The sequence below is a fragment of the Pelophylax lessonae genome, assembly GCF_965119305.1.
Source record: "Pelophylax lessonae genome assembly, chromosome: 3".
Taxonomy (NCBI): Eukaryota; Metazoa; Chordata; class Amphibia; order Anura; family Ranidae; genus Pelophylax; species Pelophylax lessonae.
The window spans coordinates 46,398,185-46,470,273 of NC_138770.1; the positions used below are offsets into that span (position 1 = coordinate 46,398,185).

General features: G+C 43.2%; 2 protein-coding genes across 2 annotated transcripts in view; both read right to left on the reverse strand.

Moving 5' to 3' along the window:
- Positions 1-6,865: 6,865 nt before the first annotated feature.
- Positions 6,866-52,146, reverse strand: LOC309550298 (3-galactosyl-N-acetylglucosaminide 4-alpha-L-fucosyltransferase FUT3-like; the record flags this gene model as incomplete). The annotated part of the gene is made up of 3 exons (XM_082250700.1): positions 6,866-7,994; positions 50,296-50,312; positions 51,643-52,146. 3 exons carry the CDS (start codon positions 52,144-52,146, stop codon positions 6,866-6,868), a joined length of 1,650 nt encoding a protein of 549 aa, XP_082106826.1.
- A 17,956-nt stretch (positions 52,147-70,102) lies between these two features.
- LOC309550974 (tyrosine-protein kinase Src42A-like) overlaps positions 70,103-72,089 on the reverse strand; it is a 63,288-nt gene continuing 61,301 nt past the window's right edge. The window contains exon 9 of the mRNA XM_082251391.1: positions 70,103-70,922. Within this exon, the coding sequence (XP_082107517.1) occupies positions 70,723-70,922 (200 nt within the window). The 3' untranslated portion in view covers positions 70,103-70,722. The remainder of the gene's footprint in view (positions 70,923-72,089) is intronic.

Below are 72,089 nucleotides of genomic sequence, written 5' to 3' on the forward strand. Positions count from 1 at the left end.
CTGCATGACTCTGGGCCACCACCAGACCAGACACTGCTTGATGGGCCTACTTTAGGCCTGATTCACATGTATGCAGGTTGGGGGCCCACATTTTCAAAGGCACAGCATCCTATTCATTTGAATGAGCTGCTTTCCCGCAGAAAAAAAAGGTGCATGCAGCATTTTAAAATTTTAGTGGCATCATGCACCATGCGACTTACCTGCAGTTCCTTCACTGGCAAGTTTGCTGTATTTTTAGGTATGTGGGCCATGCATTTAAAAACACAGTGCATTTGCGTTAACTGTGTCATGCAAACGCACTGTGTTTTTAAATGCATGGCCCACATACCTAAAAACGCAGAAAGCTTGCCAGTGCAGGAACTGCAAGTAAGTTGCATGGTGCAAAAGCAGGATGGATTTCAAGGCCACTGAAATTTTAAAATGCTGCATGCACCTTTTTTCTATGGGAAACGCATACATAGCAGCCCATTCAAATGAATAGGAGGCTGTGCCCTTCTAAAACGTGGGCCGCCAACCCACATACATGTAAATCAGGCCTAAAATAGTAGTAAAATAATTTACAAATAAAAAAACTGGTCCCCCTGCAGGTTTAAGTCATACCACACTAGTATACACATTGATGTGAAAATGGCTGCAATATATCGGGGTATTGAATGTGATAAGGGGTACTGCGATGTGCAAAGGGGCACTATGACGTGAAAATGGCTGCAATGTAATGGGGTGTTGGGATGTGATAAGGGGTACTGTGATGTGTAAAGGGTCACTATGATGTGAAAATGGCTGCAATGTAATGGGGAGCTGTGATGTGATAAGGGGTACTGTAATTTGTAAAGGGGCACTATGATGTGAAAATGGCTGCAATGTAATGGGTAGCTGTGATGTGATAAGGGGTACTGTAATTTTTAAAGGGGCACTGTGTCATGAAAATGGCTGCAATGTAATGGGGTGTTGTGATTTGAGAAGGGGTACTGCGATGTGTAAAGGGGCACTATGATGTGAAAATGACTGCAATGTAATGGGGCGCTGTGATGTGATAAGGGATATTGTAATTTGTAAAGGGGCACTATGACATGAAAATAGCTGCAATGTAATGGGGCGCTGTGATGTGATAACGGATACTGTAATTTTTAAAGGGGCACTGTGACATGAAAATGGCTGCAATGTAATGGGGTGTTGTGATTTGTAAACGGGCACTATGCATCAAAATTGCTGCAATGTAATGGGGCGATGTGATGTGATAAGGGGTACTGTGATTTGTGTATGAAGGAATGCTGTTGGGGGACCCCAGAAGAGGAGGATCGGGCTGCTCTGTGCAAAACTTTTCCACAGAGATTGAGATATTGGGGTGGAGAGCTAAATTGCATGGGGGGGCCCAAGAAAATGTTTGCCCAGGGTCCAATCCATATTAAAGATGGCCGTGAGTAGGAGGTTGAGGTGGCGATAGAAGTGGCGATGTAGGTGGAAGTGGCGGTGGAGGAGGCAGCAAGGAGACAGAAAAGGTAATATATAAGCAGAATCAGCTTCAACTTTAAAAATCTCTTCTCCATGTGAGTAATTCATGTAATCACACAGCAGGGGGGCAGTCACATAGCAGGGGTATTGAATAGAGTTGAGCGAACACCTGGATGTCCAGGTTTGGCGGGTCCGGCCGAACTTGGAAAAAAAGTCTGGGTTCGTGACCCAGACTTAACCCGAACTTGACCCCAATTGCGAACCCCATTGAAGTCAATGGTGACCCAAACTTTTGAGCACTACAATGGCTCTAAAAAAACATGGAAAGGGCTAGAGGGCTGCAAATGGCAGCAAAAGCTTGTTAAGAGCATGGCAAGTGCTCTGCAAACAAATGTGGATAGGGAAATAACTTAAATAACATAAAAAACAGAAAAAATAAAAAGAATCATCTTGATCTAGGAGGACGAGGCCCATATGGAGTAGGAGGTTGAGGTGGCGATGGATGTGGCAATGTAGGTGGAAGTGGCGGTGGAGGAGGATGAGGTAGCCAACACTGGTTTTTGTTTTTAATTTTATTTCTTTTTAAATTAGGGTACACCCCAAAAGAGTGAGAAAGATCAAAAATACAACAATGGCTGGGTAAGGCCGGTATACATGTCTATTCTGCACAAGTCCTGTGGGATCCATGCCTGGTTCATTTTAATGAACGTGAGCTTGTCCACATTGGCTCTGGACAGGTGGCTGCGCTTGTCTGTGATAACGCCCCCAGCTGTGCTAAATACATGTTCAGATAATACACTGGCTGCAGGACAGGCCAGCACCTCCAAGGCGTAAAGGGCAAGCTCAGGCCATGTGCCCAATTTGGAGACCCAGAAGTTGAAGGGGGCAGACCCTTCATTCAGTACGTGTATAGTACGTAAGGAACGGTAAGGAACTGTATATGGTGTATGATAAGGAACGGTGATGGCGGCAGGGGGGCTTTTTTCCCCCTTCTGGGTTGAGTCTGGCCTTGGAAAAGGTATGTGTCCCTGGTTGTGGGCTGGGCATGCCACCAGCATCGCTTCTCGACCTTTTGGCTAAGATCAAGTGTAGTATCTGTTATCAGTTAAATCAGTAATCAGTGAAACTGCCTGCTGTCGTTTACCCCTGGCTGTGCTGAAGTTGGTGGTTAAGGTGATGCGGAGGCGGTAGAGGATGAGGAAGCGGAGTAGGAGGAGTTAGCAACTGGAGTCAAACTGAAGCGCCCTGCAATCCTCGGTGGTGGAAGGAGATGCGCCAAACAAATTTAAAGGGTGTATCTCACAGTAACATAATCAGCAAACGCTGCAAAATTATTAATTTTCCCCTAAATGGGTGTTCTTTTGAATAGCAGAATAAAACAACAGTATCCAAAGGGTGCATCTCACACGTACAGATACAGACTAGGCCACAATTTAATATTTTTTTCCTAAATGGGTGTTTATTGAATAGCGGAAAAGAACAACAGTATCCAAAGGATGTATCTCACACGTACAGACACAGACTAGGCCGCAATTTAACATTTTTTCCCTAAATGGGTGTTTATTGAATAGCGGCATAGAACAGTATACAAAGGGTGTATCTCACAGTAACATATGCAGACTAGGCTGCAATTTAATATTTTTTCCCTAAATGGGTGTTTATTGAATAGCAGCATAGAACAGTACCCAACGGGTGTATCTCACAGTAAAATATGCAGACTAGGCCGCAATTTAATTTTTTTTCCCTAAATGGATGTTTATTGAATAGCGGAATAGAACAAAAGTATCCAAAGGGTGTATCTCACAGTAACGTATGAATGACATTTTTTTATTTTTCCCTTTAAATTGGTGATTTTTGAATAGCAGATTAGAACAGCAGTGTCTAAACACTGTATATCACAGAAAAATATGAAGGAATAAAAGTTTTTTTTTTTTTTTTTAAATCCAGATTAAGCAGACACATATGCACTGAGCTTGCATTAAATGGCCACTGCACGCCGCCCACCTAACAGGTTGGATACTGTTGTTGTTCTATTCCACTATTCAATAAAAACCCATTTGAACGAAAAACTGAAAAATAATGATTTTTCCCTAAAAACAGAAAAATAATTATTTTCCCTTTAAATTGGTGCTTTTTGAATAGCAGATTAGAACAGCAGTGTCTAAACGCTGTATGTCACAGTAAAATATGAAGGAAAAAAAGTTTTGTTTTTTTTTTTTAAAATCCAGATTAAGCAGACACGTATGCACTGAGCTTGCATTAAATGGCCGCTACACGCCGCACGCCGCCCACCTAACAGACTGATAAAAGTTTTTATTTTTTTCTCCCTTCTCCTCACTGGGCTCAGGTCAGGGCAAAAAGATTGTGCACTGCACCCCCACACAATAAAATCGATGTAGAACGCTGTCTGCTTAAAGAAGATTCTTCTGTCCTGTGTCCCATTTTTTCTCTGAAAGCAATCTCCAACCCAAGCAATCTCCAACCCAATAATCTCCTATCTCTCCCTCAAATCAGCAGCATCAGGAACCTCTCCCTACAGTAGTTAGAGCAGAGTGACATGCGGCGCTACGTGACTCCAGCTTATAAAGAGGCTGGGTCACATGCTGCACTGGCCAATCACAGCCATGCCATTAGTAGGCATGGCTGTGATGGCTTCTAAGGGCGCACTAGTTAAAGGCTTGTTGATTAGCTGCCCTGCAGCTGTTGAAACCGCGCCATTAAAACCGCACCAAAACATTAAATAAATTACCGAACAACGGACTGTATCCCAAATATACAGTAAAATGTTCGGGTCCATGTCCAGGTACCGAACACCCAAAAGTCCGTGTTCGCTCATCCCTAGTATTGAATACAATGTCTGGTATGTACAGTAAACTCATAAAACCCCTGTGGAGAATATCTGTTGCCCTTTGCCAATTTGTTTTGTATCTTTGGTAAAGCCCTATGGTGATCCTTCTTGTTCACAATGATAAGTAAGGATTTTCAACCTAAGGCCCACTAAGTCAGGCAATTGCAGTCATCCCCATTTGTAAATGTGAATGGGGCATGATAGGGTCACTCTCTGAAATCAAATCTTGAAGCTAAAAAACCTTTATTGTTCTGCAAACCTGCTGTGCCCACACCATCCCTGAGCTAAGTTCTGGGGTATAAACATTGGTGTGCCCAGGATGTGGGGTTCTCAGGTCTACACATCTACTGTGCCCATTATGATGGGTTTTCATCATCCTTGCACTGATTTTCTTGGACTACACACCTGTCAAACCTATTATGAGGGGTTACCACCATCCATGGGCTGAGTTCCTGAGTCTAAACACCTGCTGTGCTCATAATGATGGGTTCCCACCATCCCTATGCTGGGTTCCCAGGTCTACACATCTGCTGGGCCTATTATGAGGGTTTTCCATCATCCATACACTGATTTTCTGGGACTACACACCTGCTATACCCATTATGAGGGGTTCTCACCATCCATTGGCTGAGTTCCTTGGTCTAAACACCTGTTGCACCCATGATGAGGGGTTACCACCATCCCTATAATGAGGTCCTAGATCTGCACACCTTTCGTGTCTTTTCTGAGAAGTTACAACCATCCATGTGTTGAGTTCCTGGGTCTGTACACTATTAGTTCCCCTTATAAGGGGCTTCATTATTCCTGGGTTAAGTTGAAGGATCTACACACCTGCTGCGCCAATTATAACATTGTGAGAGGCTCCCACCATCCCTTCGCTGAGTTCTCAGATCTGTATACCTGCTGTGACCATTACAAGGGGTTTTCACCATCCCTGGGTGGATTTTATAAAGGAACTTTAGCCAACGACTCTGCACCTGTAAGAAATTATGCTTTTGGATAGCATTACCTTGAACAAGAGTATTTGGGTTCTTTAGCACAAACTCTCCACCTGGTGGACTCCGTTTTGCTCAGCAGGGGATTGATCCGCCGATCCCCACTGAGCAGGTGGATGACAGGTCCGTCTCCACTCTCTGTGCTGAGATGGACCTGTCAGTTCCCTACTCTCCTCTATGGGAGATCAGATGAAAAACGGACCGCCTGTCCATTTTCATCCAATCCGATCCTCCAAACGGATGGAAAATAGGGTTTCCATCCATCTGGATTTCACGCACAGGATCGGATCGGGTATCAGCGGACATGTCATCGCTGGCATCCTCTGCTCCATAGGAGTGCATGGAGCATCCGATCGGAAAGCCAGTGTGAAAGGGGCCTTCCACTTTAGTCTTTGGATTTGTGGCCTCCACCTCCCATACCTCTGCCTTTATCCTTTTCATATTTGTATTCAGGAAGTAGAACGTATTATATACCAAGGGAAGCCCTTTCAACAAGTATTATTAAAGTTTCAGCAATAGAACCGCATGCTGCCATCAGACATTTCCAGGGGCTGCCAACACCAACTGACATCACGTGGACAATAAGGAAGCGTCCTGAAACAAGAGTCTAAAATTAGTCTTTTTAGTATTCCAAACTAAAGCTAAAAAAGTTACCTGGTGATAAACTGAACTTTTCATACATGTTGTTATCTGTTGGCTTCAACACTTTGTTACATTATTGTACATCCAAGATCATAATTTTCCACCCAGCAAAATGACTGTCTACCCAAGATCATTACTGGCCACCCAGGACCATGACTGTCCACCCAAGATCATCACTAGTCACTCAGGACTATGATTGCCTACCCAAGAGCATCATTGGCCACCCAGGACCATGATTGTCCAACCAAGATCATCACTGGCTACTCAGGATTTTAGAACCAGTTGTTGCCTATCAGATATTTCCAGAAGTTGCACATATCAATGAACATCACATGGACAATATGGAAGCTTCCTGAAACGAGAGTCTAAAAATGGCCTTTATAGTATTCCAATCTAAAGCTAAAACCTCACATTGTGATAATCTAAACCTTTAATGTACGTGGTTAGCTGTTGGCTTCAACACTTTATGTTGCATCATTGTCCACCCAAGATGATAATTTTTTATCCAGGATCATGACTGTCTGGTATCATCACTGCCCACCCACGATCATGACTGTCTACCCAAGATCATCATTGGCCACCCAGGATCATGACTGTCTACCCAAGATCATCATTGGCCACCCAGGATCATAACTGCCCACCCAGTATCATGACTGTCTACCCAAGATCATACAACCACTTGCTGCCCATTAGACATTTCCAAAGGCTGCAAACACCAATGGACATCACATCGACAATATGGAAGCTTCCTGAAACAAGAGTCTAAAATGGTCCTTTTTAGTATTCCAATCTAAAGCTAAAACCTCACCCAACTTATGGTTATTTGTTGGCTTCAACATTTTTTTACATCATTGTTCACCTAAGATCACGATTGTCTACACAAGATCATCACCATTAACCGAAGACCATCATGGTCTATCCAGAAAGTTCATTTGAACCATTCAGCAATACTTGGTACTGTCCTAAAAGGAGAGACTGCTTTTAATGATCTACATATTTTGCAGTACCCCGATTGAAAAATGTCATTGGATTTGGCTGGCTGATATCTGAACCTCCAGTTAAAATACTGTCGGTATTTGTTCTCATCCTTATCCAGACTCCAAAGATATTTGGCCAATTCTTGGGGAGATGAAAAGTCATCAACATGAATAAAAGCGTCAGCTGGAACAAATCGCTCGTAATTTTTACGCGAGGGACCCATGACGATGGGCACGGTTCCCACCATTATTGCATTTTTCCAGAACTTTTCAGTGATGTAATCCTCATGAAAGGAATTCTCAAAGGCAAGGTAGAACTTGTACGTGGCAAGAGTTTGAAAAGTTTCATTCCTTGGTAGAGGCAAACCGGTTTCTCCATAAACATTGATTGGAATGTATTTCTTTAACTCCTCGTAATACTTTGTTCTTCTGTATTTTGTATTCCAGTTGCTAACTACCCATGCCGCCATATGTGACTTTTTGGGGATTGTAAAATTTTCTTCGCCATTTGCTTTTTCCAGCCAGCCATACGGGGTAAATATATCAGAATCAAGACGGTAAGTCATTGTGAGGTTAATTTTGTTATCCATAAGGGCTAAATTTAGACAGTTGCTTGGAGACTCCATGCTAAACCAGATCCAGTATTGGTAAGGTGGTCTCCATACTGGAGGTAAAAGCTCTTCTGACGTATATACATCCCTGTGACTGATAACAACAGCATCTGCCTTTGAATACAAGGTGCGATTCGTGGTGTAGAAACAGCCAGAGCCTTCAGAATTTGGACAGTTATTTAGAGGAAACTGGTATTTTAATGGCCACGTCCAAAGTAATATGGTCAACGGAGTCTCATTCCATTTGCCATAATCTGATTGACCACTATTTTGATCAGACTGGTCTTTTCCCAACAGAAAGATAATCATATAATAGGAAAATGATCCGAGCAGCAGGACAAAGCTGAAAGCCTGTGTACATTTCAAAGATTGCCTTCGGAGATTCTTGAAGAAGAGGAGAGAACCCTTCAACTTGTCAGTCAAAGAAGTAGCAGAGTGTGGAGCGAGATTTGGATTTGTCCGTGTGTGTCTGTATGATGAGAAATAGTGACATACAATTAAAAAAAAAAAAACCTAAATCAAAAATACATTATTTTCTTTGTTACATAAATGCATAATAAAGTGTAAATCTATCTGCCCCCTGTTAGGTCTCTACTGTTTAAAGCTCCATTAGGAAGACCTCTCTTCACTTCTTGTCTTGTTGACAACCTTTTCACCAGACAGTGAGAGGAAACCCCTCAAATTAGGAAAAAAGCCCTGAAATCAGTGGAAAACAGGGTTGAGCCCAAATATGACAGAATTTTAACCGCTTGCCGACTGCGCACAGTATATATACTGCGGCAGTCAGCCCCGGCCAGGCAGAGTGACGTAGATCTACGTTGCTAGCCTGTCACCGGGTTTTGAGCCAATAGCGGGCGAGCGCGCGCCCGCTGAGGCGCGCGCCCGCCTCGGCTCGTTCACAGAGGAGTCCGGGCGTGTGACCGGCGGACCCGATGTCCGCCGGTCACACTACGATCGTCGTTAGAGCGGGAGAAAGGCGGGCGGCTTATGTAAACAAGCCGCCTGTCATTCTCCCCTGTGTAAAAATGAAGATCAGACGGTTCTACTATGTAGAACCGTTGATCTCTGTTTTTACAATAGGAGACATGTCCCATCACAGTTAGAAACACGCCCCTAGGACACACTTAACCCCTCCCTCTCCAATACAGTTAACTCCTTCCCTGCCAGTGTCATTTTTACAGTAACAGTGCATATGTATAGCACTGATTACTGCAGTAATGTCACTGGTACCCCCAAAAGTGTCAAAAATGTCAGTCAAGGGTCCTATCTGTCCGCCGCAATGTCGCAGTACCGCAAAAAAAATAAAATCGCAGATCGCCGCCATTACTTGTTAAAAAAAAAAAACACTAAAAATGACAAAAATCTTTCCCTTTGTTAGTAAACGCGATAACTTTTGCGCAAACCAATCAAAATACGCTTTTTGCGATTTTTTTTACCAAACATAGGTAGCATAAAACAAATTGGCCGAAAATGTTAAAAAATTTTGATTTTTACATTTTTTTGGGGGGGATTTCATATAAAAAAAAGTGAAAAATATTGTTATTTTTGCAAAATTTACGCTCTTTTTTTGTTTATAGCGCATGATCAAAAAATCGCACAGGTGATCAAATACCACCAAAAGAAAGCTCTGTTTGTGGGAAAAAAAGGACGTGAATTTCGTTAAGGTACAGCGTCGCACGACCGCGCAATTGTCCGTTAAAATCACGCAGTAAAAAAAAAAATCGCAAAAAAAACCCTGGTCAGGAAGGGGATAAAATCTTCCGGGGCTTAAGTGGTTAAAACAGAAATAAAACCACCCAAACATTTGACCTTTTTTAAAGAAAAGAAAAAGTCCCTTGTTGAAAATCCATCATCAATCATGATGACTGCCTCCCATTGCCGTGGCAAAAAAAAAAAAAACCCCAGATGACTCGGCACGCACATGATGCTGTTTTTAAAACTGGCCAAATTACAGCTTCGGGAGCTGTCATCTTCTATCTAAGGCAGGGGTCTCCAAACTTCTTAAACAAAGGACCAGTTTCCTGCTTTACAGACTTTAGGGGGGCTTGACTGTGGCCAGTGAGAGTAGGAAATGCCCCAGCATCAATGGAAGTCTACAATGTCTCAGGCTTGGAAGTCAGTGGGATTTAAAAAAAAAAAATGTGGTCAGTAGCAGGTGGAATAGTGCCCCATTATTGGTATTAGTGACAAGAACCTTGCCCCATCGTTGATGTCAGCGGGAGGAATTATGCTGTATTGTTGGTATCAGTTGGGAGGAATAGTGCCCCATCGTTGGTGTTAGTGGGAGGAATAGTGCCCAATCATTGGTGTCAGTGGGAGGAATAGTGCCCCATCGTTGGTGTTAGTGGGAGGAATAGTGCCCCATCGTTGGTGTTAGTGGGAGGAATAGTGCCCAATCATTGGTGTCAGTGGGAGGAATAGTGCCCCATCGTTGGTGTTAGTGGGAGGAATAGTGCCCCATCATTGGTGTTAGTGGGAGGAATAGTGCCCCATTATTGGTATTAGTGACAAGAACCTTGTTGATGTCAGCGGGAGGAATTATGCTGTATTGTTGGTATCAGTTGGGAGGAATAGTGCCCCATCGTTGGTGTTAGTGGGAGGAATAATGCCCAATCATTGGTGTCAGTGGGAGGAATAGTGCTCCATCGTTGGTGTCAGTGGGGAATTATGCTGTATTGTTGGTATCAGTTGGGAGGAATTGTGCCTCATCATTGGTGTCATTGGGAGGAATAATCCCTCACTGTTGGTATCAGTGAAAGGAATGTTGCCTCATTATAGGTGTCAATAGAAGAAATAGTGCCTCAAGGGCCAGACAAAGGCAAGAAAAGGTCCAGATCCAGCCTTCGGGCCAGATTGGAGACCACTGATATAAGGGAAATGGAGATGATGGTGGAGGTCTAGTGGAGTCCATGCCTTGATGGGTTATGATGGGTGATCAATGTTATGACTGTGCATATTAATGTATATAAGTGCAGTTGGCACACATGAAGAAGTGTGTGGCTCAACTGCAGGGTTGTATTGGCCCCTAACCACTAGTGTGGCTAAGATGGCAATGATCACTTTTGACCCTTTGCAACCAGGCCCTAAATGCGTGGTAATAGGCACCCAATAGAGGGGGAGCACACACGCAGAGACTAATTAAAGGCAAAGGCTCTTGTATTTGAGTAGTATGGTAGAAGCACCTGATGGAATAACACTAGTAGCTGGAACTCATGTCCCTGTTTTTTAAGTGTTAACGCACATACCTATGCGGGACAAATGCCCCAAAGAAGCTCCTGCACTTTTTTAGGACTAGAGTGTGACGTGTTTTTTGGTGCATTTGCAGCATGACAAACGTACGCCCACCACCCGCGCTTGGGGTGCCATTAACATTTAAGAGCAACGCAAGCTTGATACGTGTTTTCAGCGTGTTTGTGCGGTTTGTTGCTCGATCAGAAACACTGAGACGTGAACGGTGCCTTACACTGCCAATAAGGCTAGGCTCACACCACACACAGTGGGACAGCATTGGTTGGCTATTCCAGCTCAGCCCCACCGCGTGGCCAAGACAAAATTCCTTGTCTCCTATGAGCCCGGTTCACCCCACTTCATTGCAGGCATGGTGCACTGCATGCAGGACTTTTTTTGACACAACGCTAGAGATGGTCGAATGGTTCGAGCCAAACTAAAGTTCGGCCCAAACTTTGGTTGTTCGCTGAACGGGTGAACAGGCAAATTTGCGGGTCACTCGGCGGGATGTTCGCCCACTGAGCAATCCACAATGCACTGAGTGCTGCACAGTGCATTCTAAGCCCTGACTGGGCAAAGCTTTGCCCAGTTAGGGCACAGTGAATAGCTGGTGGTCTATTGCATTGTCGGCAATAGAATAATGTTAAAAAAAATGGCCTGCGTCCCCCCCCCCCCCACCAAAACCATACCATACCCTTAGGTCTGGTATGGATTTTAAGGAGAACCCCATGCCAACATAAAAAAAAGTCAGTAAGGTCCCATGCACACCAGGCATTTGCCCAGCTCGCTGCTCTTCTGAATACTTTTCTCCTTGCAAGTGGCTTACCAGACTTATGGCTGAAGCTATCAGCCATAACCCTGGTATCGTTTTTTTCAGCCGGCGTCCAGCTTTTTATGAAAGCATTCCGAGCGGCTCATGGGCCCCTGGAATGCTTTCGAACGTCCCCTCCTGCCGCTCGCCAGTGTTTTTTTTTTTTCTTGGGCTTACCATTTCCACAGGTTCACCCGAGAAATGATCAGGCAGTGCTAGTACTCATTCTAGGGACCAGGACCATTCCATGGACATTTTACACTCCAATAAGGGCAATACAGCTAAAATTGTAAAGATGGCATCCCTCAAAGGCAACATTGTCGTGGAAATTAATAGGGCTTGGAGCATAGAAACCCGCTTCAGTACGCTCAAGATTATTACGCACCAAGCTCCATTAATAGCTTGTACTGAAAAGTACAATTGTACCGCTCTTTTGTGTAACGGTTTACCAAGCGCTGGTAGCAAAGAAATGAAAAGACACGCTTGCCGTAGTCAATCCAATGCTCTCTGGAGGGTCCCTCTGAGTAACTGCCCTCCTCCAGGACACATCAGGTTTATTTAACAAAAGGGAGTTACAGGGAGTGGCTTCAAAACCACCAATCACAGAACAAGTATACATTCAAAAAAACACAATAGAAACTGGAGTACATGCCCATAAATGGACACGAGCGAACAAAGGGCTCAACTACCACAAGGGGCACATGGCTTTTCATTGTTCATTCATGTCAATCCATAAACATGAGTCCATTACTTGTTAGTGGGTCTTCATCAAACCTGATTCATATATAAAGCATTTTTGATAGTGACCATTTTATTTGTTCCAGTTGATGAGGTTTTATCTGAATAAGATAATAGCAGCAGCCCCCCAGTCACACCGATCAAATGTGACTAAAAGGAACCATCTATTTATCTTGGTAAAATGCTAAGAATTTCCATATCACAGACATATCTCAGCAGTACAGGGCCCCGAACTGTAGACATAGATCTGTGCGATGGACTGTCTCTGCTACTAGTATTGTGCCATCTCATCCAATGGAAGATTTTCACTAAACAAGTCTTTCCTGCAATGACAGTTGAAGCGACAATCACTGTAAACGGCGATTATCAGTAAAATTTGACACTGGGAGACATTATGACTATTTAACTAAAGAAATGTCTATCAAAATTTCCACAACAGACATGAATCAGGTGCTTCTTGAATACAGTGTTCTCTGCATTTGTATGAACAATCAGAAAAGTTTAGACACTTCTACAAGCCCTTACCACTGAAGCCTAAGGCTCTAGCCATCTTCTCCACACTCTCCATTAAAGATCATTGAATCTTTTGCTTTAAAGGTTAAGAGATTTGGGGTCTTTTTGACCCCAGATCTCTCCATAAAGAGGACCTGTCATGTTTATTTCTATTACAAGGTTTGTTTTCATCTCTTGCAAAAGTGATTGAAAAAAAAAGTAAAATAGATAAGAAAAAATAAATAAAAAGTGCCCCTCATCCCTCCATGCTCGCACGTATAAGTGAGCGCATACTTTAGTCGTGAACGGTGATCACACCACACATGGGAGGTATTGCCACGAATGTTAGAGTGAGCACAATAAATTCTACAGCTAGACCTCCTCTAATTCTAAACAGGTAACCTGTAAAGGCATTTAAAGCATTGCCTATTGAAATGTTTAATTACTGTAGTTTGTTGCCATTCCATGAGCATGGGAAATTTTAAAGCATGACATGTTAGGCATCGATTTACTTGGTAACATCGTTCACATTTTAAAAAAAATTACAGGGTAACCAGTTCACTTGAGAAAGGATTTGACGGTGTGGCCGACTGCTCCCATAGGCAATCAAAGAGTAGATACTCTTTAATCACCTCTATGGCCTTGGAGGACTGGAGCGACGTCATGACGTCACATCTAGTCCAGGCTGAGAGCGCACACATACATACATATATATATATATATATATATATATATATATATATATATATATATATATATATATTTTTTTTTTTTTTTTTTTTTTTATTTCATTTTCTTTTTTTTGTAAAGCAAAACATCAGAATTTTTTTTTGTTGATCTTTTGCTTTTAAAAAGGTAAAGAAGAGATTTTTTTGACCCTTAGATCTCTCCATAAAGAGGATCTGTCTTTTTTATTTCTATTAAAAGGTATGTTTACATTTCTTGTAATAGTAATAAAAGTGATTGAAAAAAAAAAAAAAGTTAAATAAATAAGAAAAAAAAAATAAAGTTCCCCCATCCCTCCATGCTCACGCGTATAAGTGAACGCATACGTAAGTCGTGAGCGGCGATCGCACCACACACGTGAGGCATTGTCACAAATGTTAAGAGTGAAAATGATAAATTCTAGCGCTAGACCTCCTCTGTAACTCTACACAGGTAACCTGTAAAAGCGTTTAAAGTGTCGCCTATTGAGATTTTTAGGTACCGTAGTTTGTTGCCATTAACAATTTTAAAGCATGACATGTTAGGTATCTGTTTACTCGGTAAAATCTTTCACATTTAAAAAAAAAAAAAATACGGGGTAAATATTGGATTTTATTATTTTTTTTATTTTTTTTTTTTAGTTCATTAAAATATATTCATTAAAAAAAAAATTGCCTTTGAAAAACCGCTGCGCAAATGCCATGTATATACATGTAAAAAATTGCAACGATTGCCATTTTATTCCCTAGGGTCTCAGCTAAAAAAAATAAATAATTTATAATGTCTGGGGGGTTAGGTAATTTTCTAGCAAAAAATTGCAAATTTAAACAAAAAGTGCCAAAAAAAAGCCTGGTTTTTTAGTGGTTAATTTCCATGGCCATAATTGTTTTTCCTGGCCATTGAAATGATTGGGCGCTCAAGAACTAACTAATGCTTAGGCGTGTCTAGGCGCATTTAGGAGCGTTGTCCAATTGCTCCTCTCCTGAACGAACAAGTGATTTTTTTTTCCGCTACAAGACGCTTGCAAATGGCAAAGCATGCATGAACATGGAGGGGCAGTAAAAAAATACAAATCAAACGCACGTAAAATGGGCATTTTTTTGAGCTGCAGTGCACACGAGGCTTTAGATTTGCAGGAACATGAAGAGGAGTATAACTCCACTTAAGGCTCATACAAACTATAAGAAAATCGGGCGAACATTTTTGTCCAAACAATTTTCGTATAGTGTGTACACAACTTTTTACAGCTGATTCCGAATTTTCTTACGAAAATTCTCAAAGGGACAAATTCCAAAGTTTTTAAAAAATTTATGATTTTTGGAATCCGGAAGGATTTGCCCCCTTATTGACCAGGCCATTTTTTGCGATTAGGCACTGCGTTAATTTAATGGACAATTGCTCGGACGTACGACGCTGTACCCAAATAAAATTGATATCCTTTTTTTCTCACAAATAGAGCTTTCTTTTGGTGGTATTTCATCACCTGTGCGATTTTTATTTTTTGCGCTATAAATAAAAAAAAAAAAAAAAAAAAAAAAAAAAAAAACAATATTTTTCACATTTTGCTATAGAACAATTCCACCCCCCCCCCCCCCCAAAAAAATAAAAAAAAATAAAAAATAAAATTTTTCTAACATTTTAGGCCAAAAAAAAAATCACAACAAGCGTATTTTGATTGGTTTGTGCAAAAGTTATCGCGTCTACAAACTACGGGAAAAATTTATGTCATTTTCTTTTTATTTTTACTAGTAATGGTGGTGATCTGAAATTTCTAGCGGGACTGCGACATTGCGGCGGACAGATCGGACCCCTAACTTACATTTTTGACACTTTTAGGGGGGCCAGTGACATTACTACAATAATCAGTGCTAAAAATATGCACTTATGAAATAGAGAGAATCAGCGCTCCGATCCTTAAAAGTGATGGACCACCCGATGATAAAAAGAGTAAATGTGTAAAACTCGAAGTAACAAATGTTATAAGAAATAGATGATGCAGTGATGTAATCAGATCACAATAAATATCCGCAGTGTGGTGTAAGTCCCCATTCACACTAGCGCGACTTGTCAGGCGACCAAGTCGCGGTGGGTCGCTCGCCATTGTATGGACAGGACCCATTCTAATAGGAGCGACACAAGTCGCTCCGACTTAGAAAAAGGGTCCTGTACTACTTTGGGGCGACCTGGAGGCGACTTGCATTGACTTCAATTATATGAAGTCCGTGCAAGTCGCGCCGCACGCTGTGCACCGCGACTTCACAGGTCGCCCCATCAAGTCGTGTCGCCCCTGTCTGAACAGGGTCTAAAAGATACAATAGTAAAAACCCGTGTAATAAAAAAAATATAAATACTAGTATAATCGAGTCACAGTAAGTCTCCAAAGTGTAATAAAAAAAAGATGCAATGATCAATCAAATAATCATAAATATATGGTAAAAAAATACATGAAGAAAATGTATATATAAAAAATAATAAAATGATAAGTGCAGGAGTAGTGATATCCTATTAAACACCAGTAGCTGGAAAATGTGACAGTGATTCAGCTTCTTAGAATAATTAAAAAATCCAAATGTGAAAATATAGTGGAGAAAATGATGAAAAGATAAGCAGTATAAATCCAGAAAATCTCAATAAATTATATATGTAAATATATTCATAAACTAATATATATAAGTGCTGATATAAAACGTGAATAAATAAGGTGCTAGAAAGTCCATAGAAAAAAGTAATGACTATAAAAAGATGATTGCAGGGAGTAAATAAAGTGCTCGAATGTCCATTTAAAACAGGGGTGGGGAACCTTTTTTCTGCCAAGGGCCATTTGGGTATTTATAAAATCATTCGGGGGCCGTACAAAATTATCACCTTAAAAATTAGCCTGTTATATTTGGTCAAACATTTAATTAACTCACCCCTAATGTGATGGCTGCAACTGCTTCTCTTTGGTGAGGTGTGTGATGTTAGCTGGTATTGATGATGTTGCTACTCACAACAGGTTTCCCAGGTTTGCGTCGGTCAGTCTGGAGCGCAGTCGACTTTTTTGTGGTGGTAAGTTTTGAAAAGAACTGCTGGTGGGTACTGCTGGCTCAGGCTGGTACTGCTGGCTTGTACTGTGCTGCGCCTGCGAGTACTGCTGGATGGTACTGCTGGCTCAGGCTGATACTGCTGGCTGGTACTGCTGTGGGTACTGCTGACTCAGGCTGGTACTGTGCTGTAGGTACTGCTGGCTCAGGCTGGTACTGATGGCTGATACTGTGCTGTGGGTACTGCTGGCTGGTACTGCTGGCTCAGGCGGGTACTGCTGTGGGTACTGCTGGCACTGGCTGGTACTGCTGGCTCTGGCTGGTACTGCTGGCTAGGAGAAGTGTAGCAGCGCCACGCTGGAGGAAGAGGTGATGTTTCTTGTATTGGTCACAGGCGGAGTGCATTTGATATCACTCCGCCTGTGACTCACTCAGACTGTAATAATGGAGCAGGAACTATACAGGAAGCATCGGCTCCATTCTGACAGATCAGCTGAGAGACACAGACTGAGCTTCATGGGGGGCCGGACCAGATGACTTCGGGGGCCGCATACGGCCCCCGAAACGTAGGTTCCCCACCCCTGATTTAAAAGATCAAGTGGCTAAAAAGATGAAGCCAAAATTTCCGGTGACAGCCAGGTGCAGTGGTAGGTGAGCTAACAATCCAGCATTAGGTGTAATGGCCGCTCACCTCCATTCACACTCAAATGAGCGTTTAGGTAAAATCTTTCACCATATAGGACCTCTTGATCTTCTCCAATGGGTATAATACTTATATATGTCGACAATCTCCAAACCATATGTAGTACTTCAAGATATATGTATATGGGTCTCAGCAATAGTATACTGTATACTCCTCTCCTTTTTGGGCGATATGCTCTTTTAACCACGGTATGTCATTCATTGTTAAAAGACCAGCCCACCACAGCCAGTCCTTCAGATACCCATGTCCACCAGCACCTGCCCGAGTCCTACCCTTCTCAGATAGGTGTAAGAGCCCCCTTTTTCTTCAGAATGACACTGCTGCCAATCAGGAAGCTAGAAAACACAGCGAGTGCCAGGCCAATGAGAAATTCATAATTGGTCTTGCTTGAGGTAATGCTTGCATCAAAGGTCAGGTTTTGGCAAGTAGTGTTAGACAGGTCAGCTTCTTTCAGAATCTGGCAGACCACTCGCCGTGAGGAGCAGGCGAATGTCACCAATGTCCCTGATGTTAAGCAGGCTATAGTGTCCAACTCCACCCCTTCAATAGGTTCCACACACCTTCTATTCTGGGAATAATAATAATGACACTGGCAGGGAAGGGGTTAACCCAGGGGCGATCAAAGGGTTAGGTGTGAGCCCGGGGGGGGGGGGGTGTGTTTCTAACTGTATGGGGGCGTGGCTTGTGGAATGATCATAGAGACGTGTGATCCTATATAGAAGGATCACAGGGGCTCTGTGATCATTCCAGAGAGAAGAACAGTCAGCTGTGTTTACAACAGCTGCCCGTTCTCTCTCAGCAGGGAGCTATCGCGGGTGGCCGGCAACGATCGCGGTCGTCGGCCCCATGCATCAGAGTCCCCGCTGCTGAGTGGGGGCAGAAGCGTGCGCTCACCCCCTAGCAGTGCGTGCTCCACCTCTAGAAGCAGGCGCACGGCCGACGTAGGGCTACGTCGGTTCGCGCAGGAGGGGCTGCCGGTCCGGAACTGGTTAATGTGTACCATTTTCGTACGAAGCATGATCAGAAAACAAAACAAAAAAAAAAAAAAACCTTTGTCGTATGAGAATTTTCGTTCATCGGTTTCCGATTTGCTGTGATACGAGGAAAATCGGACGATCGTTCGCCTGATTTTAGTGTGTACCCCACTTTCGACACAGTACAGTTCCAGACAGTGTAGGGTTCAAGCAGCATCAATGGCATGTGTGGCAGGGTAAGGCAAGCAGGGAACCGCAACCTTGGATCAGCAGGTCACAGTTAAACAGCGGAGACCCTTCACACTTTTGCGTAACCCATTTGCGCTTTTGGTTGGGCTATTTGCACGCGATTTTGCCTGTAGCACATAGGGCAGTCCGCTAACTTCATTGGCTGCCCTATGCGTGCTCCTTTTTGGGGAAATAAGTGTAGTAGGTCTTTAAAACAAAAGCATTTTAGCGCGATCGTGGCAGAATCGCATCGCCTTTGGGGTGCCATTGAAGAGTGATGGCACCAAAAAGTGCTTCATGCGTCCTGCTGCAATTTGTAATCCCCGGCAGAATTGTGGAGATTCTGCTGCGTGATACCAAATTGTGAAATGTGAATGGGACCTTTGGTCAGACAAGGTGATCAGATCTGATCGCCACATCAGAACCCCACCCCCAGGTGGATGAACATGGGAAATCATTGCATGATTTGGCCAACCATGATGAGATGAGCCCAGGGCCAGCTCATGTCTCCAATCCTCCAATCCTCCAATCCTCCATTCCTCCAATCCTCCAATCCTCCAATCCTCCAATCCTCCATTCCTCCAATCCTCCATTCCTCCAATCCTCCATTCCTCCAATCCTCCATTCCTCCAATCCTCCATTCCTCCAATCCTCCATTCCTCCAATCCTCCATTCCTCCAATCCTCCATTCCTCCAATCCTCCATTCCTCCAATCCTCCAATCCTCCATTCCTCCAATCCTCCATTCCTCCAATCCTCCATTCCTCCATTCCTCCAATCCTCCATTCCTCCATTCCTCCATTCCTCCATTCCTCCAATCCTCCAATCCTCCAATCCTCCAATCCTCCAATCCTCCAATCCTCCAATCCTCCATTCCTCCAATCCCTTACCTTCCACTGGTCATGCTTCCAGCCCTGGGGAGATGAAATCCAGGCATTGGGTGTGTTCCCTCTATATTGTCTGCCTTTAATTGATGGCAAAATGAAACATTTTCTCTTTAACCCTTTTATGACCCAAGGTCATTGATGCCTAAATCAAGGAGGTTTCACCCTTCAACCCGGTTTTCATGTGGGTTAGCTGTGCTTTCCCCATAGACTTCTACGGTATTATGTCCCGCTTGCAAGGACTATTGGTGCACTTTCAGAAGATGCACAAAAACTGCAAGACTTACTAGAAGCTGAAAACCACACTGCGCTAGGGTTGCCACCTCATCCCAAACAAGGACACATTAATTACACAGGTTCTGTGGCTGATTAAGGTGGTAATTAAACTCACTTGGTGCCTTATCTGCATTATATTAGCCTTAGAACCTGTGTAATTAATATGTGTCCTGGTTTAAAGGAATGAGGTGGTAACCCTAGCGTAGCCTGGTTTTCAACTTCTAGTAAGCCTTGCAGTTTTTCTGCATCTTCTGAAAGCGCACCAAGTGTCCTGCATAATATAAGTCTATGGGAAAGCACAGCTAACCAACATAAAAAACGCACTGAACCCGCACTGCTGCTAAAGCACAGCAGGGGGCAGTGTGAAACACTCTAAGAGCTATAAGATCTATTGATAAGACAAGCAATAAAAATGGTGATAGGTCTGAAGCAGGGGTCTTCAAACTATGGCTCTCCAGTTGTTCAGGAACTACAATTCCCATCATGCCTAGTCATGTCTGTGAATGTCAGAGTTTTACAATGCCTCATGGGATGTGTAGTTCCACAACAGCTGGAGGGCTGTAGTTTTCCTGGTCTAAAGGGTCAAATATAACATGCATTACCGTGCCTTGCATATAGGCAGCCCATTATTTAGTTATTGTCACCATGTGTATGACTCTTTAATCTGTGTTGCATTGGGCTCTACTTTTCAAAGTCTTGGGGAGCTATTCACAATGGATGGAATCGCAATGCGCCGAGAGCGAGTGTGTTACCATGCATCTCGGCAACGCGTTTCTAGTGTTTTAGTGTGTGTTGCCACAACACACAAGTGTAAATGGGCCCTCAAAGACATTAGGAGGCCCATTTACACCTCTGCATTGCAATAATGCATGTTCCTTTGTGCATGGCTGTGCCTATCATTTTGTGGCTGTGTTGCATTGCACCGCAGTGCCTGACAATGCAGAGCACCACAATGCCTAACAATGCACAGCACCACAGTGCCTGACAATGCACAGCACCACAGTGCCTGACAATTCACAGCACCACAGTGCCTAACAATGCACAGCACCACAGTGCCTAACAATGCACAGCACCACAGTGCCTGACAATGCACAGCACCACAGTGCCTGACAATGCACAGCACCACAGTGCCTGACAATGCACAGCACCACAGTGACTGACAATGCACAGCACCACAATGCCTGACAATGCACAGCACCACAGTAACTGACAATGCACAGCACCACAGTGCCTGACAATGCACAGCACCACAGTGCCTGACAATGCACAGCACCACAGTGCCTGACAATGCACAGCACCACAGTAACTGACAATGCAGAGCACCACAGTGCCTAACAATGCACAGCACCACAATGCCTGACATTGCACAGCACCACAGTGCCTAACAATGCACAGCACCACAGTGTCTGACAATGCACAGCACCACAGTGCCTAACAATGCACAGCACCACAGTGTCTGACAATGCACAGCACCACAGTGCCTAACAATGCACAGCACCACAGTGCCTAACAATGCACAGCACCACAGTGCATGTCAATGCACCTCACCACAGTGCCTGACAATGCACAGCACCACAGTGTCTGTCAATGCACAGCACCACAGTGCCTGACAATGCACAGCACCACAGTGCATTACAATGTACAGCACCACAGTGCCTAACAATGCACAGCACCACAGTGCCTGGTAATGCACAAAACCACAGTGCCTGACAATGCACAGCACCACAGTGCCTGACAACGCACAGCACCACAGTGACTGACAATGCACAGCACCACAGTGCCTGGCAATGCACAAAACCACAGTGCCTGACAATGCACAGCACCACAGTGCCTGACAACGCACAGCACCACAGTGACTGGCAATGCACAGCACCACAGTGCCTAACAATGCACAGCACCACAGTGCCTAACAATGCACAGCAGTGCATTGCGTTGCCAAAAATTGTAAGTGTCTGATTGGAGTGTCCTGCATTCCAAAAACATGCTTGTGGGTTATTTGGCTCCTGTCTAAATTGGTCCATGTATCTGAGCTAGGGACCTTAGATTGTAAGCTCTTTGAGGACAGGTGCCAATGCGATTGGACAGAATGTATAGCACTCTGTATAAATGACTATAATAAATAAATAGTAATGAAATCATCCCATACTACAAGAGGACAGTCCGAATATATATTTGGGAAATAACATTTATTTTTTATTTTATTTTTTTTAGTTTATAGTTACAGATACAAAAGAGAAAAATATAAATCTACCTACTGCGCAGTAGAGGGCGCCACCACCATCCTTGCAACAAGATCCTGGGGAATGTTGAGTTTTGCAAATCTCACTAGAAGTCTCAGAATATGCCTTTCCCGGGACAGCCTTGGTGCCACAGAAAGAAGCCGAAGTCTTAAAGGTCAAGACAAGAGCACTTTCACACTCATGTGGTGTGGTTTTCTCACACCGCAGGTGTGGCACAGTGCGCCTGTTTTTTTGGTGTAAGTTAGCACTTTGCCATAGACTTCAATTATGTATATCAGTGGCCTTCTATCATGTCAGAGGTCCCCCATTATATCAGAGGTCCTACCTTAACATCTCAATCCCCTCTTCATGTCAGAGGTTCCCCCATCACATCAGAGGTCCCCTATCATGTTAGAGGTCGTCCCCCATCATATCAGAGTTCCCCCCATCATATCAGAGGTCCCACATCATATCAGAGGTCCCTCCATCATGTCAGAGATCCCCTATAATGTTAGAGGTTCCCCATCATATCAGAGGTCCCCCATCATATCAGAGTTCCCCCCCATCATATCAGAGGTCCGGCATCATATCAGAGATCTCTCCATCATGTCAGAGGTTCCCCATAATTTCAGAGGTCCCTCAATCATGTCAGAGGTATTCCCAACATATTAGTATTCCCCCCATCATGTTAGATGTTCCCTGTCATATCAGATGTCCCCTCTTCATGTCAGAGGTCCTTTATCATGTCAAAGGTCCTTTATCATGTCAGAGGTCCTTCCATCATGGCAGAGTTATTCTCAACTTATCAGAGTTCTCTCCATAATGTCACAGGTTCCCCATCATATCAGAGGTCCCTCATCATATTAGAGGTCCCTTTATCATATCAGAGGTCCCTCTATCGTATCAGAGGTCCCTCCATCATGTCCAAGGTATTCCCAACATATCAGAGTTCCCCCCATCATGTGAGAGGTTCCCCATCATATCAGAGGTCCCCCATCATGTCAGAGGTCCTTCCATCATGGCAGAGTTATTCCCAACTTATCAGAGTTCTCTCCATAATGTCACAGGTTCCCCATCATATCAGAGGTCCCCCCATCATGTCAGAGGTCCCCCATCATATTAGAGGTCCCTTTATCATATTAGAGGACCCTTCATCATATCAGAGGTCTCTCCATTATATCAGAGGTATTCCCAACATATCAGAGTTCCCCCAATCATGTGAGAGGTTCCCCATCATATCAGAGGTCCCCCATCATGTCAGAGGTCCCCCATAATATCAAAGGTCCCTCAATCATGTCAGACGTATTCCCAACATATTTGAGTTCCCCCCATCATGTCAGAGGTTTCCTGTCATATCAGATGTTTCCTCTCATATCAGAGGCCCCCCTTAATGTCAGAGGTCCTTTATCATATCAGAGATCCTTCCATCATGTCAGAATTATTCCCAACTTATCAGAGTTCTCTCCATAATGTCACAGGTTCCCCATCATATCAGAGGTCCCCCCATCCTGTCACAGATCCCCCATCATATTAGAGGTCCCTTCATCATATCAGAGGTCCCTTCATCATATCAGAGGTCCCTTCATCATATCAGCGTTCCCCCCATAATGTCAAAGGTTCTCCATCGTACTAGAGGTCCCCCCTTAAGTTCAGAGGTCTCGCATCATATCAGAGGTCCCTCGTCATATCAAAGGTTCCTCCATACATTATGTCAGAGTTGTTCCCCACATATCAGAGTTCCCCCCATCATGTCAGAGGTTCCCCATCATATCAGAGGTCCCCCATCATATCAGAGGTCCCCCTTCATGTTAGAGGTCCCCCATCATAGGTCCCTCGTTATATCTGAGGTCCCTCTATCCATCATGTCACAGTTACTCCTTACATATTAGAGTTCCCCCCATCATATCAGAGGTCCTTCGTTATATCAGAGGTCCCTCCATCTTTCATGTCAGAGTTACTCCCTACATATCAGAATTCCCCCCCCCCCCATCATGTCAGAGGTCCCTCCATCCATCATGTCAGAGTTTTTCCCTACATATCAATGTTCCCCAGATAATGTTAGAGGTTCCCCATTATATCAGAGGTCCCCCCCATCATGTCAGAGGTCCCCCATCATATGAGAGGTCCCCCCTTTATGTCAGAGGTTCCCCATCATGTTAGAGGTCCCTCATCATATCAGAGATCCCCCATAATGTCAGAGGTCCTCCATCCATCATGTCAGAGTTTTCCCTACATATCAATGTTCCCCAGATAATGTTAGAGGTTCCCCATTATATCAGAGGTCCCCCCATCATGTCAGAGGTCCCCCATCATATGAGAGGTCCCCCCTTTTTGTCAGAGGTTTCCCAGCATGTTAGAGGTCCCCCATCATATCAGAGATCCCCCATAATGTCAGAGGTCCCCCATTATATCAGAGTTCCCCCATCATACCAGAAGTCCCCCCATCATGTCAGAGGCCCCTCACTTCTTGTGTGAATGGGTGAATCTGGTAATTTTTTTTAATAGAGCCCACTGGAGTAACGGGCTGAGCCCCCTTGTGCCTGCTGCCCTCCTGTCTTCCCCCACTGTAATTGCAAAGAGGTGCAGCTGTGTGTACTCCTCTGCCTACTCATTAACCCACACCCAGAGTAGTTTGCAGTAATGGTAGCCAATCAGGGAGAATATGATGGAGCCACTGAGGACACTAGGAAATGTCCAGAGGGCCTACTGCACTGTAGAGGAAAATGGGGCTGTGGATTCAATACCCAGGATTTCCAGCAGGGGGGGAGCAAAATGTTTTTCCCAGGCTTTGGACTGGAGATCGGGGCTTTTGGAGCGCTGAGAACGAGAGAGTGCAGACCTTTTATTGTCTGGGTCTGCCACCAAGAGAGAGAAAAAACTTGAGAGAGCCGGGCCAGAGTCACTGGGGACCTGTAATGGCACTGGATTCCTAAGTGTTGAGACTGGAGCTGGAGGGACCTGAGACCGGAGCTGGAGGGACCTGTTGGCTGAAGTGTTTGTGCATACAACAGAGGATTTAAAAAAAAAGAAAGAAATGGCTGCACACCAAGCCTGAGTTTCAGTTAATTTATTGAAATAGCAAAGTGACACACACCAGAGGGTAGCAGGTACAAATGGTGACGCGTTTCTCCTTGTGTGAAACATGTCACCATCTGTACCTGCTACTGTCCGATGTGTGTCACTTTGCTATTTCAAAAAATAAACTGAGACTCAGGCTTGGTGTGCAGCCATTTCTTTCTTTGAATCCTGTTTCTCAGAAGCGAGCCGAGGCAAGAACCCATGCGTGGAGCCTAATCAAGCCTTATTTCTTCACCTGTAGCAGCATCCCTCTTGTCCCCCTACAACAGAGGAGAGAGACTGAGCCACTGAGGATCAGGGAGCTGAGAGACTGAGCCTTTATGGACCAGATCAAGTTCCTGGGGACAGCAGATCATCAAGTGTTAAAGAAAATATTTGCTGTGTGCCAGAATTGGTGAGCGGAATCAACTGTGCTAATCTCATCACTGTCAGCAGTGTAATGCCAGTAGAGACTGCCCATTACTTATCGGCCCAATGGTCATTCACTACATGCAGTTCTAAAGAGGCAGTAACAAGTGCACCACCGTATAGACGGGCCCCAATATTAGCCAGTTTAAAATGGTTGTAAAGGCTAAGGGTTTTTTACCTACATGCATTCTACGCAAGAAGGTAAAAAAAACCTTAATGCGTTCTATGCATGAAGGTAAAAAAAGCTTGCTGATTTCCCCCCACCCCCCCCCCCCCCAGTCCTCCCTAATGATTGCTCAAGCCTGATCTCAATCCAGCGCTGTACACGGGAGAAGCGGCTCTCCCAGGTCTCTGTCTTCTCATTCACTGAGACACAGCAGCAGGAGCCATTCGCTCCCACTGCTGTCCATCACAGCCAGTGAGGAGACAGCGTGGAGCCAGACTGAGCCGTGCTACACAGAGCGAGTCTCGGGAGCGAGCATGCATGCGTGCCCCCATAGAAAGAGGCTTACTATGGAGGAAATCAGTGGGGGGGGGGGGGGGGTTTGCAGGAGCATTGGCATTGGACCTGAGAAGAGAAGGATCAGGGCTATTCAGTGCAAAATCACTGTATAGAGCAGGTAAGTATAACATATTTATTGGACCAGACACATTTTCTTCCATTTATGGGCAGGTTGGTTTTACTGAAGACAATCCATCGGTCAACTTTAGTACGACCAGCCTGTCCGTTTTTTTTTTCCATGCGATTACTGCAGACGGATATAGCCCCCAGTAGTGGTCATTGTATTCTGCTGGTTGGGAAGGCTTCCTGCCAGCAGAACACAATAGCACTGCAGGAGGGATTCCCTCATCAGCACTGACTGTATTGTTGGGGGAATCAAGCAATTTGTTTTCCTCCAACCCGTGGGTAAAGGAAAGGAAATTGCATAATGTATGACTAGCCTAAGGAAGGCCATAGATTATACAATTTGCTTGAAGAAAATTACTCAATTCACAATCAGTGTTGATGGGGTAATGCCTCATGCAGTGCTATTGTGTTTTGCTGGTGAGGAACCTTCCTGGTTGGTAGAACACAATGATCATTGCTAGTGGCCATAGCCCCCAGGAGGTGATCACCTGCAACAAAATCCAACAGGCTGGTTGTACTAAAGTTGATCAATGGATGACTGCAGTACAACCAGTCTGACCATAGATGGATGGAATGTACACTACATTGTCAAAAGTATTGGGACACCTGCCTTTACACGCACATGAACTTTAATGGCATCCCAGTCTTAGTCCGTAGGGTTCAATATTGAGTTGGCCCAACCTTTGCAGCTATAACAGCTTCAACTCTTCTGGGAAGGCTGTCCACAAGGTTCAGGATTGTGTCTATGAGAACGTTTGACCATTCTTCCAGAAGCGCATTTGCGAGGTCAGGCACTGATGTGGACGAGGAAGCCTGGCTCGCAGTTTCTGCTCTAATTCATCCCAAAGGTGTTCTGTCGTGTTGAGGTCAGTAATGTTACTTAACCCCAAACTCGCTCATTCATGTCTATATGGACCTTGCTTTGTGCACTGGTCCAAATCATTTGGTGGAGGGGGGATTACATAGTTACATAGTTTGCGAGGTCGAAAAAAGACATCAGTTCATCCAGTTCAACCTATGATGTGTGTGTGTGTTTGCTGTTAACCGTACATTGTATACCCCTGTATGTTGTGGTCTTTAAGGTGCCCATCTAATAGTTTTTTTAAACTATCAATGCTCCCTGCTGATACCACTGCTTGTGGAAGAGAATTCCACATCCTCACTGCTCTGACAGTGAAGAACCCCCCTGTGCAGCTATAACAGCTTCAACTCTTCTGGGAAGGCTGTCCACAAGGTTTAGGAGTGTTTTGCTGGTGAGGAACCTTCCTGGTTGGTAGAACACAATGATCATTGCTAGTGGCCATAGCCCCCAGGAGGTGATCACCTGCAACAAAATCCAACAGGCTGGTTCCACAAAATTATTACAGCCACTGACACCAGAGTTGGGGGATATTATTTTTGCCACTCACCCCAATGCTAAGGGTTAACCACTTAAGCCCCGGAGGATTTGGCTGCTAAAAGACCAGGGGGTATTTTGCGATTCGGCACTGCGTGACTTTAACGGACAATTGCGCGGTCATGCGACGCCGTACCTAAACGAATTTGACGTCCTTTTTTTCCCCACAAACAGAGCTTTCTTTTGGTGGTATTTGATCACCTGTGCGATTTTTTGATCATGCGCTATAAACAAAAAAAGTGCGTCAATTTTGCAAAAATAAAAATCAAAATATTTTAACATTTTCAGCCAATTTGTTTTATGCTACATATGTTTGGTAAAAAAAATCGCAAAAAGCGTATTTTGATTGGTTTGTGCAAAAGTTATCGCGTTTACTAACAAAGGGAAAGATTTTTGTCATTTTTTTTTAACGCGTAATGGCGGCGATCTGCGATTTTTTTTTCGGTACTGCGACATTGGGGCGGACAGATCGGACCCTTGACTGACATTTTTGACACTTTTGGGGTTACCAGTGACATTTCTACAGTAATCAGTGCTATATATATATGCACTGTTACTGTAAAATTACACTGGCAGTGAAGGGGTTAACTTTATTTGAGAGGGAGGGGCTGTGTGTGTCCCTAGGGGCGTGATTCTAACTGTGATTGGCTGTGGCTTGAAGTGTAGGAACAATGATCAACGGTCCTACATAGTAGAACCGTATGATCAGTGTTTCTACACAGGGGAGAATGACAGACGGCTTGTTTACACAAGCTGCCTGCCTTTCTCCCTCTCCCCCGACGATCACCGAGTGACCGGCGGACATCAGGTCCGCCAGTCACACGCGCGGGGGGGTCCGTGACCGCGCAAGAGTGGGAGCGCGCTGCCGCCGGCGCACGCTCGCTCCCCAGAGCCTCACAGGCTAGTGACGTACCGATACGTCACTCTGCCTTTGAGGGGCTGACCGCCGTAGTATATGTACTTGCGGCGGTCAGCAAGCGGTTAATATGGTGGCCACTGAGATCAATGCTGGGGGTTATTTTATTACAGCCACTGACAACAAAGTTGGGGGTTATTATTGCTGCCACTCACCCTCATGCTGATGGTTAATATAGAGGCCACTGAGACCAAATTAAATATGTATATACTGTAATACCATTATCTTCAGAATTCACTTTACTATGGCGGTTACTGACACCAGTGCTGGGGGTTATTATTGCAGCCACTGACACCATAGCAGGGGGTTATCATTGCAGCCACTGACACTATAGTTGGAGATTATGATTTCTGCCACCCACCCCAATGCTGAGGATTATTATTCCTGCCAGTAACGTGAATACTGGGGTTTAAAATTGTGGCTAATGACACCAATGCTGGGGTTTATTATTTCAGCCACTAACACCAATGCTGGGGATTGTTTAGTTTTGTGACCACTGATGCCAATGCTGGGGATTATTATTGCCATCACAAAAAAACAGTGCTGGGGGTTATTATTGCGTCCAATGACACCATAGTTGGGGGTTATTATTGATGCCACTCATCCCGATGATGAAGGTTATTATGGTGGCAACTGACACCAATGCTGGGGTTTATTATTCTGGCCGCTGACACCAATGCTGGGGTTTATTATTCTGGCCGCTGACACCAATACTGGGGTTTATTATTCTGGCCATTGACACCAATGCTGGGGGTTATTATTGTGGCCACAGAAACAAATGCTGGGGGTTATTATTGCTGCCACTGACACCATAGTTGGGGGTTATTACTGCTGCCATTTACTCCAAAGCTGAGGGTTATTATGGCAGTAACTGAGGCCAGTGCGGGGGGTTATTACTGTGGCCACTGACACCAATGCTGGGGGTTATTATTGTGGCCACTGACACCAATGCTGGGGGTTATTATTGTGGCCACTGACATCAATGCTAGAGGTTATCATTGCATCCACTGACACCAATGCTGGGGGTTATTATTGCAGCCACTGGCACCATAGTAGGGGGTTATTACTGCAGCTAATGACACCATAGTTAGGGTTATAATTGCTTCCCCTCACCCCAATTCTGGGGGTTATTATGGTGTCCAGTGACACCAATGCTGTGGGTTTTTATTGCGCCCACAGAAACCAATGCTGGAGGTTATTATTGCAGCCACTAACACCATAATTGGGGGTCAATACTGCAGTGATTGACACTGATGCTGGGAGTTAATAATGTGGCCATGGAAACCAGTGCTGGGAGTTATAATTGCAGCCACGGAACCACTAGCTTAATAGAGCACAAATAAAGTGTATTCCATATGGGTGTTGCATTGTGAAGCGGGGGGGGGGGGGGTCACCAAAATGCACCTATGCCTGTGTAGACAAAAATCCTTGCACCAACCCTACCATGGATCTGCTCAGCACTCTACAAAATGGATGAAAACCTATTGAGTTATAATACATAAAAGGAAACATTGCATACTTACGGCATTGGAGCGCTAAACTTTAAGTCACTTTTGCACTATTTGGTTCAGTTCTTCAGCTCCAAGGTTCAGTCTTCTCTTCAATCCTCCAGTCTTCTGCTCCACAGGTAAATCTTCCATTCACAATCTTCCAGTTTTCTGCTCCACGGCTGAGTCTTTCCGTTCACAATCTTCCAGTCTTCTGGTTCAAGGCTCAGTCTTCGAGGTCTCCAGATTACAATTCCGGAACTCCAAGCTTCTTCTTCAATGTGTGGCTCAGACTCCTAAGGTCCTAGCAAACTTCTAGGTGAGAGCAAAGACCTCAAGAACTTCTGGTCACCAAAATGTTGGGATAAGGTATAGAATTGAGAGTACTCTGTCTATACCTTGTGCTCATATTTAGGACTAACAGCCTTCATTTCTTTGTCGATATCAAAGCAAAAAAAAATAAATAAATATATATATATATATATATATATATACAGTATATATATAGTTGGATCTTCCTTTTCTGTCCTAAACCTTCATTATCCAGATGTTCTCCCACACGAGACACTGACTTACAGAGAGACCCTTCGGTAGACTCTCACCCAGGTAGACTCTTCGGACCATCTGCACCTTCTTAATACTAGAGGTGTTCTACTACCAACTGCCTAAATAAATGTTACCTCTTGTTTACTGTTTCCAACATCACACCTATTGATGGCTACTGAGAAGAAGGCTGGAATAGCCTTAACTACATATAATTAGGGCTAATTATTGAGCTTTCAAAGCTGGGCATGTTTAGACTGTAGATAGAGCTCCGGTGTAACAAAAGGTAGAGCTGGTCAATCTTGTTTGTCAGCTTGAGCGTGAAGATTCCATAGAAAGCTGTGTTCATACCACACCTGGTATAGAGTCATAAGATGTGGACTTATTTTTAAGAAAACACATTTTTAATGTGTTATAAATGACCCACTTGACCTCAGGAAGCTCAAGTAGTTGACCTTCATGACCAGGCCATTTTTTTGCTATTTGGCACTGCCCTACATTAGCTGGCAATTGCATGGTCATGCAATGCTGCACCCAAATTAAATTGATATGATAAGAGAATAGAGTAGGGGGCAGAGTGGGGAGGGGGGGGTGGAGGGGAATTAAAAATCTATTGAAATGATTCGGGAGTTTATTTAGTACTTATATTGCAAGGCCGCACAGGGAGGTATGGGAGGAATGGGCTGAGTACTACTCAGATCATATTTATTTCTCCTTTAAGGCCCGTACACACGTACCGATCGTCGTCATACAAACGTTCGTCTTTTGTCCCCGGGATGTCGATGTCTGTTGAAAAGTGCAAAGACTGCCCAAGAATTTTGTCCGCCGACTACAGCCGACTGCAGAAGTGATGTCATGTGATGGTTAACTTTCCCTGTGTTTTTTCTTTTCTGAGCATGCCCAGTCTTGCAAATCTGCGGTCTGTCGGCAGAATTCTGTACTGACTGGCGAACAATCGTCCGTTCTGGTGTCGGCATACAAAAATTTTTAACAAGCGTACAATCGGCAGATCTTTCGTCCGCCGACGTTTGTATGCCGACGATCGGTACGTGTGTACGGGCCTTGAGGGAGAGTAGGTTGGTGTTATAAAACACCGTTAATTTGTACCCCCGTTTTAAGCAGTAATAACTGCCCATTTGCCTGTAATGGTTCAGGTGTTTCTTTTTTATTATGTTTTGTGTATAGTTTGTCTTTTTCCTTTTTTTAGGTTTTTGTTTTCTTTTTTCCCTCTTCCCCTTCCTTATCCTATTACCTTTCCTTTCCCTTCCAGAAAGACAAATTATAGGGATCCTAGGGGTATACTTGGAGAAATGGTTTGACAAGAATACAGATAGCTGTATAAAGCAAATTTTGCAGGGGCGTAACTACAGGGGTTGCAGGGGTTGCAATCGCAACTGGGCCCCATGCTCCAGGGGGCCTGTGCGGCTCCCCTGTACACCTGGATAGGAGGGGCGGCGGGGGCAGCATGTAGAGAAATCACTGTCCTCCTTTTTCCTCCTGTAGCTGCAGGAGGAAAATGGAGGAGATTGGTTCCTCTGTATGCTGCCCCCGCTGCCCCCGCTGCCCCTTCTATCCCGTTCACTTGTGTTCTGCTGTCTCTGGGCCCCTGTGTGCTCCTCTGGTTCCCCCCCCCCCCTCACTGTGCTCCCTCCCCTCTCCTGCTGGCTGCTGCAGGGGATGTGTCACAATAGAGAACCAGTAAGGGGTCGGTAAATATGTAATTTACCAGCTCCTTCCTTTTCTGAATGGACAGAGTCATAGTCAGTGACATTGTAAAAAAAATAAAATAAAATGATAAAAAATAATACAATAAAAATACCAAAAAATAAAAACTACTGACACCAGTAGGTGAACTTCCAGGATCACACTTGTGACCGGGCGCTGGCATTCCACCACCGTGGGGAGGCCCCAAGATGGCAGGAAGGGGGCCCACTGCAAAACTTGTAAAAGGGCCCTGCTGCGGGACTGTAATAAAGGGCCCCGCAACGAGAGTAAAGGGCCCCAGGATCAGTGTGAAGATCCCCAGGCTTGGAGGGAAGGCTGGGGGGCCCTTCATGGTTTCTTGCACCAGGGCCCTGAAGATTCTAGTTACGCCTCTGAAATTTTGGTACAAAAAAAGTTGAAAGTAAGAGATCCTAGTGGCAAAAGAGTAAATGGTTTATATATCTAATGCCATTGGCTATTGTTTCTATAAACACTAAAGGCCTTAACAGTCCTTATAAAAGAGCGGCGCTATTGAAGGAAGCTAAATCGCATCAAGCTGATGTCATTTTTGCCCAGGAGACACATTTTGCTGCCTCTAAGTGTCCACTCTTTCAGTTCGAACATTTTCCACACATATTTATGGCTAATGGTCCAAAAAAGACGTGTGGAGTCCTGATTGCGATTCGGGATTTAGTTAAATTTGAACATCTGCACTACACAAGATCCCTTGGGACGATATATAATATTAATATGCAAACTCAATAACTCAATTTTTACATTGTTAAATCTCTATGCTCCAAATACAGGCCAACGTAGATTCTTATCACCTCTATTAACCACTTTACCACCGGAGGATTTTGCTGTCTTACGTCCAGGCCACTTTTTGCGATTCAGCGCTGTGCGACTTTAACTGACAATTGCACGGTCGAGCGACGCCGTACCCAAACGAAATTTACGTCCTTTTTTTCCCACAAACAGAGCTTTCTTTTGGTGGTATTTGATCACCTGTGCGATTTTTACTTTTTGCGCTATAAACAAAAAAAGAGCGTTTATTTTGAAAAAATAACAATATTTTTCACATTTTTTTATATGAAATTCCTCCCAAAAAATATGTAAAAATCAAATTTTTTTTTAATTTTTGGCCAATTTGTTTTCTGCTACCTATGTTTGGTAAAAAAAAATCACAATAAGTGTATTTTGATTGGTTTGCGCAAAATTTATCGCGTTTACTAACTAAGGGAAAGATTTCTGTCGTTTTTGGTGTTTTTTTTTTTAACGAGTAATGGCGGCGATCTGCGATTTTTTTTGCGGGACTGCGACATTGCGGCGGACAGATCGGACCCTTGACTGACATTTTTGACACTTTTGGGGGTACCAGTGACATTACTGCAGTAATCAGTGCTATAAATATGCACTGTTACTGTAAAAATGACACTGGCAGGGAAGGGGTTAATTTTATTGGAGAGGGAGGGGTTAATGTATGCCTGGTGCTTACTGACGTGTGGGGGGGGGAGGTGACTGAGTGAGTCATGGACAGATCGAATGTTCAGCTATGCTGAACACTCCGATCTGTCACTCCCTGTCACTATGGAGATCCGCCCGCTTTGTTTACACAGGCGGGCGGATCTCCAAACTAGATTCCCCGACGATCGGGGAAGAGCGGCGGCGATCGCCACCGCTCCTCCCATGGCCCGACTCGCGCTGTGAATGAAGCAGCAACAATAGACACCTCTCTTAACAGTAGAACCCCCCCCCAGCAACAATAGACACCACCCTTAACAGTGGAACCCTCCCAGCAACAATAGACACCACCCTTAACAGTGGAACCCTCCCAGCAACAATAGACACCTCCCTTAACAGTAGAACCACCCCTCAGCAACAATATACACCTCCTTTAACAGTAGAACTCCCCCAGCAACAATAGACACCTCCCTTAACAGTAGAACCCCCCCCCAGCAACAATAGACACCTCTGTTAACAGTAGATAGTAGACACCTCTCTTAACAGTAGACCCCCCCCCCCCAGCAACAATAGACACCTCACTTAACAGTAGACCCCCCAGCAACAACAGACCCCCCAACTATAGACCCCTTCCAGCAATAATAGAATCAGTAGATCCTCCAGCATATCCTAGCATTGCCATTGCATACATTCAATGATAGAGGTGGTGGAGCTACGTTCCCCCACATTCCAGCTGAACAAAAGCCCTGAAAGGGTCTATTTATAAAAGAAAAACAAATTGCTTTGCAAATGTCTCAACTTTTGTGCAACCGAAACGAAAAAACAAATGTTACCTTTCATCGGGCGAATGTAAAAACCCCTAGCATTCGATCCGAAGAGAAAAATAGCTATAAGAACATTCAACCTTTAGAGTTAAAATAGAACTAAAGGCATAATTGTTTTTTGTTGGCATGGCACAGGTGATGGTACAGGCATGGCACAGGTGATGGTACAGGTGATGGTACAGGCATGGCACAGGCATGGCACAGGTGATGGTACAGGTGATGGTACAGGCATGGCACAGGTGATGGTATAGGCATGGCACAGGTCATGGTACAGGCATGGCACAGGTCATGGTAAAGGAGATGGTATAGGCATGGCACAGGTCATGGTAAGGGCATGGCACAGGTCATGGCACAGGTCATGGTACAGGCATGGCACAGATGATGGTATAGGCATGGCACAGGTCATGGTATAGGCATGGCACAGGTGATGGTACAGGCATGTCATAGGTCATGGTACAGGCATGTCACAGGTGATGGTACAGGCATGGCACAGGTGATGGCACAGATGGTATAGGCATGTCACAGGTGATGGTACAGGCATGGCACAGGTGATGGCACAGATGGTATAGGCATGGCACAGGTGATGGTACAGGCATGGTACAGATGGTATAGGCATGGCACAGGTGATGGTACAGGCATGGCACAGGTGATGGTACAGGCATGGCACAGGTGATGGCACAGATGGTATAGGCATGGCACAGGTGATGGTACAGGCATGGCACAGATGGTATAGGCATGGCACAGGTGATGGTACAGGCATGGCACAGGTGATGGTACAGGCATGGCACAGATGGTATAGGCATGGCACAGGTGATGGTCCAGGCATGGCACAGGTGATGGTACAGGCATGGCACAAATGGTACAGGAATGGCACAGGTGATGGTACAGGCATGGCACAGGTGATGGTATAGGCATGGCACAGGTGATGGTATAGGCATGTCATAGGTGATGGTATAGGCATGGCACAGGTGATGGTATAGGCATGTCATAGGTCATGGTACAGGCATGGCACAGGTGATGGTACAGGCATGGCACAGGTGATGGTACAGGCATGGCACAGATGGTATAGGCATGGCACAGGTGATGGTACAGGCATGGCACAGGTGATGGTACAGGCATGGCACAGATGGTACAGGAATGGCACAGGTGATGGTACAGGCATGGCACAGGTGATGGTATAGGCATGGCACAGGTGATGGTATAGGCATGTCATAGGTCATGGTACAGGCATGGCACAGGTGATGGTACAGGCATGGCACAGGTGATGGTATAGGCATGGCACAGGTGATGGCACAGATGGTATAGGCATGTCACAGGTTATGGTACAGGCATGGCACAGGTGATGGTACAGGCATGGCACAGATGGTATAGGCATGGCACAGGTGATGGTACAGGCATGGCACAGGTGATGGTACAGGCATGGCACAGATGGTATAGGCATGGCACAGGTGATGGTACAGGTATGGCACAGGTGATGGTACAGGCATGGCACAGGTGATGGTATAGGCATGGCACAGGTGATGGTACAGGCATGGCACAGGTGATGTTACAGGCATGGCACAGATGGTATAGGCATGGCACAGGTGATGGTACAGGCATGGCACAGGTGATGGTATAGGCATGGCACAGGTGATGGTATAGGCATGGCACAGGTCATTGTACACAGGTACAGGCATGTCACAGGCATGTAACACGCCCCCCCCCTCCCATCAATGCAGAGAGAGACCAGCGCGCGTGCGTGCCCCCTTCAAAGCACCAGACTGTGACAGTGTGGAGTCTGGACCAATCACAGCCAGAAGTCCAGTAAAGTGGGGAGTGTCGGGGCGCATTGCTCTGCGCCCCGATTACCCCCAGAAGACCGCCAATCGGCGCCTCTGTCTGCCTCACGTGGGAGGCAAAACCCCACCCCCCCCCCCCCATACCCAGCACTAAGTCCGGCGCCCCTAGTGGGCAAAAAATAGACTTTTTCTTTTTTTTTATTTCATCTTTTTTTTCTTCTTCGTTTTTTTTGGGGGGGGCGGCGCCCCATGCGCCCCCTATCGGCCGGCCGCCACTGATAACCCAGGTCAGTTTATTTTTTTCCATCTGTGTGCCATTGGGGAGATTTCCCTTCACTTCCTGTCTCATAGCCAAAACAGGAAGTGAGAGGGAACCCCTGCAAGTTAAGGAAATCCCTTGGGGACCCCCAAGTCACCAGAACTAGTGTCCCCACTGGAAGATTTCCCTTCTATTACTTTTCTGGGGACAACCCAACATTTGGGATTTTCTTTTACTTTTACTTCCAATGATAATAGTAAACAGGACAAATAGAGAGCGTGAATGTCCCTAACGGGGGCACAGACAGCAAAGAGACCTCTCCACTCCATCCAAAAGTAAAAAAATTTGTTAGTTATATTTTATTGGGCTAAGAACATAAGACCGGCAGGGGAAATTATAAGAGGGAGACTTCTGCAATGTGTACAGTCTATGAAGAATCTTGTGCATATGGCCTAATAAATGGGTGTTTGGTCAAACAAACTCCCATCTTCACCCTAAAGGGCCCTCAAAGCCCTGGTATGAAATTTGCGAATGGCTGCAAAAATCTCAAATAAACACCCAAACTGTCCTATCTGCTCCTCCCAAAACCTTCCACTCCTTACCTCCTATCATGTTCCCTCTAGGACTTCTCCAGAGCATGTGCCATCCTCTGGATCTCCCTACCCAATCTCTCCCACATTTTTGTTAAAACAAAATTAACTATCTCCCTATAGACAAATGACGGCGGGAGGGACCTTCTCTCGTTCTAGGAGACGTCATTTGACGCTACCCCAGTCTCTCCGTGGCGATCGCGGGCACGCCCTGTCCCTGAGACACGGCGTAACCCCAATCGCGGTAAAGAGCCGATGATGCGACTTTACCCAATGGGATCAGCTGTGTCCAATCCCAGCTGATCACATGTAAAAAAGGAAATTTCAGTTATTGGCTCTCCTCTCCTTACACCAGGGCAGGGATAAGGGGTGGGCAGGAGGGACAGTTGCCCTGGGCACAATGGTTTATTGCTGGGATGGGAGGGAAGCACCTTAACCCTGACCCTAATGTGCAGTTTGGCATTCTTGCCCTGGGCACTGGGTGACCTTGTCCGGGCACTGCCTCACACTGATAGAGTGTGTGGAGAAGAGAGACGATCGGCAGCATCTTCTCATAGGGGAGACCTGTATAGGTAACCAGTGCCCTGATTGTCAGTGCAACCACAACAGTGCCCATCGGTGATGCCAATCTGTGCCCATCAGTGATGCCAATTTGCACCCATCAGTGAAGTCAATCTGTGCCCATCAGTAATGCCAGTCAGTGCTGCCTTTCAGTGCCCATCAGTGCCTGCTCACCAGTGCTGCCCATCAGTGCTGCCTATCTGTGCCGCCCATCATTGCCTTAAGTGCCACCTCTCAGTGCTAATCAGTGCAACCTATCAGTGCTCATCAATGCTGAATATTAGTGCCTCCTCATCAGTGCCTATCAGTCTTGCCTCATCAGTGCACATCAGTTAAGGAGAAAAATTACTTATTTACAACATTTTCTGACAGAAACTAAGAACAGATTTTTTTTCACATTTTTCAGTCTTTTTTTTTTTTTGGCGAAAAAAAAAAACCCCAGTGGTGATTAAGTAAAATCAAAAGAAAGAAAGAAATTTGTGGGAAAAAAATGCTAAAAATATAATTTGGGTACAGCGCTGCATGACCGCGCAATTGTCATTCAAAGTATGACAATGCCGAAAGCTGAAAACTGGCCTGGGCATAAAAAATTGACTTTGGGTCCACCTGCCCACATTGCTCTATACAGCTAAAAATAGCCTCAAAATACCTACCTGTGACTTGGGGTATCTCTTGGACAGGTTCCATATCCTCTCTACTTTCTCTCCAGGGGCTAGATATGTGATAGACAGACGTACTGCCTCTGTGGCTCGGGTAAAGGCAGCCAATGAGAGGTCTCCTTTAATTGTGGCCTTAGTTGGAAAACAGGAGAGGGAATTTGGATCAGTCTGGCCAAGAAGTGGGTACTGGTAGGCCACAGGTAAGTACTTCTAACTTTTATATATCAACTAATCTAAAGCTGTTATTTGGCTTTAGACATTCATGTATGTTAACATTTAACACCATAACTGATATAAGAAGCCACAAAAAGATGAAGCTTGCCGACATCCATCATAGACACTTTGAGGGTGGTTCTTGGTTGGTAGGTTGACCTTGCCAAAAAATGGAAACACATTGACATATACAGTACTCTATACAGTATATATTTGCACGTTTTGTTTCTTGGCTTGGGGAAAGAGAGGTAATATGTACAGAGCAAAAAAACATTAATATATTGGACCATTGTTCAGATGTCCTCAGATTAAAAAAGCCTATTGTTAAACTTAGAACAATGCCTAGAAATAAATAACCCATGTCAAGTCCCTTCCCTGCCCAATCCTATCCAGATATCGGGATATAAAATCCAGCTGTAGGTCCCAGAGCAAGCATATTCCTCCAGAAAGCGACATAAAGGCCACCGTTTACACTTTCACCATTCTTCTGGGGATTGTCCTACTTCAAGATGTGACTGCTGGGTGGAAGCCTGGATCATAGACTGGTGACGCTCCCATTTTATTTCACTTACTTTTCTCCTCTTTGCTCCTCCTCTCTCCCCTTCTCCTCTCATCTGCTCTCCTCCCAACTTTCTTTTTCTTCTCCTTTTTTTTCTTATTTTCTTCTCTTTGTTCCATTCTTTTCTCTCCTTACCTTACCTTTTCTCTTCCTTTTTATTCCCTCCCCTACTTTTTCCTTTTCTTCTCTCCCATTTCTTCCCTTATTGTCCTTTCTCTTTACTTTGCTTCCCTTTTTTCCTCTCCTCTATTCTCTCCCCATCCCTTCTCTTGTATCCTCTTCTATTACTTTAATTTCCCTTCCTTTTGCTTCTCTTCCCTTTTTTCCTTTCCTCTATTCTCTCCCCATCCCTTCTCTTGTATTCTTTATTACTTGATATTCTTTATTACTCTTCTATTACTTTAATTTCCCTTCCTTTTGCTTCTCTTCCCTTTTTTTCTCTCCCCTTCTCTTTTTCTCCTTTTCCCTTTTTTTTTCTCATTCTCTTCCCTTCCCTGTGCTTCCCTTTTTTTCTTCCTTTCCCTACCCTTTGCTTCTTTTTCTTTTTTTATTCCCTTCCCTTCTCTTTGCTTCGCTTCCTTTTTTCTTTCATTGTCTTCCCTTTTTTCTTCCCTTCTCTTCAGTTTGTTCTTCCCTTCTCTATTCTTTGATTTTCTTCAATTTTTCTTCCCTTTTCTTCCCTTCCATTTGCTTCTTTTCCCTTTTTTCTTCTCTTCTCTTCCCTTATTCCTTGCCTACTCTCCCCTTCCCTTTGCTTCTCTTCCCTTTTTTTCTTCTGTTTCCTTCTCTTCTCATTCCTTCTTCCCTTTCTTCTTCCCTTCACTTTTTTTTTTTCATTGCCTTTGCTTTGCTTCTCTTCCCTTTTTGCTGCTCTTCTCTTCCCTTCCCTTCCCTTCACTTTGCTTCTCTACCCTTCCCTTCTCTTCCCTTTTTTTTCTTCCTTTCATGTCCCTTCCCTTCTCTTTACTTCTCTTCCCTTTTTTCTTCTCTTCCTTTTTTCTTTCATTCTCTTTGATTCTCCTCCCTTATTTCTTCCCTTCACTTTCCTTTGCTTATTTTCCCTTTTTTCTTCTCTTCCATTCTCTTTGCTTCCCTTCATTTCCCTTCTTTTCCCCCTTTGCTTCCCTTCTCTTTCTTAAATTCTTTCCCTTTGTTTCTCTTCTCGTTTGTATTCCCTTTTCTTCTCTTACCTTCTCTTTGCTTCTCTCCCCTTTTTTATTCTTTTTTCTTTGCTTCTCGTCCCTTTTTTATTCCCTTCTCTTTGCTCCTCTTCCCATTTTTCTTCATTTTCTTCCCTTATTTCTTCCCTACTCTTTTCCTTTCCCTTTGCTTCTATTCCCTTTTTTGTTCCCTTTCCTTCTTTTCTTTTCTTTTCCCTTCCTCCCCTTTTTTTTCTTACCTTCCCTTTTTACTCCCTTCCTTTCTCTTTACTTATCTTCCCTTTTCTCTCCTGTTTTATTTATTTTCTTCCTTTCTCATTGCTTCCCTTGCTTATTTCTTATCTTCACTTTTTTCTTCCCTTCTCCTCCCTTCCCTTCACTTCTCTTTGCTTTTCTTCCCTTTTTTTCTTCCCTTCTCTACCCTTTCCTTTCCTTCTCTTCTCTTTTTTTCTTCTCTTGCTTTCTCTTTGCTTCTCTTCCCCTTTTCTTCCTTTCCCTTCTCTTTGCTTATCTTCCCTTCTCCTCCCTTCCCTTCTCTTTGCTTCTCTCCCCCCCTCCCATTTTTTCCCTACTCTACCTTTCCCTTTTCTTTGCTTCTCTTTTTTTATTCTCTTCCCTTCTCATTACTTCTCTGCCCTTTTTGTTCTTCCTTTCTCTTTTCTGTTTTTCTTCCCTTCCCTTCTTTTCCATTTTTTTCTTCCCTTCTCTTTTCTTTGCTTCTTCCCTTCTCTTTTCTTTGCTTCTCTCCCCTTTTTAATCCCTTCTCTTCCTTTACCTCTTCCTTTACCTTCTTTTTGCTTCTCTTCCCTTTTTTTCTTTCCCTTCTTTCTCTTCGCTTCTCTTCCTTATTTCTTATCTTCACTTTTTTCTTCCCTACTCCTCCCGCCCCTTCTCTTTGCTTCCCTTTCCCTTTTTCCCTCCCTTGTCTACCCTTCCTTTTTTTTCTCTTTTTTTCTTCTCTTCCCTTCTCTTTGCTTCTCTTCCCTTTTTTTCTTCCCTTCCCATCCCTTCCATTCTCTTTGCTTCTCTTCCCTTTTTTCTTCCCTTCTCTTCCCTTCCCTTTCCTTCTCTTCTCTTTTTTTCTTCCCGTCCCTTCTCTGTGCTTCTCTTCCCCTTTTTTTCTTCCATTTTCTTCCCTTCTCTTTCCTTCTCTTCCCTTTTTTCTCTCCCAATCTCATTGTTTCCTTCCCTTCTCTTTGCTTCTCTTTCCTATTTCCTTTCTTCCCCCTTTTCTTCCCTTCTCCTTCCTTCCCTTCTCTTTTTCCCTCATTTCTTCCTTTCTCTTTGCTTCTCTTCCCTTTTTTCTTCCCTACTCTACCCTTCCCCTTCTTCTTTCTCTTCTCTTTTTTCTTCTCTTCCCTTATCTTTGCTTCTCTCTTTTTTTTTTCTTCCCTTCTCTTTGCTTCTCTTCCCTTTTTGTTCTTCCCTCCTCTTTGCTTCTTTTTCTCTTCCCTTCTCTTTCCTTCCCTTCTATTTTCTTCCTTTCCTCTTTCCTTCCCTTCCCTTCCTCTTTTCTTTCCTTCCCTCCCCTTTGCTTCTCTTGCCTTTTTTTTTTTGTTTTTTTATTCCCTTCCATTTGCTTCTCTTTCCTTTTTTTTCTTCCCTTCTCTTCCCTTTTTTTCTTCCCTTTTCTTCCCTTCCCTTCTCTTTGCTTCTCTCTTCTTTTTGTTTGCCTTCCCTTCCCTTTCCTTCTCTTCCCTTTTTTTTCTTCTCTTCCCCACTCTTTACTTCTCTACTGTTTTTTTCTTGCCTTCTCTTCCCTTCCCGTCTCATCCCCCTTACCTTCTTTTTGCTTCTTTTTCTCTTTCCTTCCCTTCTGTTTTCCTCTCTTGCTTATTTCTTTCTTTCTCTTTGCTTCACTTTTTTTTCTCTCTCTCTTTCTCTTTCTCTTCCCTTACCATCCTTTCTCTTCTCTGTTATTCTTCTGTTCCCTTTTTTTCCTACTTCTCCTCACCCCCCCCCCCCCCCACAAAGCACCTTGTGTCCATATTGATAAGGACAAGGACCTCTTCCCCCCAACCCAGGCTTGGTGGTTGTGGGGGTCTGCAAGCAGGGGACTTATTGGGCTCTGGAAGCCCCCTTTAAAAATAATGGAGCACACAGGTATTAGTCCCTATCATGTGAAAAGATGAGCTACATAGTACCCCTACTTATTCACTAACAAAGTTAAGTGTAAATAAAAAACACAAACACAGTTTTTATCCTTTAATAATGAAAAAAAGTCCCAGGAACAGCACAGTGACCTTGTGGTTAGCATTTCTGCTCTGCAGCACAAGGCTCTACAGCAGTGTTTCTCAACCTTTTTTCAGTCAAGGCACCCTTTAAAATTAAAGACAATCTCAAGGCACCCTTCAAAATTATAGAAAATCACAAGCACCCTTTAAAATTTTGGAAAATCTCAAGGCGCCCTTTAAAATTATAGACAATCTCAAGACACCCTTTATAAATTATAGACAATCTCAAGGCACACTTCAAAATTATAGACAATCTCAAGGCACCCTTCAAAATTATAGACAATCACAAGCACCCTTTAAAATTTTGGAAAATCTCAAGGCATCCTTTAAAATTATAGACAATCTCAAGGCACCCTTCAAAATGATAGACAATCAAAAAGGCACCCTTCAAAATGATTGACAATCTCAAGACACCCTTCAAAATTATAGACAATCTCAAGGCACCCTTTAAAATTATAGACAATCTCAAGGCACCCTTTAAAATTATAGACATTCTCAAGGCACCCTTTAAAATTATAGACAATCCCAAGGCACCCTTCAAAATTATAGACAATCTTAAGGCACCCTTTAAAATTATGAACAATCTCAAGGCACCCTTTAAAATTATAGACAATCTCAAGGCACCCTTTAAAATTATAGACAATCTCAGGGCATCCTTTAAAATTATAGATATTCTCAAGGCACCCTTTAAAATTATAGACAATCTCAAGGCACCCTTCAAAATTATAGACAATCTCAAGGCACCCTTCAAAAGTATAGACAATCTCAACACATCCTTTAAAATTATAGACAATCTCAAGGCACCCTTCAAAATTATAGACAATCACAAGCACCCTTTAAAATTTTGGAAAATCTCAAGGCGCCCTTTAAAATTATAGACAATCTCAAGACACCCTTTATAAATTATAGACAATCTCAAGGCACCCTTTATAAATTATAGACAATCTCAAGGCACACTTCAAAATTATAGACAATCTCAAGGCACCCTTCAAAATTATAGACAATCACAAGCACCCTTTAAAATTTTGGAAAATCTCAAGGCGCCCTTTAAAATTATAGACAATCTCAAGGCACCCTTCAAAATTATAGACAATCTCAAGTCACACTTCAAAATTATAGACAATCTCAAGGCACACTTCAAAATTATAGACAATCTCAAGGCGCCCTTTAAAATTATAGACAATCTCAAGGCACCCTTCAAAATTATAGACAATCTCAAGGCACCCTTCAAAATAATAGACAATCTCAAGGCATCCTTCAAAATTATAGACAATCTCAAGACACCCTTTAAAATAATGGACAGTCTCGAGGAACCCCATTCCAGAATGTAAAAAATATTAGTAAAATAATAATAGCTTTACATAATACAGATGATGTCTACTTAGACGAAACACATTGGGTCTACTGCTAATGCCGTCTTTTAGCTACTTGTACAATCGCTATACCGTCAAGTCTGTGTAAGTATGTTTCTTCTTTTTTACTATTAAATGTTTAAAAAAGATACACACTATGTGAGCTTTTTATTTTTTGAGCTTCCGGAAAAGGATTTCTTGCTGCTCTTACTGCTAGTGGCTTTAATATTCCATATTGGTGGATGACGTTGAAGGATTGAGCCATTGATTTTTGGATATATTACTGGTATAAAGCCCGCCTATTTCTTAGAAGCCTGAATGACCCAAAAGGTGTATACTTTATTGGGTCCACTACATCTGGTAAGCCTTCATTACAGTTGTCCTGTTGGTGGTGGTCAAGCACCTGAATTCACAATAGAAGACTTATCTGCACCTTTGCACATCTATGGTGGAATTTGTGGACTTTATGCTATGATGAGCATTTCACATTAACAGCATCAGCCACTTTATCACTTAGCACTTTTATATATAATTTTTATATATACTGTATGTTTTTATGATTTTGTGGTCCATATCAAATTTTGCACTTTATTGCCTATTACTGCAGTAATTTTGTGGTTCTTATGTAATTTTGCACTTTATGTATTGAAGTATTTACTGTAGATACTTTTTAAGTTGCACATTTCAGCACTGTAATTACGTGATTTTGCACATAGTTTATGCACTTTATGCACAGGTCCCTCCCTTCCTCCTATACTACCTCCCTATATATACACACACTCCTGCCCCAATAGTTATACATTTAAAGGGCCAGACAAGGAGGTGATACAACCCATTGTGGAGGGGAGGAGCAAGGGGCTTATAAGCAACATTAAAACCACATTATCCAGTATAATGCCAAATGATGACCATTAATACTGCCTACACATGATTAACATCATAAATTAAAAAATCAACATTATAATACATACAATACAAGGAGGCAAATAAGAAAAGTAAACAAGAAATCAAGATGGCTAAAATCAACTTTGAGAGACAAATAGCAGAGGATAGTAAAAAAAACCCAAAGAAATTCTTTAAATATATCAACAGCAAAAAAACTAAGGCAGAGCATATTGCACACATAATTAACAATGATGGGAGGATGGTTACAGAGGACACTGAAAAAGCAACCGTGCTGAATGCTTTTTTCTCGTCAGTCTTTACACAGGAAAAGGAGGGGTACACTGACCATGACTGTATGGTTAGTAGTAATACACAGGACTTGCCACTATGGCTAACAGAGGGGGAAATCAGGGAAAGGCTGGATAAACTTAACACAAACAAATCACCAGGACCGGATGGCGTACATCCGAGAGTACTCAAGGAACTCAGTAAAGTTATATCGAGACCACTGTTCCTGATCTTTGCTGACAGTATTAGGACAGGAGATGTACCAGGGGATTGGAAGAAAGCTAACGTGATTCCGATATTCAAAAAGGGTCAGAGGCATATCCCGGGAAATTATAGGCCTGTCAGTTTGACATCAATAGTATGTAAACTTCTGGAGGGGATGATAAGGGACTATATCGTAGAGTTTGCTAAAGACAACAACATCATCAGCAGTAATCAGCACGGGTTTACAAATGGGCGTTCTTGTCAAACCAATCTCCTAACATTCTACGAGGAGGTGAGCTGTGAGCTAGATAGGGGGAGACCAGTGGATGTGGTGTACTTGGATTTCGCTAAGGCGTTTGATACAGTTCCCCACAAGCGCTTAATTTATAAAATAAGGTCTGCAGGTATCGATAGCAGGGTTTGCTCTTGGATACGGAACTGGCTAAAAAGGCGGGTCCAAAGGGTAGTAATAAACAGCGCATACTCAGACTGGTCTGAGGTGGTAAGCGGGGTCCCCCAAGGCTCAGTCCTGGGACCAACCTTGTTCAATTTATTCATAAACAAAATTGAGGTCGGGATCAGTAGTTCGTTATCAGTTTTTGCAGATGACACAAAATTGGGCAGGGCAATAACTGCACAGCATGAAGCAGATATCCTACAGAATGACCTGGACAAAATAACGGAGTGGGCAACGACTTGGCAAATGAGGTTTAACGTGGAGAAGTGTAAGGTTTTGCACTTGGGGACTAAAAACATAAAAACACAATACACGTTAGGAGGGGAACCCTTGGGGGAATCAAAAATGGAGAAGGATCTGGGAGTCTTGGTTGATGATAGATTAGGAAACAGCATGCAATGTCAAGCGGCAGCTGCCAAAGCCAGCAGAACATTAGCATGCATAAAGAAAGGGATGTATTCCAGAGATAAGACTATAATCCTTCCACTTTATAAAACTCTGGTCCGACCGCATCTGGAGTATTCCGTCCAGTTCTGGTCGCCAGTCCTCAGGAGGGATGTGTTGGAGCTGGAGAGAGTCCAGAGAAGGGCAACTAAACTAATTAGGGGATTGGAGGACCTTGACTATGAAGAGCGTCTACAATCGCTCGATTTATTCTCCCTGGAGAAGAGACGTCTGAGGGGGGACATGATAGCAATTTATAAATATCTTAATGGGGATCCCAGCTTAGAAAAAAAGCTGTTCATTCAAAGGGATTGCATGAGGACTCGAGGGCATACAATGCGATTAGAGGAGAAGCGTTTTAACCTCAGGCAACGCGGGGGGTTCTTTACTGTTAGGGCAACAAGATTGTGGAATTCTCTACCACAAGAGGTGGTTTCTGCGGGTAGTATGGTGGCTTTCAAAAGACTCTTAGACTTACATCTCAAGGATCAGAACATTCAGGGCTATGTGAGATGATTACAGCCACACACACCTACACAGGTTGAACTAGATGGACTATTGTCTTTATTCAACCTCACCTACTATGTAACTATGTAAATAATTTACAATAAAAATAAAAATTTAAATTAAAATTAAAATGAACTTAGCCTCATATACCAATTTGCATATACCAATTTGCATAAGATGTAACTTACATGATATTATAAACCAAAAAAAAAAAAAAAAAAAAACACAAATTTTAATAGATTAAAAAAATATATATAAAGATAATACATATACAGTATATATATATATATATATATATATATATAAAAATCCCACAATGTAAATGAATATATCTATATATACACTTTCACTATAACCATAATTATGTGATACAAAAAGTTAATATGTATAAAATATTTTCATAAAATATTTTTATAAAAAAAATATATATATATTTATATATACCAGGGTATAACGGTATCATAACATTTTAAGGGTATTTAATGGATGCTACGGATAGAACGGTCAAATGATGGTATTAACCTCCAGTTCCTCGTTCAGCCCCCCAGGGGACATAGAGCCGAACGAGAATATCCAGAAGGCCTACACAGTCTAGAGAACCTTTCCCCCTCCGGAAGTGACATGGGTATGGCTTCAATGCCGAATAACTTGAGGCCTTTGGTGCAACCACCATGCACTTTACAAAAATGCCTGGGTACACTGTGCTTATCCTTCTTCTGCTCTATATAGCGACAGTGTTCTCCGAATCTAGTACGCATGGCCCGGACTGTCCTCTCTATATAGAGCAGACCACAGGGCACCTCATTATTACAGTAACAGTGCGTATTTTTGGCACTGATTACTATAGTAATGTCACTGGTCCCCCCCCAAAAGTGTCAAAAATGTCAGTTAGGGGTCCGATCTGTCCGCCGCAATGTCGCAGTCCCGCAAAAAATCGCAGATCGCCGCCATTACTAGTAAAAAAAAACAATAAGAATGACATAAATCTTTCCCGTAGTTAGTAAACGCGATAACTTTTGCGCAAACCAATCAAAATTTGCTTATTGCGATTTTTTTTTACCAAAAATATGTAGCAGAAAACAAATTGGCCCTAAAATGTTAAAAAATTTAGATTTTTTAATTTTTTTGGAAATGTTATATATCAAAATATTGTTTTTTTTTTTTTTTTTTTCAAAATTGTCGCTCTTTTTTTATTTATAGCGCAAAAATCGCACAGGTGATCAAATATCATCAAAAGAAAACTCTATTTGTGAGAAAAAAAGATCGGACCCCTAACTGACATTTTTTACACTTTTTGGGGGACCAGTGACAGTGTTAAAATTACGTGGTTAAAATTACAAGGCACCCTACTGAAATCAATATAGTGCATGGCAATTTCAATAGGGTGCCTAGTCATTTTAAAAAGTATATGTGATACCTTCATGTAACCACTAGATGGCGACAATGCACGCAGATATATATTTTTTTTACGCTCTGGATTACTTATGCTTATAACAACATTTTTTCTTTTTTGTTTTTTTTTTTTTCTCATTTTATTAGTATATTTTTCAACAATGAAAGGTTTTTTGTAACCATAAACCGATAAACCGATTGTATCGTTATACATGCATTGTTCCCAGCAGTGACACCGTGCACTTTGCTCTTTGAAATGTGTACATCCGGTGTCACTTACTCTTTATAAGCGCGTCTGTTGGCGCCACACCGTTTCATACAATCCCAGTGAACTATGTATTTTTTTGTGTGCATGTTTTCATGTATATTTATTTTTACCATCTATTTATTTGCACTTAAAGAGGAAGTAAACCCTCCTCTGACATTTTTACCTATAGGTAAGCCTATGATAAGGCTTACCTATAGGTACTGTAAATATCTCCTAAACATGTACCGTTTAGGAGATATTTACCTTACATGCAGCCAGTGACGTCACTGGCGCTTGCTCTCTGAAGGAACGGCCGCTGGTGCCGTTCCTTCAGAGCCCCGTGCCGTGACCGTCGGCTCCCGCGCGCGTGTGTAGGAGTGACGTCACCGCGGCTCTGGCCAATCAGATGGCCGGATGCCGCGATCCCGGAAGACGGGCGACATGTCGCCCGTCATACAGGTAAGCGGGCGGCACGGCGGGGGCTCGTTCTAAGGTAAGTATTTCATAATGAGCTAGTATGCGATGCATACTAGCTCATTATGTATTTCTCTTTCAGCTTGTAAAAAAAAAAAAATGTAACTGAGTTTACAACCTCTTTAATGGCATATGCACTTTGCTGTGGTTTATATTGATATATTTCAGTGGATTGCATGTTTTTTTTTTGTGCATTTCTATTTTTTACATCATTTTATTCATATTTAGTTATATTTGCACTTCATTGTGGTTTGCACTGGTATTTAGCAGGAAGTGATATGTGTGCAGCCGAGCACTGCAGCAATTAAAGGAACATTTCGTTCACATTGCAGTTATTTTCATTTATTTATTTATTTATTTATAAATATATATTATAAATATATAAAAAAAATATATAAATATATTATAATATAATATATAATATAATATACATAATGAATATATATATATATATATATATATATATATATCAATTTGGGAAAATAGAGAAATACAGTTGATCATAGACCTTACTACCGAGCCCGCATCCTAATTGTGAAATATATCAAAGAGTAGGGAACAAGGAGATGGAATTACCATGCAATCACCGGGTTGTGGGATAGAGGCCCAGGTGATACTCCCAGTAGGAGGGGGAAGTGGACTTTGAAGGGCTGGTATAGTAGTGAACAACAAAGGGATTAAAAATATAATATTTTATTCAAAAAGACAATACATCATTAAAAACATACACAGAAATACATGGACATATTTGGCATATGTATCACAAACTTGACTTATCCATGTAGTAACATTGAGATGTGGCTATGGTTGGTTCGACGCGTTTCGCCTGATTGAAACAATTAGCTTCTTCAGGAACCAAAAAAGTTCTAGGCAACAATGGCCTCTGATATAGATATTAACAGAAAAGAAGAAAAAAAAACAAAAATTATAAAGGAACACATCATGTGTACATATAGTCAACAAACTATGCCTTTGACAGTTAGTATCAAGGCAGGTATACAAGGATATATTAATATGTTAACTTGCTCACCTAGGTCATATTGTAGGTTAGCTGGAAAAAGGTTTCAAGATGCCCAAATCGTCCAATGCGAGCCGGGACAAACAGAGCCTTCCTCCAACAGATCCTACAGAGGGATCAGGGTCCCTCTGATGATATAGGGTGGATCGGACCTCTTCCAAGTATACCCCAATGATTATTTATCTCATTATTCAGTGCAGATGGATGCCCCCCATATATTAATATGGAGGTGCTGACAAAAATTGGCACGGTAGTAAAGGGTAAAATGTATCAGCCCAGATAGCTCTGCAAAGCTGGTATAGGAACAAAATATGAAAAAAGAACAATATTAGGAAAATATTGTGGCTAAACAGCCAAAAAAAAGAGATTACTATAAGTAAAATGTAGCAAATCAAAGTTCCTTTGTTGTTGTTGCTCACCTATATTAGAGGTAGATACCGCATGGAGGTCCGAGTGCCGATGCCTGCGGCACAGTTTGCCGCTGCTGTCGGCGTGCTCGCCTCGTGGGCTATTAAATAGGAAGAGATCCCACCGGAAATGCGACGCTAGCAGCGTCATAACGTCACTTCCGGTGCGGGCGCAATGCATCTGCGTCACTACCGGAGTGGCGGAAGATGGTACTGCAGCCAGGGAGGCGGTGCGCACTAATCCCATTATTGGGAGAGGAGCAAACGCCCGTGGGGGGGCGTATCTCCTCTGCTTTGCGCCCGAATCCACCCAATGTGGGGAAAGCTCATAAACGACCGGGCTCACATTAGGACAACCCGACATCAGCAGAACCCTATAAAACAAAATAGAGAAAAAAACACATAATAGGTTATTAATAAATCCCACATTACTAGACAACAGAGAAAAAAACTGCTTACAAGGGACCAACTAAATAAACGTTGTTAATCCCTATATGCTGAGTTGGCAAGAGAAATATCTCTCATTCATGATATACCAATAATTGAGACCATAATTATAAACTATTAGCAAAAGAAATTTTGCAACTAAACCAAAAATGTTAGAAGGAAAAAAAATAAATAATAAATATTAATGATTAAACATTAAAACATTAAAGGACGTGTGAGTATAACCCACGTTATTTTTTTGGTAGACTTGTAATAAATGAGGGAAAAAAAAAAAGGGGGAAGGGAAAGGGAAAAGAAGGAAAAATAGATATTTCATATAGAGGAGGATATTTCAGGAAATATATTCAGAGAAATGGTTTATATGACACTGCTGTGTTCAAACCCGGCCATTTTGTGGCCTGTTGGTTAAAGATCCATTTTGCCTCCCTCTGGAGGATGATCTTGTCGGTATTACCACCTCGTGGGTTGCTGTTTATCACTTCTAAGACCGAGAAGGAGACCATATGGGGGTCGAAACTGTGGTTGAGACCAACATGTTTGCATATAGGGGTAAATATAAGTCCTACTTCTAGATAATACAGATGGTCGTATATCCTTTGCCAAAATTTTCTTTTTGTTTTCCCTATATAGAAAGCTCCACATCTACATGTGGCTAGGTAAACAACCCCCTCGGTCTGACATGTAGCTGAGAATTTAGGCCTTAAGGTTCCTCCACGTGGCAGGGGAAGAGTGTTGCCCTCCCTTACCCACGGGCATTGATCACAAACAAAAATATTGACAATAAGGAATGTTACGTACTAGTGGTTTAGGATGGCCACTCTGAAAATGCAGAATGGTGTTACCGGCTGTATCCTTACGGTACAGGGAAGTGAATAAGGTTCCATCGGGAGATAGGTGTATGTAGGTGTCTAAGAAAGAGATCACCGATTTGCTGTGCTGCATGGTAAACTTTAGGTTAAATTGATTAACTGAAATGAAATGCATGAACTCCATGAGCTGTTCATACGATCCCGTCCACACCACCAGGACGTCGTCAATATATCTCTTCCAAAAGAGAATATATTCGAAAAAGGGTGACGCCTCCTCGTCCGAGAACAGGTAGCGCTCCCATCCCCCCAGGTACAGGTTGGCATACGATGGGGCACATGCCGTCCCCATCGCTACCCCCTGCACCTGGAGGAATGTTTCGTCGTTAAAGGTAAATAAATTTGAGTTCAGAATGAACTCAAGAAGTTGCAATACAAAATCAGTACGAACCCAATTGGAGCGCTCCTGTTCTCGGAGGAAGGAGGACGCCACCTCAAGACCTCGAGTATAAGGTATTGAGGAATAGAGTGCCTCAATGTCAATTGCTACCAGCAATGACTGTGAGGGCACAACCATCCCTTCAACAACTTTGAGTAGTTCTACCGTGTCTTTTAAGTAGGATGGTAAACTGGCCACCAATGGGCGCAGTTGACTGTCAACATACCGGCTTGCCATTTCCGATATGCTGCCAATACCAGATACAATTGGACGTCCTGGTGGTGGGACGGTTTTCTTATGGATCTTGGGGATGGAGTAAAATGTAGGCGTAATCGGCCATTTAACAAATAAATATTCAAATAACTCTTTGTCAATCACATTGTTGTAAGCAGCATTAGAAATTAAAGCATGAAACTCAGCATTTTTTGTGGTGATCAATGTCTCAGACACCCTAGAATACCACTCCTCATTGGAGAGGATGGCCATACACATATCAATATATTGATCACGATCCATGACGACCACATTGCCACCCTTGTCCGAGGGTTTAATGACAATGTGGTCGTCATGGATCAAGCGATCAAGAGCTCGCCGCTGCGGGGGGGACAGATTGGACTCGAGATGGGAGGAGGGGACAAGGTTTTCAAAGTCCTTTGTTGTTTGCTTCAGAAAGGCCCAGACTGCTGGGCAAGTTTGTAGACTTGGAAAATTAGTAGATTTGGCTCTAAATTGGGGTTCAGAGGGGGGCTCAGGTTCCTCATCAGATGAAGGTGGAGAATCAGGGTCATTTATAGGTCCTCCACTTTCATCTAGAAGTTGGATCAATATTTTTAGCATTTTAAAATCATTGATTTTGAAACCTTTGTAGGGATCCTCGTGTGTTCCATCTTTATCGCGTTTCTTTTGATTCTTGTCGAATAAGTATTTATAGGTGAGATTTCTCGCGAAAAGATGGAGGTCCTTTGTGATTTCAAATTTATTGACCCTTTCTAGTGGACAGAAGCCTAACCCCAGCCTAAGAATGTCCAGTTCATCAGCAGTTAGTTGCCGAGATGATAAGTTGACAACATCTAATCCGAGAGGGGAGGTGCCGGTTTTATCAGGTGTATGTCCAATGTACCTGTTTTCTTGTTTCCCAGCGCCTGCCTTAGTGCGCACCGCCTCCCTGGCTGCAGTACCATCTTCCGCCACTCCGGTAGTGACGCAGATGCATTGCGCCCGCACCGGAAGTGACGTTATGACGCTGCTAGCGTCGCATTTCCGGTGGGATCTCTTCCTATTTAATAGCCCACGAGGCGAGCACGCCGACAGCAGCGGCAAACTGTGCCGCAGGCATCGGCACTCGGACCTCCATGCGGTATCTACCTCTAATATAGGTGAGCAACAACAACAAAGGAACTTTGATTTGCTACATTTTACTTATAGTAATCTCTTTTTTTTGGCTGTTTAGCCACAATATTTTCCTAATATTGTTCTTTTTTCATATTTTGTTCCTATACCAGCTTTGCAGAGCTATCTGGGCTGATACATTTTACCCTTTACTACCGTGCCAATTTTTGTCAGCACCTCCATATTAATATATGGGGGGCATCCATCTGCACTGAATAATGAGATAAATAATCATTGGGGTATATTTGGAAGAGGTCCGATCCACCCTATATCATCAGAGGGACCCTGATCCCTCTGTAGGATCTGTTGGAGGAAGGCTCTGTTTGTCCCGGCTCGCATTGGACGATTTGGGCATCTTGAACCCTTTTTCCAGCTAACCTACAATATGACCTAGGTGAGCAAGTTAACATATTAATATATCCTTGTATACCTGCCTTGATACTAACTGTCAAAGGCATAGTTTGTTGACTATATGTACACATGATGTGTTCCTTTATAATTTTTGTTTTTTTTTCTTCTTTTCTGTTAATATCTATATCAGAGGCCATTGTTGCCTAGAACTTTTTTGGTTCCTGAAGAAGCTAATTGTTTCAATCAGGCGAAACGCGTCGAACCAACCATAGCCACATCTCAATGTTACTACATGGATAAGTCAAGTTTGTGATACATATGCCAAATATGTCCATGTATTTCTGTGTATGTTTTTAATGATGTATTGTCTTTTTGAATAAAATATTATATTTTTAATCCCTTTGTTGTTCACTACTATACCAGCCCTTCAAAGTCCACTTCCCCCTCCTACTGGGAGTATCACCTGGGCCTCTATCCCACAACCCGGTGATTGCATGGTAATTCCATCTCCTTGTTCCCTACTCTTTGATATATTTCACAATTAGGATGCGGGCTCGGTAGTAAGGTCTATGATCAACTGTATTTCTCTATTTTCCCAAATTGATATTTTCCCGGGGTGAAGAACCCACTAACTATACAGTGTGATCTTTAACTAGTTTCATCACTTGGAATTTGTTTCCATCCTTGTTTATCTCTTTGCTGAAATACATTTATATGTACCAGAAAGTCGACTCAGGGAATTCCCTGATCTCAGACAACCTGGTACATCTATCTATCTTTGACCCATGTGTGGTTTAAAATTATTGGTCTCCTCCTCATATATTGCGGATGAGACTATATACACATGGTGTACAAAATTAAGTTTACTAATTTCTAAAAATTTTGGTAATTGATGTTAATATGCAGAGCTTCTTTAGGCAAGTTAACATATATATATGTACTAAATATCTCTCATTCAGGCTAAAACCTTATTTACAATTTTGGTAGCCCTTTTCCCCCCCCCCTCCCCTTTCCCTTCCTTTTCTTATTTTCCCCCCCCCCCCCTTTTTTTTTTTTTTTTTTTTTTCTTCCGTTCTATATAGAGAGGGACTTTCTTCTTAACATTTATCATGGCACAATTAACAGGTCCTGCCTGGGAGAAATTCTTGGATTCTATTCAGCAGACATGTACAACATACGCCCCTAATGATATAACTATGGAGGTATATTTCCAAAAATTAAAGAAACTTATGGAACGCAAGTCCAATTTGGGTTGGCACATCAGGTATTTTGACAAATACCTAAGAGATGAAGTCAACCCAATTGGTTTGCGTATCCAGGTTTTTCCTTCGTTTGAAATTCTTGACCCTATTTTCCGTGAACAGTGGGAAAATAATCTCACAGCCTGCTCAGCAAAAATGATGCAACTTTTGAAAAACAAATATTCAAAAGACTTAGAAGAGGTTCACAAGGAGATTGGTTTGCTTCAAACCAACAAACCAGCTTCACAAACTACGGATTTTACTAGAAAAGAGCAAGAGTTAACTCAATTTCTAGAACGATTTAACAAAGAAATCATTGGTAAAAAGGACTTTAAATATATGAAAGATAGATTAGCCTTTGCAAGCGGTACAGCTTACAAATGGAATAAAATGAACTGGCAAAAAAGGAATAGACAAAATTTTCCTAGAAATACTAACTACAACAATAATATTGTTAGAACAGAATCCGAAGCCTCCTTGTCATCCTCAGCCTCGTCTTACAAAAGTACTAATCAAGCACAGAGGGGCAAGCCAAAGCGGGGCAGACCATCCTCAAGGGGAGGACTGAACCGCATGGACTTCCAACAGGAAAAACCTCAAAAAAGGTCGGTGTCGCCACATGAAACGACACCGAAACCTAAACAGCTTCCCCATACTGATAGGGGCTTAACAAATATATATGGGTCTAGAACAGAGCATAATCAGTACTCTATGTTCAATACAGAGATGGACCCGTCTCAAACATCTTCCAACACTGGAACCAAACCTAAAAATAAACAAACAAGTTTACCTATTGAGGCCCCTTTAGGCCTTATCCCAGCTCCTGCAGGTCCCAACGGACAGCAGGCGCTGGGAAACAAGAAAACAGGTACATTGGACATACACCTGATAAAACCGGCACCTCCCCTCTCGGATTAGATGTTGTCAACTTATCATCTCGGCAACTAACTGCTGATGAACTGGACATTCTTAGGCTGGGGTTAGGCTTCTGTCCACTAGAAAGGGTCAATAAATTTGAAATCACAAAGGACCTCCATCTTTTCGCGAGAAATCTCACCTATAAATACTTATTCGACAAGAATCAAAAGAAACGCGATAAAGATGGAACACACGAGGATCCCTACAAAGGTTTCAAAATCAATGATTTTAAAATGCTAAAAATATTGATCCAACTTCTAGATGAAAGTGGAGGACCTATAAATGACCCTGATTCTCCACCTTCATCTGATGAGGAACCTGAGCCCCCCTCTGAACCCCAATTTAGAGCCAAATCTACTAATTTTCCAAGTCTACAAACTTGCCCAGCAGTCTGGGCCTTTCTGAAGCAAACAACAAAGGACTTTGAAAACCTTGTCCCCTCCTCCCATCTCGAGTCCAATCTGTCCCCCCCGCAGCGGCGAGCTCTTGATCGCTTGATCCATGACGACCACATTGTCATTAAACCCTCGGACAAGGGTGGCAATGTGGTCGTCATGGATCGTGATCAATATATTGATATGTGTATGGCCATCCTCTCCAATGAGGAGTGGTATTCTAGGGTGTCTGAGACATTGATCACCACAAAAAATGCTGAGTTTCATGCTTTAATTTCTAATGCTGCTTACAACAATGTGATTGACAAAGAGTTATTTGAATATTTATTTGTTAAATGGCCGATTACGCCTACATTTTACTCCATCCCCAAGATCCATAAGAAAACCGTCCCACCACCAGGACGTCCAATTGTATCTGGTATTGGCAGCATATCGGAAATGGCAAGCCGGTATGTTGACAGTCAACTGCGCCCATTGGTGGCCAGTTTACCATCCTACTTAAAAGACACGGTAGAACTACTCAAAGTTGTTGAAGGGATGGTTGTGCCCTCACAGTCATTGCTGGTAGCAATTGACATTGAGGCACTCTATTCCTCAATACCTCATACTCGAGGTCTTGAGGTGGCGTCCTCCTTCCTCCGAGAACAGGAGCGCTCCAATTGGGTTCGTACTGATTTTGTATTGCAACTTCTTGAGTTCATTCTGAACTCAAATTTATTTACCTTTAACGACGAAACATTCCTCCAGGTGCAGGGGGTAGCGATGGGGACGGCATGTGCCCCATCGTATGCCAACCTGTACCTGAGGGGATGGGAGCGCTACCTGTTCTCGGACGAGGAGGCGTCACCCTTTTTCGAATATATTCTCTTTTGGAAGAGATATATTGATGACGTCCTGGTGGTGTGGACGGGATCGTATGAACAGCTCATGGAGTTCATGCATTTCATTTCAGTTAATCAATTTAACCTAAAGTTTACCATGCAGCACAGCAAATCGGTGATCTCTTTCTTAGACACCTACATACACCTATCTCCCGATGGAACCTTATTCACTTCCCTGTACCGTAAGGATACAGCCGGTAACACCATTCTGCATTTTCAGAGTGGCCATCCTAAACCACTAGTACGTAACATTCCTTATTGTCAATATTTAAGGATCCGCCGTAACTGCGGGAGGGAGGAGGACTTTGAGAGGGAGGCAGGGGCCCTGAAAAAACGACTCAAATTGAGGGGGTATAGCAACAGGGTTCTAAAAAAAGCCTATCAGAAGGCCAAATCACAAAACAGAGAGGACCTCATTTACACTCCTAAAAAACAGGAACCCTCTCCCACTACCAAAATGATAACTACCTATAACAGTCATCATCAAGAAATCCGTTCCATTTTGTCCAAAAACTGGCATTTTCTAACTGATGATTTAACAATATCTAAGTATGTCAGACCTAGACCAGAACTGGTCTTTAGAAAGGCCAAATCCCTGGGCGACTCACTTGTTCATAGTCACTATAGGCCTCCCGCCCCTATGGATCCTGAAAGTAAACTAGGGACACATAGGTGTGGAGTTTGTGATCAATGCCCGTGGGTAAGGGAGGGCAACACTCTTCCCCTGCCACGTGGAGGAACCTTAAGGCCTAAATTCTCAGCTACATGTCAGACCGAGGGGGTTGTTTACCTAGCCACATGTAGATGTGGAGCTTTCTATATAGGGAAAACAAAAAGAAAATTTTGGCAAAGGATATACGACCATCTGTATTATCTAGAAGTAGGACTTATATTTACCCCTATATGCAAACATGTTGGTCTCAACCACAGTTTCGACCCCCATATGGTCTCCTTCTCGGTCTTAGAAGTGATAAACAGCAACCCACGAGGTGGTAATACCGACAAGATCATCCTCCAGAGGGAGGCAAAATGGATCTTTAACCAACAGGCCACAAAATGGCCGGGTTTGAACACAGCAGTGTCATATAAACCATTTCTCTGAATATATTTCCTGAAATATCCTCCTCTATATGAAATATCTATTTTTCCTTCTTTTCCCTTTCCCTTCCCCCTTTTTTTTTTTCCCTCATTTATTACAAGTCTACCAAAAAAATAACGTGGGTTATACTCACACGTCCTTTAATGTTTTAATGTTTAATCATTAATATTTATTATTTATTTTTTTTCCTTCTAACATTTTTGGTTTAGTTGCAAAATTTCTTTTGCTAATAGTTTATAATTATGGTCTCAATTATTGGTATATCATGAATGAGAGATATTTCTCTTGCCAACTCAGCATATAGGGATTAACAACGTTTATTTAGTTGGTCCCTTGTAAGCAGTTTTTTTCTCTGTTGTCTAGTAATGTGGGATTTATTAATAACCTATTATGTGTTTTTTTCTCTATTTTGTTTTATAGGGTTCTGCTGATGTCGGGTTGTCCTAATGTGAGCCCGGTCGTTTATGAGCTTTCCCCACATTGGGTGGATTCGGGCGCAAAGCAGAGGAGATACGCCCCCCCACGGGCGTTTGCTCCTCTCCCAATAATGGGATTAGTGCGCACCGCCTCCCTGGCTGCAGTACCATCTTCCGCCACTCCGGTAGTGACGCAGATGCATTGCGCCCGCACCGGAAGTGACGTTATGACGCTGCTAGCGTCGCATTTCCGGTGGGATCTCTTCCTATTTAATAGCCCACGAGGCGAGCACGCCGACAGCAGCGGCAAACTGTGCCGCAGGCATCGGCACTCGGACCTCCATGCGGTATCTACCTCTAATATAGGTGAGCAACAACAACAAAGGAACTTTGATTTGCTACATTTTACTTATAGTAATCTCTTTTTTTTGGCTGTTTAGCCACAATATTTTCCTAATATTGTTCTTTTTTCATATTTTGTTCCTATACCAGCTTTGCAGAGCTATCTGGGCTGATACATTTTACCCTTTACTACCGTGCCAATTTTTGTCAGCACCTCCATATTAATATATGGGGGGCATCCATCTGCACTGAATAATGAGATAAATAATCATTGGGGTATACTTGGAAGAGGTCCGATCCACCCTATATCATCAGAGGGACCCTGATCCCTCTGTAGGATCTGTTGGAGGAAGGCTCTGTTTGTCCCGGCTCGCATTGGACGATTTGGGCATCTTGAACCCTTTTTCCAGCTAACCTACAATATGACCTAGGTGAGCAAGTTAACATATTAATATATCCTTGTATACCTGCCTTGATACTAACTGTCAAAGGCATAGTTTGTTGACTATATGTACACATGATGTGTTCCTTTATAATTTTTGTTTTTTTTTTCTTCTTTTCTGTTAATATCTATATCAGAGGCCATTGTTGCCTAGAACTTTTTTGGTTCCTGAAGAAGCTAATTGTTTCAATCAGGCGAAACGCGTCGAACCAACCATAGCCACATCTCAATGTTACTACATGGATAAGTCAAGTTTGTGATACATATGCCAAATATGTCCATGTATTTCTGTGTATGTTTTTAATGATGTATTGTCTTTTTGAATAAAATATTATATTTTTAATCCCTTTGTTGTTTACTACTATACCAGCCCTTCAAAGTCCACTTCCCCCTCCTACTGGGAGTATCACCTGGGCCTCTATCCCACAACCCGGTGATTGCATGGTAATTCCATCTCCTTGTTCCCTACTCTTTGATATATATATATATATATATATATATTATAAATATAAATATCTAGAAATATATCATAATATATAATATAATATATATAATGAATATATATATATATATATATATATATATATATATATATATATATATAATTATTTATATTTAATTTATATTTTATTATTTATATTTATTTATTTATTTAAAAGGAACAGCGCACCATGGTTGCACATATTTTTTTTATCATCCCCCTTCCAGGATTTGGGTTTCAGCAGTTCCCCTAAATGGTCAGCGCAGATTTATTCTTGTTTTTTTTTTTTTTTATTTAAAAAAAAAAAAAAAACGGTATCCATGTGACCCTAGTTTTAGTTTTAGTCGTATGTTAGTCATCTGAATTGTTTTGGTCATATTTTAGTCGACTAAAATCGAATGGGTTTAGTTAAATTGTAATGTAATATTTAAGCATTTCTCTAGAATTTCCAAACTCATTATATACTCCTGGAGTAAAAAATGAAAGTGCATGTTATTATTTCTGATATTAAGGTTTGAATGGGCACTACAGACAATGATGGAGCTGTTGTGATATATGCACTATATTACCAAAAGTATTGGGACGCCTGCTTTTACACGCACATGAACTTTAATGGTATCCCAGTCTTAGTCCGTAGGGTTCAATATTGAGTTGGCCCACCCTTTGCAGCTATAACAGCTTCAACTCTTCTGGGAAGGCTGTCCACAAGGTTTAGGAGTGTGTCTATGGGAATGTTTGACCATTCTTCCAGAAGTGCATTTGTGAGGTCAGGCACTGATGTTGGACGAGAAGGCCTGGCTCGCAGTCTCCTCTCTAATTCATCCCAAAGGTGTTCTATGGGGTTGAGGTCAGGACTGTCTGTGGGACAGATAAGTTCCTCCACCCTAAACTCGCTCATCCATGTGTAGCACTGCCCCCTTGAAGACTGCTGGATATTACACTCCGCCATCTTGCTCCTCCACACACGTGTCTCCTTCTCAGCTACACCCAAAGGCGGAAGTGATGTCTCAGCTCTCCTCCTCCTTTTGGATTGGCAGTCTGTGGGCGTCAACCCCACCCACAACTCCAGACTAGCTCACTCTGGCGGTGGCTCCTCCTGTTAGGCAGATCTCTACAGCGCGCGCTTTCCCGCGCGGTGCAGTAACCTCTTCGCTGCTGCCGCAACTCCTAGCTGACCTACCATACTGTTTAGGAAAATTGTCCCGCTGTCATGAATTGCATGGCTGACACTTTTCTTCACAGTACTTGTACAGATATGACCCCCGACACACCGATCCCTGTGTTCTGGGTCACCACTCTCCTCTTCCACACTTGCACCGATTACTGTAAAGCAGACACAGTCCTTTTGTACAATATAGTGCATTACTTCTTCATCAACTCTCCTGCATTTTATTTGTGAAGACATGCTGTCTTTTTGGTAAAAGTCCATCCGTTGCTGTTGGCAGCCATCATTGCAAGCTTGACTTGTCATCCCACTTTCCCGAGTCACTGTAAAGCAGGCATTACTTTCTTCACTGACACTCCAGCACATTACTTGGGGAAGTATTGCGTTACTTGGCAGGACTGCTCGGCCATTGCCTCTAGCAACGGTTGCGGTAACCCAGGGGTGTATCCCGGATGATGCCCCCAAATGTAGCACTGCCCCCTTGAGGACTGCTGGATAGTACACTTTCGGATCCCCCTGGGTTACCGTTAGCAATACCGGCATTCATAATTTAACACTTTTACTTCTTGGCTCAGTCAATGATCAGTCCAGGGGTATGTAGTTGTTTTTGGTGTTTTATTTTAAATAGGTATGGGAGAAGGGAATAGTGGGATACTCCTAATTAACTAGTCACAATGTGTAGGACTTCTACTTCTGACGATGAAGCCAGGTTGCTGATTCACCCTGCCACTAGGTGAATTTGGATTATAAATATCTCAATGGGGATCTCGGCATAGAAAAACAGCTATTCAGTCGAAGGGATTGCATGAGGACTCGAGGACATACAATGCGATTAGAGGAGAAGCGTTTTAACCTCAGGCAATGTGGGGGGGTTCCTTACTGTTAGGGCTACAAGATTGTGGAATTCTCTCACACAAGAGGTGGTTTCTGCGGGAAGTATGGTGGCTTTCAAAAGACTCTTAGACGTGCATCTCAAGGATCAGGACATTCAGGGGTATGTGAGATGATTATGGCCACACACACAGGTTGAACTAGATGGACTATTGTCTTTATTCAACCTCACCTACTATGTAACTATGTAACTATGGATTAAGTCTCTATCCAGATGACTTAATGAATTATTTCTCTTCAGGACACTCTCCTACCATCCTCTTTCTCGACCATTGACACCTGTCCTCTGACTATTCTATCCAGGGGTGACCCCCCTCAGGTCAGACCCCTAGACACGTTCCACTGTACTCACGATACTGTAGTTCCAGGGTCTCCAGTGTCTCCCCCTCAGTCAGCTCTCTGGGACCTCTGGGTTCACCTCTGTTCCTCTGGCCCTCAGGATGACCTCCTGATGCCATGTGCCACTGCTACAGAGGAGGAGGCAGCCGCCACCCTCCCTCCGGGACTCTGCTCACCAGCCAAAGACCTTGCAGCACATGTGCTCCTGGCTTTTATACAGTATCCCAGAATACACCGAGATAGCCTTTCTCTACCAATCATCAGGACTGTATCAAAGCCTATGCATCCATTGGTCAGGTTTCCTCCCACTGTCCAACATGCCTCCCCATTGGACTGGTGTGAAACACTATCTAGACTCAATGAATCACATACTGAGCACACTGAGCAGACCTCAGGAACAGATCCTGCTCTCTGGTAGGCAGAAGACAATATAGATTTGCCTGCTGCTCTTCTGATAGGCAGACAGAGCCGAAAACCATACTCTCTCACTAGCACCTACCTAGGATGGTGCTACACATGTCTTTATGGACCTTGCTTTGGGCTTTTGCTAGCAGTGAACCTTACTACCACTGAACTTTGCCACCAGTGCACCTTGCTACCATTGAATTTTGCTACCCGTGAACTTTGCTACCATTTAACTTTCCCACCAGTGCACCTTGCTACCATTGAACTTTGCTACCAGTGAACTTTGCTACCATTGAGCTCTGCCACCAGTGCACCTTGCTCAGGGGAGGGCTGGGCCAGGGGGCAAAGTGGCAATTTCCCCCCAGGCCGCTCTGATTCCCTGTAAAATGGGCCGCTGTACAGGCAGCTCAGGACTGTGCATGTGCCGGAGCTGACCGGGTGCTGCTGCTCGGGCGGCTCTGGCAGGGTTACAGAGTGGAGGAGCAGTGAAAGAATGTCTCTATCTTCCACTGCAGCTGCGAGCCGGTGTTCCGTGAGAATTACCTACCCGTGAGAATTACCTACCCCTCGACACTTCCGGTACTCCGCACTGTATGTAATGCGGCGGTTACATTAAAACAGCTGGGCTGAAATAGGAGTGATCTCCGCTCCTGTCCCGGTCACTTCCCTGATCTCGGATAGTAAATATAAAAGCGGCAGCGGCTGTATGAAAAGATAAATCACGGAGCCGAAAGCCGCTTTTATATTTACTTGCCGAGAGCAGGGAAGTGACCGGGACAGGAGCGGAGATGATTCGTATTGCCGCACAGCTGTTTTATGTAAGCGCCGCGTCGGTAGGTTTTTCTCACGGTACACCGTGATCGTTTCATACTAGTGCGCATGCGCACTAGTAAGCTCCTCTGTTCTTCCATCACGTATCCGGGGCTCTGAGCATGCGCACTGCTGCGCTGCTCAGCTCTTTCTGGCCGGAAGTGACGAGGGGTAGGTAATTCTCACGGGGTAGGTAATTCTCACGGGGTAGGTAATTCTCACGGAACACCGGCGATATGTCCTGTGACAGGGATGTTAGCTGTACCTGTCACACAGGACTGAGAGTGTTTGTGTTCCATTCTTACGGAGCAAAGCCCTCCCCCCCCTCCTCTGTAGAAATGAGAGAACAGATCTGCTCTGCCTCCTCCCGCCCCTCTCTTCCTGTGCCCGCCCACACATTCTCTTCACATCACACGGGCTGTCTCGAGTGTGGGCGGGTAAGTTTAAAGTTGTCTAGTCGGGAGTGCACAGTGCTTTCCTAATCCTGCATATGCATGCTTTTGGATGAGTTTGTGTTAGGCAGTCTGCAACTGAGAGTTGTTTTCCTGGCTTTGAGTGGTGTTTCTAAGTCTTAGTACCCAGCTCACAAAGAACTGTTCTTGTTGGCCATAGAAACCAGTCAGACTTTCCTGCTCCTCTTAGGCCCCATGTCAAATGAGTGTTTCTGCTACTAATGACAAATCCCAAGACAAACCACTGATAGAAGTGCTCCTTTGCTGGGTCTAAATGCTGTAGAAGTTCACTCACTTACTTGGAAGCAAAGAGCGACATTTCACTGATCCAGTGAGGGAGCCACTCCATAGGAAAAGGTAAGTGGTTTGTTACTGGTGAGTTTTAGAGGATTGCTGGTCTAACATGGCCTTCACTCTCCTGGACTTATAGAATGGACACTCTGATTACTATGGGACATGTGCTGTTTTTTCCTTTTCACTTTTATGTATGGAGCCCAGTATTTAGATCTCCACTGGATGTACGGTCCTCGCTGTATGTCCTTTAAAAGCACTTCTGGACCGGAAGGATTCCCCCCCTTAATGACCAGGCCATTTTTTGCGATTCGGCACTGCGTTATTTTAACTGACAATTGCGCGGTCGGGGCGACACTGTACCCAAATACAATTGATGTCCTTTTTCCCCACAAACAGAGCTTTCTGTTGGTGGTATTTGATCACCTCTGCGATTTTTATTTTTTTGCACTATAAACAAACAAAAGAGCGACAATTCTGAAAAAAAAAAAAAAAAACATTTTTCACTTTTTGCTATATAACTTTCACAATAATAATAAAAAAAATTAAAAATCAAACTTTTTTATAATTTTAGGCCAATTTGTATTCTGCTACATATTTTTGGTAAATAATAAATCCCAATAAGCGTATTTTGATTGGTTTGCGCAAAAGTTATCGTGTCTACAATGTCAGTTAGGTGTCCGATCTGTCCGCCGCAATGTTGCAGTCCTGCAAAAAATCGCTTATCGCTGCCAAATTGCCAATACTAGTAAAAAATAAACATGACATAAATCTTTCCCCTAGTTTGTAGACACGATACCTTTTGCGCAAACCAATCAATATACACTTATTGGGATTTATTTTTTACCAAAAATATGTAGCAGAATACAAATTGGCCTAAAATTATAAAAAAGTTTGATTTTTAATTTTTTTTATTATTATTGTGAATGTTATATAGCAGAATGTGAAAAATATTGTTTTTTTCAGAATTGTCACTATTTTTGTTTATAGCACAAAAAAAAAAGAATCGCACAGGTGATCATATACCACCAAAAGAAAGCTCTATTTGTGAGGAAAAAAAAGGATATCAATTTTATTTGGTACAGCATCGCACGACCGCGCAATTGTCCATTAAAATAACGCAGTGCCGAATCACAAAAAATGGCCTGGTCATTAAGGGGGAAAATCGTCCACTCCAGAAGTGGTTAAAACATTTTTCTAGGTGGCACTGATGTGGAGACACTAATATGGGGCACTAATAGGTGGCACTGATGCAATGATGGGCTGCACTGATGAGCAAGCACTGAAAGGTAGCACTGATTGGCGTCACTTGCTGGGCATTGCTGAGGCTGCACTGTAATGCTGTGCTCTGATTATCTGTACAGGTCTCCCCTGCGAGGAGATGCCACTGATCTGGCTCTCCACATTTTACACATGATCCACTGTGATTGGACACAGCCAATCACATGTGCAATGAGCTGCGGCATCGGCTCTTTAACGAGATCGGGGTCATATTGGTCTTGTTTCATAACAACATCAATACCTGCTATAAAAACCAGATGGGCATGGATGGTGAGCTGATTCGGTGGTTCAACGGGCCACTTGACGAGACTTGCCCCCCAGGCCTAAGGCTGCCAGCCCTCCCCTGATCCTTGCTACCATTGAACTTTGCTACCAGTGAACCTTACTACCACTGAATTTTGCTACCAGTGGACCTTGCTTCCATTGTGTAACAGAATCCGGATACCCCGACTGGGTATCTCCGCCAAGAACCTGCTTCCTAAGCTCTGAAACATGAGATTTGTGAATCTGGCTATAGTTACCCCAAGATCCCGACTGTACAAGTTTTGGAGTCAACTAGAAAATAAACTGTTTATTCAGACACAGGCACAAAGAGATATACACTTCAGGACAACCCCCCCCCCCCACCTCCCCCTTAGCAGCCAATCCACATACACATATACATCCCATAATAGGTTGATCTTAAGGCAGACAGAAGCAATAGAACAATGGAATACAGGTACTTAACAATAACAAACCCCACCCCATCTCACTATCTAGCAAGGGTCTATGAGACACTCCTGCAATATTCTAGCAGTCTGAAAAGTCAAATTGTTTATCTTTATATATTTCCTGAGGGATTTTGTCCAGAAATATTATTGTCCCAAGTGAAAGAGGCCCTTCACTCTTTCAGCACAAACCGCACATATAGAACCCAGGATAACCGGGGTAACACTAAATGCGGTGTGGTTGTACAGTGAGTCTGATTAGTGCAGACCCAACTGGGGTTCTTGGTCACCCTGTACCCCTAATAGACACAGGGTGACTTACACATAAGAGGGGCCGGGGAAGCTGGACAAGGAGGCTCCCAAACTCCCTAAAGCAATCTGGGTTCCACAAGCCCCCCAAACAAAGGGACTCACGTCACACATTCAATTTTGCTACCAGTGAACTTTGCTACCATTTAACTTTGCCACCAGTGCACCTTGCTACCATTGAGCTGTGCCACCAATGCACCTTGCTACCAGTGAACCTTGCTATCATTTAAGTTTGCCAACTGTTCCCCTTGCTACCATTGAAGGAGATGGCATTGTTGGTGGAAATGGCATTTATTTCTAGGCCTGCAGTAGTAAAAGTAGAGGCATATGGGTGTAGGTTAAAACAATTTTTGTGCGCTTGATTTCAAAACATGTTTATCAGCAGGGGCTTGAACGTTATTGCTGATCCAAAATTGGGTCATTTCCCCAAAGGTCAGCCAGTCACTTATGTCTATGGACAGACAGACATACTCTTTTCTTTGTAATTCCCTGCTCTTTCCCTGCTCATCTGGAACCTCTCCCTAATGCTAATACTGCCCCTGACAGACGGTTAACCCGCTTCTACATTACCCACATGTGAAATGTGCGCAAAACTTGGAAACCAGGGTCTTAAATAGACTCTGCCTGACCCAAGATGGCCGCCAGAGTCACATGAGGCAGACATATTTAATCAGATAGCTTCCCCGGTGACCCGGGAAACCTAGAGGAATCATGTTCCTCTTGACTTTATCTCCCTCTACAGTGCTTCCTTGGTTGAGCGCAACCTGCAGGAGAGAAAGTAGACTGTACCTGTCAACAGGAAGTCCCCTTCTTCCTCCTGTTGCTGTGCCTTTAAGTGCCCTGTCTATTATACACTGAAATGTGTTCTCCAACAAGAACACTACAGGAATAGTGTTCCGATTCGATCCAGACAAGGAAGGTTTATCTGAACCTTGGTTCTGTCCAAACCTTGAGATCATCCTTAACAGATATAATATTGTGTAGGATAGGTAATAGCTCTGTCCTAGTGGATGAGTCGGAAATCGAGGACAATCCTCACCTCTCCACCCTGCTAATGATGACATCCATTATAAAAGAAGTGAGTCTATCTCCACTGTTCAGGGGGAATAAAACAAGACAATATAATGTAGATATTATTTTTTTAATGACCTTATATAGTATCAGCAAATTTGGTAACACTTTACAGAGTACACCAAGAATCAGAAAACCAAAGTAATACTAAACACACACTGTTTAATTTACATTATTCCTTCTCTTTCTGTATACGGATGATAGCACTGTAGTTTTTTTTATTTAAAAAAAAAAAAAAAAAAAAAAAAAACGATCTAAGAACCTTTTTTTTCTAATCGATATATAGCTGTCACATGACCCAGCTCTCTCTTCCAGCCTGTCTGCAGGGAAACAGTGGCAGGAGGATCTTCTAGTCCACTGATACTGGTCACATGTTCAAAATAAAAAAAATAAAAAAAAAACTAAGAAAACTTTTGGGATAAGGAATAAAAATAAATAATTAATATGAATAAACTGTTTTACATTGTCAAACAGATAAATATTTAAAATTAAATCTTTATTTTTTTTTTTTTTTTTGGCAATATCATGGTGTGGGCAGATTTCTACCAGTCACAGGCTGTGTCACGCCTCTCCAGCCTGTCTTAGAATAAGAGGGAGGTGAAGCCTCTATTAATCAAAATGTAATATCCCGCCCCCCCCCCCCCCCCATTGTGTTTGGCTGATTAGTGGGCATGGAGGAGAGAGAGAGGGAGGGAGTGAGCTTTCATTTATCACTATATACACGCCTACATTTGTGACTCTATTCCGAGGATCCTCAAACTACTGCCCTCCAGCTGTTGCAGAACCACACATCCCATGAGGCATTGTAAAACTATGACATTCACAGACATGACTAAGCATGATGGGAATTGTAGTTCCTGAACAACTGGAGGGCCATAGTTTGAAGACCCCCTGCTCTGTAGTCACATGGGCTGCTCAGATGTCACAGGGAGGAGATGCTCAGGGTGTAAAATATGCTGAAAACGGAGCATGTGCAAAGCTGTCTACACTGCTCTGCAAAATCTGTAACTGCAGTGGAGACATGGACAGGAGGGGGCGACAGAGAGCAGCAGGATCAACCAGGTTTTTATTTTTGCAGAATGTAGAAAACGAATCCCATAGTATCTGAGTGAGCCTGGACAGCATTTTATACACCATTTATTGATAGTTTTTTTTTATGATGTGGGTTTAGTGACACTTCAATGGTTTCCTCACAAAGTGATGAATAAAAACAGATACTGAGAATTACACCCAGCATACAGAACAAGAGAAGTGCTATTGTGCAGAGTCCATACATACAGAATAAGAACAAATACTGAATAAGAACAGATACTGAGAATTACACTCAGCATACATGACAAGATAAGCACTACAGCAGCCATATATAATGTACAGTATCTCACAAAAGTGAGTACACCCCTCACATTTTTGTAAATATGTTATTCTATCTTTTCATGTGACAACACTGAAGAAATGACACTTTGCTACAATGTAAGGTAGTGAGTGTACAGCTTGTATAACAGTGTAAATCTGCTGTCCCCTCAAAATAACTCAACACACAGCCATTACTGTCTAAACCGTTGGCAACAAAAGTGAGTGCACCCCTAAGTGAAAATATCCAAATTGGGTCCAAAGTGTCAATATTTTGTGTTGCCACCATTATTTTCCAGCACTGCCTTAACCCTCTTGGGCATGGAGTTCACCAGAACTTCACAGGTTGCCACTGGAGTCCTCTTCCTCTCCTCCATGATGACATCACGGAGCTGGTGGATGTTAGAAACCTTGCGCTCCTCTGCCTTCTGTTTTAGGATGCCCCACAGATGCTCAATAGGGTTTAGGTCTGGATTCATGATTGGCCAGTCCATCAGCCTTACCCTCAGCTTCTTTAGCAAGGCAGTGGTCATCTTGGAGGTGTTTGGGGTCATTATTATGTTGGAATACTTCTCTGCGGCCCAGTCTTTGAAAAGAGGGGATCACTCTCTGCTTCAGTATGTCACAGTACATGTTGGCATTCATGGTTCCCTCAATGAATTGTAGCTCCCCAGTGCCGGCAGCACTCATGCAGCCCCAGACCATGACACTCCCACCACCATGCTTCACTGTAGGCAAGACACACTTGTCTTTGTACTCCTCACCTGGTTGCCGCCACACACACACTTGACACCGTCTGAACTAAATACGTTTTATCTTGTTCTCATCAGACCACTGGACATGGTTCCAGTAATCCATGTCCTTAGTCTGCTTGTCTTATGCAAACTGTTTGTGAGCTTTCTTGTGCAGCATCATTAGAAGAGGCTTCCTTCTGGGATGACAGCCATGCAGACCAATTTGTTGCAGAGTATGATGTATGGTCTGACCCCCCACCCCTTCAACCTCTGCAGCAATGCTGGCAGCACTCATGCATCTATTTCCCAAAGACAACCTCTGGATATGACGCTGAGCACGTGCACTCAACTTCTGGTTGACTATGGCGAGGCCTGTTCTGAGTGGAACCTGTCCTGTTAAACCATTGTATGGTTTTGGCCACCGTGCTGCACTAACAAGTCACATGACACAGGGGAGGCAAAATGACTCATTGGGCCCAATTTGGACATTGTCACTTAGGGGTGTACTCACTTTTGTTGCCAGCGGTTTAGACATTAAAGGCTGTGTGTTGAGTTATTTTGAGGGGACAGCAAATTCACACTGTTATACAAGCTGTACACTCACTACTTTACATTGTAGCAAAGTGTCATTTCTTCAGTGTTGTCACATGAAAAGATAGAATAAAATATATACAAAAATGTGAGGGGTGTACTCACTTTTGTGAGATACTGTATATCTATTATTCAACAATTCCATAGTCAACCATTCCGAAATAACACAATTCAGGAATAATCTAGAGGTCGGGGCATTGCCAGAACATACACTCTTGGTAAGCCACATTTTCCCACCTGTTATACTGCCCCCCACCCCCAATTAATGTCTTTACCCTGAGCTGTAACCTGCTCATTCTTAAAGGATCTTTGCAGTTCTGCCAAGACTGACGTTCGGGGAGGACCTTCTCTCCTTCTCATAACACCAACCAGAATCCTGAGGACCCCTATCCTTCATCCAATACAATATCATCCTAGGCCAACAGTGCAATATATCTGTACATGTAACAATGTAACATATTGGAATGTCTGAGCTTTGTCCAAGCTCCATCAAAGTGAGAAGATGGCTTCCACATGTCTGCTCATCATAAGGGCACCAACAGATGTGACCAAGATGTCAGACAGATCTGCCTAGTAGGAAGGAGCAGTGAAAGGACAGAGCTGAACAAGTCATGATGGCCTTTGGCCTTTTTATCTTTTTTTTCCCCTTCCGAAAGATAATCTCTTGATGTTGGATTACACCAGAGTCATACTATCATCACTTTATGTTTATTATCATCATCTCAGGTTCTTGGGGATTGGTCATTCCACTGTGTCATCAACCAGAATTGGGTTCAGCAGGTCCATTAGAAATCCCTCAATTTCTGAGAAAGAAGGTCTGCTGCTGGGTTGGTACCTCCAACACATGTCCATGATATGCGATATCTCCGGGGGGCTCTCACTTGGAGGTTCCAGACGTTTATCTTCCAGAATATCTTTACGGTAGTCCCCGTTTGATTTATCTGTGGAGAGAGCAGAGATTGGGTTGTAAGAGGGCTATATCATTGTTCATTACTACAAGTGTTGTGACAAGGGCAACAAATCTAATAGACTAGACTAGTAGACCTCAATTACAAAGAACGATTACAAGCACTAAATTTAATCTCGCTGAAGAAGCGACGCTTGAGAGGGGACATGATAACACTTTACAAATACCTCAATAGTTATCCCAGCATTGGAAAAAAAAACTATTCAGTCTCAGGGAGTGTAAGAGGACACGGGGCCACACAATGAGATTGGAGGAGAAGCGGTTTAACCTTAAGCTGCGTAGGGGGTTTTTTTCATGTCAGGGCGACAAGGATTATGATCATGCTTCCACAATTGGTGGTGTCAGCGGGTAGTATTGATATTTTTAAAAGACTCTTTGATGTGCATCTTAACCACTTGCCGACCGCCGCACGACTATCTACGTCGGCGGTCAGCCCCTCACAGGCAAACTAACGTAGAGCTACTTTGCTTGCTTGTGAGGGTCTAGGGAGCGAGCGCGCGCCCCCGGAGGCGCGCTCCCGCGTGGTCACGGACCCCCCCGCGCGTGTGACCAGCGGACCCGATGTCCGCCGGCCACTTGGCGATCGGCGGGGGAGAGGGAGAAAGGCAGGCAGCTTGTGTAAACAAGCTGCCTGTCATTCTCCTCGCTGCAAAGACACTGATCACATGGATCTACTATGTAGATCCGTTGATCAGTGTCCTTACAGCTGAAGCCACAGCCAATCACAGTAGAAAGCACGCCCCTAGGGACACACACAGCCCCTCCCTCCCAAATAAAGTTAACCCCTTCACTACCAGTGTATTTTTACAGTAACAGTGCATATGTATAGCACTGATTACTGTAGAAATGTCACTGGTAACCCCAAAAGTGTCAAAAATGTCAGTCAAGGGTCCGATCTGTCCGCCGCAATGTCGCAGTACCGCAAAAAAAATCGCAGATCGCCGCCATTACGCGTTAAAAAAAAAAACAACAAAAATGACAAAAATCTTTCCCTTTGTTAGTAAACGCGATAACTTTTGCGCAAACCAATCAAAATACGCTTTTTGCGATTTTTTTTACCAAACATAGGTAGCATAAAACAAATTGGCTGAAAATGTTAAAAAATTTTGATTTTTACATTTTTTTGGGGGAATTTCATATA